At 34.9% G+C, this 72,089-nt stretch overlaps 1 long non-coding RNA gene across 1 annotated transcript; it reads right to left on the bottom strand.

Annotated features, from left to right (window-relative positions):
• Positions 1–16,209: 16,209 nt before the first annotated feature.
• LOC115899207 lies at positions 16,210–57,883 on the bottom strand. Its single transcript, XR_004058917.1, has 4 exons — positions 57,671–57,883; positions 33,115–33,235; positions 32,048–32,229; positions 16,210–16,892 (listed from the first exon to the last, which is right to left on the bottom strand). It is a non-coding gene; the product is annotated as an uncharacterized LOC115899207 (long non-coding RNA).
• Between the last annotated feature and the right edge of the window lie 14,206 nt (positions 57,884–72,089).

Genomic DNA, 72,089 nt, shown 5'->3' with positions numbered 1-72,089 from the left:
TGTCTATCTACCACTCTTTAAAGATTTGATTGTTTTCTTTTTTTTTTTTTTAATAAATCTAACTGACTTTTATTTGCAATTCATGAATCGGGGTAGCCTCCATTCTCCAAAGTAGAATGAGAACTCCCACTGGGCAATTCCAGAACAGTGAGTTTGGAAGGTGGGAATAAGGAAACAGAACAAAAGAAAAAAAGCTGATTGATAAACATCAAGTTACTTCAGGTTACTTTTTGGTAAGGGTTTAAGCAGAGGGGACTTCCTTATTACACCTATTCAGGTAAACTGGGGTCTCCTGTTTCTGGAAAAAAATTGATGTGTTTAGGGATCAATTTGATTCCTTAAAGTTTCCATTTAATTATGTGGCATTTAGCATGAGTGACTCAGTTTTTCTTCAGTTTGGTCTGTTGAGGCCTAGTGCAGTAGCTCAATCCAAATGCCATGAATAAAACGAAACATAATTTCAAATTATTAATGGAAAAAGTTCTACCTGGCAATATCTTTAGATGAAAACCAAGTGCCATTTCTTTTGTTCGCCACTTGGAAGTAAGTACACGCTATGTGAGTTTAACAATGATTTTAAAATAAATTCAAATTAACATGTGCATATATACAATAAATAAAGCCATTTTCCAGAAATGGATGCACAAGGGAAGACTCTTTTTTTTTTTTTTTTTTATACTTTAAGTTCTAGGGTACATGTGCATAACGTGCAGGTTTGTTACATATGTATACTTGTGCCATGTTGGTGTGCTGCACATATCAACTCATCAGCACTCATCAATTCGTCATTTATATCAGGTATAACTCCCAATGCAATCCCTCCCCCCTCCCCCGTCCCCATGATAGGCCCCGATGTGTGATGTTCCCCTTCCTGAGTCCAAGTGATCTCATTGTTCAGTTCCCACCTATGAGTGAGAACATGCAGTGTTTGGTTTTCTGTTCTTGTGATAGTTTGCTAAGAATGATGGTTTCCAGCTGCATCCATGTCCCTACAAAGGACGCAAACTCATCCTTTTTTATGGCTGCATAGTATTCCATGGTGTATATGTGCCACATTTTCTTAATCCAGTCTGTCACAGATGGACATTTGGGTTGATTCCACGTCTTTGCTATTGTGAATAGTGCCGCAATAAACATACGTGTGCATGTGTCTTTATAGCAGCATGATTTATAACCCTTTGGGTATATACCCAGTAGTGGGATGGCTGGGTTATATGATACATCTAGTTCTAGATCCTTGAGGAATTGCCATACTGTTTTCCATAATGGTTGAACTAGTTTACAATCCCATCAACAGTGTAAAAGTGTTCCTATTTCTCCACATCCTCTCCAGCACCTGTTGTTTCCTGACTTTTTAATGATTGCCATTCTAACTGGTGTGAGATGGTATCTCATTGTGGTTTTGATTTGCATTTCTCTGATGGCCAGTGATGATGAGCATTTTTTCATGTGTCTGTTGGATGTATGAATGTCTTCTTTTGAGAAATGTCTGTTCATATCCTTTGCCCACTTTTTGATGGGGTTGTTTGTTTTTTTCTTGTAAATTTGTTTGAGTTCTTTATAGGTTCTGGATATTAGCCCTTTGTCAGATGAGTAGATTGCAAAAATTTTCTCCCATTCTGTAGGTTTCTTGTTCACTCTGATGGTAGTTTCTTTTGCTGTGCAGAAGCTCTTTAGTTTAATTAAATCCCATTTGTCAATTTTGGCTTTGCTGCCATTGCTTTTGGTGTTTTGGACATGAAGTCCTTGCCAATGCCAATGTCCTGAATGGTACTACCTAGGTTTTCTTCTAGGGTTTTTATGGTATTAGGTCTAACATTTAAGTCTCTAATCCATCTTGAATTAATTTTCGAATAAGGAGTAAGGAAAGGATCCAGTTTCAGCTTTCTACTTATGGCTAGCCAATTTTCCCAGCACCATTTATTAAATAGGGAATCCTTTCCCCATTTCTTGTTTCTCTCAGGTTTGTCAAAGATCAGATGGCTGTAGATGTGCGGTATTATTTCTGAGGACTCTGTTCTGTTCCATTGGTCTATAGCTCTGTTTTGGTACCAGTACCATGCTGTTTTGGTTACTGTAGCCTTGTAGTATAGTTTGAAGTCAGATAGCGTGACGCCTCCAGCTTTGTTCTTTTGACTTAGGATTGTCTTGGCAATGCGGGCTCTTTTTTGATTCCATATGAACTTTAAAGCAGTTTTTTTCCAATTCTGTGAAGAAACTCATTGGTAGCTTGATGGGGATGGCATTGAATCTATAAATAACCTTGGGCAGTATGGCCATTTTCACGATAATGATTCATCCTATCCATGAGCATGGTATGTTCTTCCATTTGTTTGTGTCCTCTTTTATTTCACTGAGCAGTGGTTTGTAGTTCTCCTTGAAGAGGTCCTTTACATCCCTTGTAAGTTGGATTCCTAGGTATTTGATTCTCTTTGAAGCAATTGTGAATGGAAGGTCATTCATGATTTGGCTCTCTGTTTGTCTGTTACTGGTGTATAAGAATGCTTGTGATTTTTGCACATTAATTTTGTATCCTGAGACTTTGCTGAAGTTGCTTATCAGCTTAAGGAGATTTTGGGCTGAGACAATGGGGTTTTCTAAATATACAATCATGTCATCTGCAAACAGGGACAATTTGACTTCTTCTTTTCCTAACTGGATACCCTTGATTTCTTTCTCTTGCCTGATTGCCCTAGCCAGAACTTCCAACACTATGTTGAATAGGAGTGGTGAGAGAGGGCATCCCTGTCTTGTGCCAGTTTTCAAAGGGAATTTTTCCAGTTTGTGCCCATTCACTATGATATTAGCTGTGGGTTTGTCATAAATAGCTCTTATTATTTTGAGGTACGTTCCATCAATACCGAATTTATTGAGCGTTTTTAGCATGAAGGGCTGTTGAATTTTGTCAAAGGCCTTTTCTGCATCTATTGAGATAATCATGTGGTTCTTGTCTTTGGTTCTGTTTATATGCTGGATTACGTTTATTGATTTGCGAATGTTGAACCAGCCTTGCATCCCAGGGATGAAGCCCACTTGATCATGGTGGATAAGCTTTTTGATGTGCTGCTGAATCCAGTTTGCCAGTATTTTATTGAGGATTTTTGCATCGATGTTCATCAGAGATATTGGTCTAAAATTCTCTTTTTTTGTTGTGTCTCTGCCAGGCTTTGCTATCAGGATGATGTTGGCCTCATAAAATGTGTTAGGGAGGATTTCTTCTTTTTCTATTGATTGGAATAGTTTCAGAAGGAATGGTACCAGCTCCTCCTTGTACCTCTGGTAGAATTCAGCTGTGAATCCATCTGGTCCTGAACTTTTTTTGGTTGGTAGGCTATTAATTATTGCCTCAATTTCAGAGCCTGCTATTGGTCTATTCAGGGATTCAGCTTCTTCATGGTTTAGTCTTGGAAGAGTGTAAGTGTCCAGGAAATTATCCATTTCTTCTAGATTTTCTAGTTGATTTGCGTAGAGGTGTTTATAGTATTCTCTGATGGTAGTTTGTATTTCTGTGGGGTCGGTGGTGATATCCCCTTTATCATTTTTTATTGCATCTATTGGATTCTTCTCTCTTTTCTTCTTTATTAGTCTTGCTAGCGGTCTGTCAATTTTGTTGATTTTTTCAAAAAACCAACTCCTGGATTCATTGATTTTTTGGATGGATTTTTGTGTCTCTATCTCCTTCAGTTCTGCTCTGATCTTAGTCATTTCTAGCCTTCTGCTAGCTTTTGAATGTGTTTGCTCTTGCTTCTCCAGTTCTTTTAATTGTGATGTTAAAGTGTCAATTTTAGATCTTTCCAGCTTTCTCCTGTGGGCATTTAATGCTATAAATTTCCCTCTACACACTGCTTTAAATGTGTCCCAGAGATTCTGGTATGTTGTATCTTTGTTCTCATTAGTTTCAAAGAACATCTTTATTTCTGCCTTCATTTCGTTATGTACCCAGTAGTCATTCCGGAGCAGGTTGTTCAGTTTCCATGTAGTTGAGCGGTTTTGATTGAATTTCTTAGTCCTGAGTTCTAGTTTGATTGCACTGTGGTCTGAGAGACAGTTTGTTATAATTTCTATTCTTTTACATTTGCTAAGGAGTGCTTTACTTCCAATTATGTGGTCAATTTTTGAATAAGTGTGATGTGGTGCTGAGAAGAATGTATATTCTGTTGATTTGGGGTGGAGAGTTCTATAGATGTCTATTAGGTCTGCTTGGTGCAGGGATGAGTTCAATTCCTGGATATCCTTATTAACTTTCTGTCTCGTTGATCTGTCTAATGTTGACAATGGAGTGTTGAAATCTCCCATTATTATTGTATGGGAGTCTAAGTCTCTTTGTAAGTCTCTAAGGACTTGCTTTATGAATTTGGGTACTCCTGTATTGGGTGCATATATATTTAGGATAGTTAGCTCTTCCTGTTGAATTGATCCCTTTATCATTATGTAATGGCCTTCTTTGTCTCTTTTGATCTTTGATGGTTTAAAGTCTGTTTTATCAGAGACTAGGATTGCAACCTCTGCTTCTTTTTGTTCTCCATTTGCTTGGTAGATCTTCCTCCATCCCTTTATTTTGAGCCTATGTATGTCTCTGCATGTGAGATGGGTCTCCTGAATACAGCAGACTGATGGGTCTTGACTCTTGATCCAGTTTGCCAGTCTGTGTCTTTTAATTGGAGCATTTAGTCCATTAACATTTAAGGTTAATATTGTTATGTGTGAACCTGATCCTGCCATTATGATAATAACTGGTTATTTTGCTAGTTAGTTGATGCAGTTTCTTCCTATCCTCGATGGTCTTTACATTTTGGCATGTTTTTGCAATGGCTGGTAACGGTTGTTCCTTTCCACGTTTAGGGCTTCCTTCAGGGTCTCTTGTAAGGCAGGCCTGGTGGTGACAAAATCTCTAAGCATTTGCTTATCTATAAAGGATTTTATTTCTCCTTCACTTATGAAACTTAGTTTGGCTGGATATGAAATTCTGGGTTTAAAATTCTTTTCTTTAAGAATGTTGAATATTGGCCCCCACTCTCTTCTGGCTTGCAGAGTTTCTGCTGAGAGGTCTGCTGTTAGTCTGATGGGCTTCCCTTTGTGGGTAACCCGACCTTTCTCTCTGGCTGCCCTTAAGATTTTTTCCTTCATTTCAACTTTGGTGAATCTGGCAATTATGTGTCTTGGAGTTGCTCTTCTCGAGGAGTATCTTTGTGGTGTTCTCTGTATTTCCTGAATTTGAATGTTGGCCTGCCCTACTAGGTTGGGGAAGTTCTCCTGGATGATATCCTGAAGAGTGTTTTCCAGCTTGGTTCCATTTTCCCCCTCACTTTCAGACACCCCAATCAGATGTAGATTTGGTCTTTTTACATAATCCCATACTTCTTGTAGGCTTTGTTCATTTCTTTTTCTTCTTTTTTCTTTTGGTTTCTCTTCTCGCTTCATTTCATTCATTTGATCCTCAATCGCTGATACTCTTTCTTCCAGTTGATCGAGTCGGTTATTGAAGCTTATGGATTTGTCACATATTTCTTGTGTCATGGTTTTCATCTCTGTCATTTCGTTTATGACCTTCTCTGCATTAATTATTCTAGCTATCAATTCTTCCACTCTTTTTTCAAGATTTTTAGTTTCATTGCACTGGGTACGTAATTCCTCCTTTAGCTCTGAGAAGTTTGATGGACTGAAGCCTTCTTCTCTCATCTTGTCAAAGTCATTCTCTGACCAGCTTTGATCCGTTGTTGGCGATGAGCTGCACTCCTTTGCAGCGGGAGATGTGCTCTTATTTTTTGAATTTCCAGCTTTTCTGCCCTGCTTCTTCCCCATCTTTGTGGTTTTATCTGCCTCTGGTCTTTGAGGATGGTGACGTACTGATGGGGTTTTGGTATAGGTGTTCTTCCTGTTTGATAGTTTTCCTTCTAATAGTCAGGACCCTCAGCTGTAGGTCTGTTGGAGATTGCTTGAGGTCCACTCCAGATGCTGTTTGTCTGGGTATCAGCAGCAGAGGTTGCAAAAGATAGAATATTGCTGAACAGCAAGTGTACCTGTCTGATTCTTACTTTGGAAGCTTCCTCTCAGGGGTGTACTCCACCCTGTGAGGTGTGGGGTGTCAGACTGCCCCTAGAGGGGGATGTCTCCCAGTTAGGCTACTCAGGGGTCAGGGACCCACTTGAGCAGGCAGTCTGTCCGTTCTCAGATCTCAGCCTCCATGTTGGGAGATCCACTGCTCTCTTCAAAGCTATCAGACAGAGTCGTTTGCATCTGCACAGGTATCTGCTGCTTTTTTGTTGTTGTTGTTTAGCTGTGCCCTGTCCCCAGAGGTGGATTGTACAGAGACAGGCAGGTTTCCTTGAGCTGTTGTGAGCTCCACCCAGTTTGAGCTTCCCAGCAGCTTTGTTTACCTACTTTAACCTCAGCAATGGCGGGCACCCCTCCCCCAGCCTCGCTGCTGCCTTGCGGTTACATCGTAGACTGCTGTGCTAGCAATGAGGGAGGCTTCGTGGGCGTGGGACCCTCCCGGCCAGGTGTGGGTATAATCTCCTGGTGTGCCCGTTTGCTTAAAGCACAGTATTGGGGTGGGAGTTACCCGATTTTCCAGGTGTTGTGTGTCTCAGTTCCCCTGGCTAGGAAAGGGGATTCCCTTCCCCCTTGCGCTTCCCAGGTGAGGTGATGCCTTGCCCTGCTTCAGCTCTCGCTGGTCGGGCTGCAGCAGCTGACCAGCACCGATTGTGCGGCACTCCCTAGTGAGATGACCCCGGTACCTCAGCTGAAAATGCAGAAATCACCGGTCTTCTGTGTCACTCGTGCTGGGAATTAGAGACTGGAGCTGTTCCTATTCGGCCATCTTGCTCCACCCGGGCGATTGTTTTCAAATTGAAAACAAAATGTATTTCAATCAATGCTTCCATTTGTGGTCCACGTGTTGATGTGTACCTGGAAGTCTATTTATGTGGTAATTTCTTCAGTAAAAAATTCTGAAAAAATATTGATGTATTAAGTTTGTAAATTTCAGTAAATTCAGTTCATACTGATCTCCAGAGAAGGAATATTAAGATAGACCATCAAAAAGCTGTATATGAGAATCCACAAAATGTTTTATTAGATTGATAAACACAAATAATGAGGAAAACTGAATGCAATGTTCATTATTTAATTTATAGAAGGAAAGGCCAAAAGAAACTGACTATTTTGTTGAAGAGGATGCAGAAATTTTGTCTTCAGTGAATCAAAAAAAAAACCAAAAAGATGAAAAAAAGGAAAAAAGAGAAGAAAAAGGAAAGAAAGTGAGAGAGGCAGAGATGTAGATTCTCAGCACTGAAAATGTAATACATCGAATCAAAAAAACCCAGAAGACAGGTAGGTATTTATATTCCTTCAGTTTCATTTTTGTATTCATGTTTATAATCCATAAATAATATTTATAGAAATATTTGAGTATGATGAAACTTCAATTTGTTGTAAACAGATGATTTCTAATAGAGAAAAATAAAATACGCTCTGCTGTATTTCTTGCTTGTCTTTATCTGTTTCTAACTTGGATAATTCATTTGGCTTCCCTCTATGCTAAATGTACATACACAAATTAAACTGAAGGTTTATTCAACATGCTGATTACTCAAGTTAACACCTTGTTAAGATACAGTAAATTGACTAATGCATTTGCTATATTTAAGACTAATACCTTATTTTACAGCAGGTTTTATTCTGTGTTTTCTAAAGAGGTGCTGATACAAACCTCTGAGCTACTAATGAAACTGTTAGAACTCCCCCTCCTTTTGTTAAAGTGCCAATTCCCATTTCTCCCTGCTGTGACTTTTACTGCTCTTTACATGGAAACTACATAGTGTCTTATCCTTCAGGAAACCATCCTCAGTAATTCACAATGGTGAGTGGCGCTCCTGGTAGGAGTACAGATGATTAACTGCAAGCTCTCCTGCTGTTCTCAGTCAGCAACCAGCTTTATAACTGGCTCAACAGATGTTTCCCTTTTAGAGTTTTAAGAACTATAATTGGGTGGAAAAATAGCGTGTTTCACTAAACTCAATTTGCTGCTTGCATTCATTTGTTAGAAAACTCATAATTTAAAATCCACATAAATATATTGGCTTGATTAAATGGACTATGAGGTACATAATTCTTCCTGCGTGTCAACAAAATATATTGCACAATGGTTGGTACCCATGAAAGGCAGTTTATCTGAAATTCAAGAAATTATATTTTTTAACTCAAGGGACTAGTTTTGTTAAAGGCAATTTTTCCGTAGATGGGTGGAGGATGATTCTGGGATGATTCAAGTGCATTAACTTTATTGTGCATTTTATTTCTATTATTATTATATTTTAATATATAATGAAATAATTATATAGCCCACCATATTGAAGAATCAATGGGAGCCTCAAGCTTGTTTTCCTGAAAATAGATGGTCCCATCTGGGGGTGATGGAAGATGGTGACAGGTCATAAGGCATTAAATTATCATAAGGAGCATGCAACCTAGACCTCTTGCATGCACCCTAGACCTCTTGCATGCACGGTTCACAATTGGTTTCACACTCCAATGAGAATCTAATGCCACTTCTGATCTGACAGGAGGCAGAGCTTAGGCCTCTTTTCTAGTTTGAATGGTTTTGTTTCTGTCTCTTGCCTGATTGCTCTGGCTAGGGCTTCCAGTACTGAGTTAAATAAAAGTGGGCATCACAGAACTAATTAGGAAGAAGCCCCTTCTCTTCAATTATTTGGAATAGTTTGAAAAAAATTGGTGTTCTTTAAAAGTTTGTAGAATTCAAGCAGTAAATCCTTTCTGTCCTGGGCTTTTCATTTTGGGAGACTTTTTATTGCTGATTCAATCTTATTGTTTGTTATTGCTCTGTTAGAGTTTTCTACTTCTTCCTAGTTCAATCGTGGTAGGTTATATGTGTTCAAAAATTTATTCATTTCTTATTTTCAATTTCATGGTTTTTCAATTTCATGGTGTATCGTTGTTTATAATAGTCTCTAATGACCTTTTTTATGTCTGTGATATCAGCTGTGATGCCTTCTTTTTCATTTCTAGTTTTATTTTTTGGAGGGTCATCTCTCTTTTTTCTTAGTAAGTCTAGCTATGGTTTCTCAACTTTGTCTTTTCAAAAAACAACTTCAGATTTCATTTTAAAAATATTTTCTCGTCTCTATTTCATTTAGTTCTGCTGTGATCGTTATTATTTTCCCTTCAACTAAGTTTGTGTTTGGTTTGTTCTTGCTTTTGTAGTGCTTTGAGGTGCATTCTTAGGCTGTTTATTTGAAATATTTCTACTTTTTAGATCAAGGCATTTATTCCTATAAATTTCCCTCTTAGTGCTGCTTTTCTTGTATCCCATAGGATTTGGTATAGTTTTACAATTTATTTTTATTTGTTTCAAAATATTTTATAATTTAAAAAATTTCTTCATAGACACATTGGTAGTTCAAGACCATGATGTTTTATTTCCATGTATTTTTATGGTTTTCAGTTTTTCTTGCTATTGATTTTCAGGTTTATTCCATTGTCATCTGAGAAAATATTTTATATAATTTCAAGTTTTAAAAATTTGTCAAGACTTGTTTTGTGGCCCAACATATAGTCTATCTTGGAGAATGTTCCATGTGCTGATGAGGAAAATGTGTATTCTGAACCTTTTGGATGACATGTTTTCTAAATGTCATTTGGGTCCATTTGATCTACTGTGCAGCTTAAGTCTGATTTTTAAAAATTTTCTGTCAAGATGATATGTCCATTGCTGAAAGTGAGGCGTTGAAGTCCCCAACTATTATTGTTTTGGGGTCTCTTTCCCTTTAGCTCTAATATTTGCTTTATATATTTGGGTGCTCCAGTATTGGGTGCACATATATTTACAATTGATATATATGAATTTATTCATTCTTGCTGAATTTATTCCTTCATCATTATATAATGACTACCTTTGTATATATTTTTTTTATTTATTTATTTTTATTTTTTTATTTTTTTGAGACGGAGTCTCGCTCTGTTTCCCGGGCTGGAGTGCAGTGGCCGGATCTCAGCTCACTGCAAGCTCCGCCTCCGGGTTTACGCCATTCTCCTGCCTCAGCCTCCCAAGTAGCTGGGACTACAGACGCCAGCCACCTCGCCCAGCTAGATTTTTGTATTTTTTTTTAGTAGAGACGGGGTTTCACCGTGTTAGCCAGGATGGTCTCGATCTCCTGACCTCGTGATCCGCCCGTCTCGGCCTCCCAAAGTGCTGGGATTACAGGCTTGAGCCACCGCGCCCGGCCCATCATTATATAATTATTTTTTATTTATTTATTGTTTTGAGACAGAGTCTCGCTCTGTTGCCCAGGCTGGAGTGCAGGGGCCAGATCTCGGCTCACTGCAAGCTCCGCCTCCTGGGTTTACGCCATTCTCCTGCCTCAGTCTCCTGAGTAGCTGGAACTACAGGTGCCCACCACCTCACCTGGCTAGTTTTTTTTTTTTGTATTTTTTAGTAGAGACGGGGTTTCACCGTGTTAGCCAGCATGGTCTCGATCTCCTGACCTTGTGATCTGCCCATCTCGGCCTCCCAAAGTGCTGGGATTACAGGCTTGAGCCACCGTGCCCGGCCTATATGTTTTTAAGTCTTTTGACTTAAAGCCTATTTTACCTGATATAAAGATAGCTACTTCTGCATGCTTTTTGTTTCCACATGCATGGAATATAACTTTCCATTCCTTCACTTTCAGCCTATGTGTGTCTCTACAGGTAAAATGAGTCATTTGTATCTAGCATATAGTTGGGTCAAGTTATCTTATCCATTCACCACTCTATATCTTTTAAGTGGGGTATTTGAACTATTTCCAAGTGTAGGACTTCCTTTCATTTATCTCACAGGGCTGGTCCAGTGGTGATGAATGCCCTGTTTTTGCTTGTCTGGGAGAGATTTTATTTTTTCTTTATTTTGGAAGAATTGCTTTACTCAAAATAGTATTCTTGACTAAAAGGTTCCCCGCCCTATTTAAGCACTTCAAATATATTATTCATGTCCTGGACTATAAGATTTATGTTCAGAAATCTGCTGTTAGTCTGATGGAGACTCTCTTATTTGTGACTTGACACTTTTGCTATTTTTAGAATTTTCTCCTTGTCTTTGACTTTTGACAGTTTAACTATTTGCCTCAGAGATGATCGTTTGGGTTAAATTTATTTGGGACTCACTGAGCCTTCTATATCTAAATGTCTATATTTCTCCTAAGGTTTGAGAATGTTTCAGCTATTTTAGTATTAAAGATGTTTTCTATGCTTTTCCCACCTGCTTCTGTGAATTCCAATATGCTAATATTTGTTTGCTTAATGGTGTCACATTAGTTACATAGGCTTTCTTCATTCTGATTTTTATTTTTCTGTTTTTTTCTAATTTATTTTAAAATATGTGTCTTCCAGTTCATAAGTTATTTGTTTCCGTTTGATCTAGTTTATTGCTGAAGCTTTCAACTGTATTTTTATTTTATGGATTTAATTCCTCATTTCCAAGATTTCTGTTTGGTTCTTTTTTATGATATCACTCTCCCTTTTGAAAGTCTCATTCAATCATGAATTGTTTCCTTGATTTCTTTGTATTATCTACCTATTTTCTCCTTTAGCTTGCTGAGTTTTCTTAAGATCAGTATTTTTAATTCAGTTGTAGAAATTTTATAGATTTTGTTTTATTGGGGATCTGTTCATGGGAAAATAACATGTTCCTTTGGAGGTATTATTTCTTTATTTTTCATTTTTTGTACCAATATTAGTATCTATGCATCTATTGTAACAGTCACTTATTCCAATTTGGAATAATGTAGATTTTTCCAAAATGTGGATTTTTTTTTTTTGAGACAGAGTCTCGCTTTATCGCCCAGGCTGGAGTGCAGGGGCCAGATATCAGCTCACTGCAAGCTCCGCCTTCCGCGTTTACGCCATTCTCCTGCCTCAGCCTCCGAGTAGCTGGGACTACAGGCGCCCGCCACCATGCCCGGCTAGTTTTTTTTTTTTTTTTTTTTTTTTTTTTTTTTTTTTTTTTTTTTTAGTAGAGACGGGGTTTCACCGTGTTAGCCAGGATGGTCTCGATCTCCTGATCTCGTGATCCACCCGTCTCGGCCTCCCAAAGTGCTGGGATTACAGGCTTGAGCCACCGCGCCCAGCCCAAAATGTGGATTTTCCTATAGATTTATCTGTGGTGTCTGCTACACGGGATAATTTGATTTTGGTTCTGGATGAGCAGAGTAGTGTAGCCTTTACATTATTTATTTGGCTATAATCAACATCAACAGTATCTGTGAGTTCCTCAGTAGCTTAATTTATAGTTGTGTGTGCAGGCTGTATTATTTTGCATTTTACTACAATAAAATCAATATAAAGGAATATATAAAGGGATATATAATTTGGCATCTTTTAATATATGTAAAAAGACATAAAGAGATTGTAAACTTGGAAGATGGAGTACTTTTCAAATATCTGTGATTTTAACTTTTTTATTGACAGATGAGAGAGAATTGAAACAACATTGCAATGTCTTTATTCAGTTACTCAGTATTTCATATCAGTTGCATTGTTACATAGTATTTTAATACTCATTTAAATTAAATTTCAACTAATATAGTATATTACTTGATCAGAATACTGTATAATTATATTTGTGGTCTAGTTGCTCATTTTTACAATAGGACCAATAAAACCTTTTTTTGGATATTTATTTTGCTAGGCAAATATTATTCCAAACTATTCATTGTGGTTCACATATTTTTAGTATGAAGAGGAAGACTATAATTATAATTTAAATTTAGTTTTAGAACATGCTAAGAAATCCTGTAAAGCTTCTTTATAGTCTTGGAGTTGGGACTTGAATCTATCCAACATCCAAAGTGTAAATAATTTAATCATTTAATTTTAGGGTTTTACTATATGTAGTTGTTATGCTACTGTACAATTACTGTATAATATTTCTGGAATAATTTACACAAAACAACCTTTAAAAGGCTCATCAAACATGAGAATCAAGTATAAATCCATGAAATAACTCTTAATTTTAATTTACTTCACTACTGTATATGCAGTACATAGTTTTCTTCTTTAATAAAAACCTTGTCACATAAATGAGGCAGTTTGTGAGGCCTTCTAAGAAGTTCAGAACACATGGGAAAGGTTATTTTCTATCTCATAATAAAGTTGTAAATTATTTTTCATGGGAAAATTAAAGTCATATTGTAGCAATTAAAATAATCATAAACATTAATCTTTATTCAAATCATATGGTTTTTCAAATTTAGTAAATAAGAGAAGGCATTCCTAAAATAATCATAAATGTAGTGTAAAAACATTATTTATAGCAAACCATTAGAAAGCAGCCCACTAACAAAATACTAAGAAAAATATTTATTTCAATTTAAACAGTATTCACGTCTCAGAATCATAATCTGCATCATATTTCTGATTCTCTATAAATTATAGTCATAATTTTATCATTCTATTTTAGCTATAATGTGTGAATTCCTCAATGTAATTCCATAAGTCTCAAAAATACTCTCAATTCTCAGTTATGGATAGGTTCTCTTCTATTCAGACTTTCCTTTCTCTCAATCTTTCTTTTGTTTCACACATTTCTTATAGTGTCTTGAATTATCTAACTACATTAACCACTTTTCCATGCATACTCAATGTCATCAAATAATTTTGGTTATTTATTGAAGCCAAACATTCTTAATTTTCTCTCTCATTGATAAGGAGTGTCTCTTTGGGGTGAATTATATCTCCTTTTCACCTTTCTCACCCGAACACCACTCTATATGGCTAAAAAACAAAAGAAAGTCTTTAAGAAAAACAATAGCCACAATATCACAACATAAAAGCTAATCAATTCATGTATAAAAAAATTTAGATAATGGAAACCTAGTTACTGAAAGTATGAATCATTTCCCTTAATGTAAAAAGGATCCTATAATAATATCCCAGAAAATAAAAAAAAAAAAAAAAGGTTAATAATCTTTGCTTGAACAATTCTCGCAGTGGGAAAAATCTCCACTTTATTAAGGAGTTCATTTTCTTGCTGGACAGCTTTGAAATTAGAAAGTTGCACCTGATATTTATTCATTTCTTCATACAGATTATGAGCAAAGTACAAAAATAATGTAGCTGACCTCATCTGGACTCTGAACAATGGCTGTTTTCCTGCATTTGTATACTTTTGTTTTCCAGATAATGAGATAGAAAATAGCTCTGTAGGATTAATCATTCAAAATGTTCTCATATAAAAATATCTACAGTGATTTTTTTCTTTGAAATTTTACAAAGATGATAAAAATGCTCTCTTGATAACTGAATTCATTTTCTGAAATAAGAATCTAAATGCACAATGAATTTTAAATCTCCATCTCTTCCTCATCAGTAAGTGATGAAACTCTTAGCTCCTGTTCCTGAAATGACCATCCTGGACTGGTCTGGTCTGGGTCCTACACAGTGTCCTGCATAGTTTGTCATATTCCATGTAGTCTGTAAATACATTTGTCTCTTTTTAACCAGGTGTGCTAGCTTACTCCTCTTCCCTTTGCTTAAAGTATAATATTTTATATTAAATATTTTGTATTTAAGGAAAAATCTTGTCTTCCTATAGTGTACCTGCTGACTGTATAGCTCTGTTCATCTATCGGAGTGTTGGATGCAGTGAAAATGGAAAGGAGATGGTTAATGGCACTGGCATTAAGTCCTTTTGCAAGGCAAATCCAGTCCTCTGAGTGTGAACTCAAAATTTATAACATATCCTTTCAACTTTACCACAATGCCTGTGTAATGGCCCTCAGGTATCATTAGCTGTGAAAATTTTTATATTTGAATTTGACAGAGGGGTAGAACACCACCAGAAGTTCTGCCATTGGTGTCTTGGTTGGAAGGTATTTAGGATGTGCAAACACAATTTTAATTTTGAAGATATATATATATAATATATATAATATATATATATCCCTGTATAAATTCCAAATAAGGTATCAACTATCATCTTTAAGTATCTGAATATATATATATATATCAAGTAGATGTATAAAACTAAACCTGCTAATTGTAATTAACTAACAGAGGTTCAGATGTTTATCTAAAATATAATAATGGAATAAGTGTTGTTTCTTTGCTTACTTTGATGTATTCTAAGCCCTTACTATCTTTTATCTACATGTAATACAAATAAATACTTTATATATAGTTTGCAATATATCCAGATTATCAAAAGTAAGATACAAAAAATTAAAACTACTATAAATATGCAATATTTCTAAAGAAATCTTTTTTTCAATTTTGCTTAAAAATATTACAATATGGGCTGGGCACGGTGACTCACCACTGCATTCCAGCCAGCCTGGGTGACAGAGCAAGATTCTGTCTCAAAAAAAAAAAAAAAAAAAAAAGATTGCAATATGATAAAAATATATTAAGTGAATTGATACTTGACACAAAGCTAAATTGAATTGTGTAGATTTTACATTCAACAAATGGTTTAGACATTTCATTTCGAAAACACATTCTTCTTCTCTTTTTTTTTTTTTTTTTTTTTTTTTGGAGATGGAGTCTTGCTCTGTTGCCCAAGCTGGAGTACAGTGGCACAATCTCTCCTGACTGCAACCTCCTCCTCTGGGTTCAAGCGATTCTCCTGTCTCAGCCTTCCGAGTAGCTGAGATTACAGGCATGTGCCACCATGCCCGGCTAATTCTTATATTTTTAGTAGAGATGGAGTTTCACCATGTTGGCCAGGCTGATCTTGAAGTCCTGACCTCAAGTGATCCTCCATCCTTGGCCTCTCAAAGTGCTGGTATTACAGGCATGAGGCACCCTGCCCAGTCATAAAACACATACTTATAATGGTTTCAAATGCATCAGAGCAACCAAATAATTTACTTGTTTTTCCCTGGTTATGAGTGTCATTCTTATACTATTTGTTATTTGAAAAATATTTCCAGTGATTCTGCAAGAAATGTGAAAACTAGGGATAGGAGTTTCTGAAAATAATAAACGGAGATTCTTTATACTGGATCTGTCTTTGAATAAATGATTTATTAAGGATTAGGAAAATAGACACATTAGTATTCAGGTATCATAGTAAACTCAGAGAGAAGTTTGACTAAATGAATAATAAACATATGGAACATGTCACCAAGAAGACCAATTAAAAGTGTGATAAATCAAAAATTCTGCCATCATTTCAAGTGCAATAGAAGTAAAGAGAGTAAGACAAGAGAACAGAGCTAGATGCTTGCTTTATTGACAAAGTTAAACCATTATTTCTTTTCTTCATATAAAATATTCCAATTGATCTCTCTATTGGTGTAAAATGTTTAACAGCAACCTCACCTTTACATACATAATTTTTAAAATTAGCAGTTTTCCTATCAGAATTCTATTTTAAAATACTCATTTTTGTATCTTTATTGTGTCATTATCTTTGCCAGTCATTTTGCTGATATAAAAATTCTGAATTTTCTTAAACTTTGAAGATATATATCTTCTTTTTTGGTATTATTATAGCAGATGAATATGCAACCAATTTTATTTACTGAGATAATCTTTCACACGTGGTAGATACAAGTATCTTTCTTCACTTCCTATATATCTTCACCATTTCCTCAGATACTATTTAAATAACCAAAAATGCAATGTTTGTAATTAAGGCATCCTTGACCTTTCTCTTAAAATGCAAATATCTCCAGAGATATAATGTATACATAACCAGCTGTATCTTGTAATAAGATTTATTGTATTACTTTCCAACAAGACTTAACAGAGAAACTAAAACCTGGGCCAACTTAACTTTTGATTAGTCAGAGGGTGCTGATGTTGCAGAGTGCAGAGTTTTGCTCATCTCTAAAGATGTACAATCTCTGGGCAGGCAGAGAGCTAGAAGGAAAGGATATGGGCCCCTGGAAACAGAACTGCATGGAAGAAAGATTAGGGATATCAGAATGGTTATGAAGAAAAATTTTTTAAAAAACTGATTTCATAATGCAAACTCTACATTTGGACTAGTCAATGTGTTTTACTATTTTAGTTTTGTATATCATTAAATGTTTATGAATTTCTGTGAAAATAAACATGTAAATTAGCTCATCAAAATTTAGAATGTATGATTTTATTATTGATATTTTTAAAACACTTAGTAACAAACCACTAAATGAAACTGATGTCTGCTCAATCACTCTACCAATAATTACTGAACATTGACTTTGCTCAGTGAACTGTGCTTGCACATAATTCCCAATACAGTAGCGAGTATGAATAATACTTCTTTAGTACTTCTTTAGTACAATGGATTATTACAGATACTTTCATACGTAGTCTAGTCTGATCTTATGGTGCTAAATGTTTTGATCTCAGCTTTCAGTACTGAAGATAAATTTATTCATAAGATGACAATTTAAAAGGAAAGAGAAGAAATGCTGGATCGGAATGTTTTCAAGGAAATTGCATTTTAAAAACTATAAATGTACTTCATTTAGAAAGGATTTGTAGCACATATACTTTGAAGAATTATGTGTCTACATGTTTTCTATTTTTCTTAATCTCTGAATGAAAAAAATTATGAAGTGATACATTTGAGTATTATGTTTCTTTGAAAAGGAATGATAGCTCATTGAAATGTTTTCTAAGTCATTTCATAGTTTCATATAAAATGTCAGCAGTGGATAAAATCTTTGAGTTCCTGCTTAGGTAAATTATTTTGCATTATGTTTAGTTTTCTATTTAACTCCATATAAAATTGAAACTGGATTCTTCTAGAAAATAATTGTAATGCTAAGATGTTATCAAAGTGCACAACAGATTGCATCACACTATAAATTATATTTTTAAAACTAGTATTTTCTGTTAATGTTATGACTAAAATACATCACAAACACAACAGTGAAAGATAATCAGTTTGTTAAATATTGGAATACAAGCTTCTTTTGGTATATTTATATATAAACAGTGCCTAAAATAGTCCCAATCACTTAATAAAGGTACTTAATAAATCTTTGTTAAGTTAATTTAGGGGGAGAGAGAAGTTAGAACATTTACTATCTACATTTACCTATAGTGCCTTCGCCCTTCCTCTCAGTACGCTTCATCTCCTGGTTCGTACATCTTTCTCCAATTACTATTAAGGGGATCAGAGCTACTACAGAATTTCTGGGATACATTTGAACCTGCACTGGCTTATGCTGGAAATCATCAATGCCATACTTAAAATACTCATACTGCTTACAAAATGTTCTAGTTACATATTATTCTGCAATACCACCCTCAACTGTATGCTGTATTGACAATTACCTAATGAGAACGTAGATAACCTTCTATTTGAGAATTAAGAATGGTCATTTCACAAGATATTTCTTTATAACCACAAAACAAACAAACGATAAAAAAAAAAAAAAGTCTCTTTTCCTACACCTAAGAAGTCCAGCACTCCCAAGGAAAAATAAACTCTGTATTTTTATATATTTTAAAAACTTAATGTTTTAATTTCTCATCAGGGCATTTGACCCTGCCTATTAGTCTCTTTTCTCATTTTTTCTTTTATACTTCATTACCCTCTTCAAATTCCCATCTCTGGTGAACATTCTGCTAATTATTGAATGATAATTTACAATTCAGGAATTTTCTCATATTTTTATTCTCATAGAGAAATATTTGTTCTCCTTTTTAGCTACACTCTCAGAAACAACAAAAAGCATAATAATACTCTTTATTGATCTGTTAATATATTCAAAGAATTGTGCTAAAAAGTCATTATCAATAATTATGTTATTTAATATCAGATAGATACTCATATTGGCATCTTTTTAAAAAAATGATGAAACTGAAGTTTCAAATGGTTAGGTAATATTGCAGAGGTTAATTAACATCCACCTAGTTAATATGTAGCAGAACAAGAATTTGCACCATCGTGATTGGAGATCTCTCTGTTGCCTAAATTGAAAGGAAATAAATATTATTGCTTTCCATCAGATTCAATTCTCAGCTTGTGCTATAGACACTTCCTCCATAATTATCCATTGGAGAAATAAATAGAAGAGATTTAGAAGAAGAGAATGTGGTCAATTGTTTTATTTCTTAATTTCTCAGCTTCTTTCATTACCTCTACTAATGGCCCGTGCTCTATCACACTTTATTTTTTGGTTATATTTAACCTGTTTTTGTCTTCCACTATTTCATGCATACCCTTTACCTCCAAGTTACATACTTACATAGTTAACTTTATTTCCCTCTAGACTTAAACCTTTTTTGTGGGCAGACCCTTACCATTTCTTTTTTAATTTTATCTCCTGTGTCTTGAGTATCTGTTACAATTGATACAGTTGATCAATTGTATCATAGTTGATACTCAATGAATAGGTGTTTAATGAATACATCTCAATGTCTCTGTCATAATCAATAAGAATTGTCTTCTTCAGGTTTTTTGGAAACTACATGGTAACTCTCTTGTTTCTTCATTCAACTGGTAAAGGCTAGTGACACCCAGAGTTTTTTCCTTAGTCATCTATCCTCACTCTATCATCTTCCTTTGAAAAATTTGTTCCATATTCAACACTGAATTTCTACTTGTAATATGCTAGTTATTTCTGATGAATCTCTCTCTCCTCTGCTCAGGCCTCTATTTTCTGCATTTGTCTTATATATTCAACTTCCATTTATACGTGAGTGTCCCATATGCATCAGGTATAAAATTAAGCTTCTCTTCCCCCATAACATACTTGTCCTATATTCACTGCTGGTGAAAGACACCAGTGATTACCTACTTTCTTAAGCTAGAAGCCTGTGAGTTATATAAAATAGATGTACTTTCTTGTTCACATATAACTTCTCTACACCAAAATATAGTAAACTTCCTCTTGCTTGCCATCACTGCTACCACTGTATTAACTTAGTACTTTATCTTTTCCTTCATGTATTAATAATTTTAACTAATATTTCTCTATTTTTCTCAATGCATTATGTATGAATTTTCGAAGTACAGTCCTGATTCTGCAATACTCTTATTTAAAATCCTTTGTGTTCCCCTTATTTTCAAAACAAAATCCAAACTATATTTTATGTACAAAACATGCTTTATAAAATAGGCAAGTTTTCCACTTTATTCATAGTGAAATAAATAATATAAAAACTATGTTAACCAAATCGAACAACTTTTTTATGCATGTGTGCAGTTGAATGCTATCACAGCAATGAAAAATACGGGTTATTTCTTTTTCTCTCAATTGATACATTTATTCAACTCAGAAATTTTATGTAACTGTGAATTTCCTCATTTTTCTATTCTGTTAGTCAAAAACAGCACATCTAAAATTGCAAATGAACTCTTCAATTTCAGAAATATTGTGAATATCATTTGGACCACAGTCTCTGTTCTGATTATTCTGTTAGAATTTCTTCTCTGGATACATAGTTTTTAACTATATTTTCTATGTACGTAAAAAATAGCCGGTGTCCTGCAGTTAGAAAGTTAAAAGTCAGTTTTTAACCTGACGTTAAATTGATTTACGTTATTAGAAGTACATAGAGATAAAGAAATTAAAAATCGTATTAGTTTTTGCTATATGTTTTCTATTCCTTTCTCCCCCAAATGGCAATGTTGTTGAGTAATTCGTTTAAGCATATCAAGATTTTTAAACCCTGTAAGTTTTATTTTTCTAACCTGGGTGTTTTAAGATTAGCTATATACAATTTATTTCTTGAATTTAGGGCACAAGTGTTCAGTTTTCAGACTGTAGCAGCACAGTTTTTATTTCTGGCTTGCAATTTTGATATTAAACTTCATACTTCTAAAAATAATAAATAAATACCACACTTTAATGAAAAACCTGTCTTCAATGAAAATCTAGTTTCTAGTCTCCTGATTAGTCAACCGGAAAAAAATAAAAGCAACTTTTGCAAGTGTTCTTTGCTCTAAAATACTTGACATTTTCTATTCCTATTCTTCTCTATTTTTTGTGTGTTGTTCTTCCTGCACTTTTTTGGATATTTTTTCTGGCAATTATTTGCAACTCTGGATTATTTTGATTCAAGATTTAATTTAGCTGGCATTTGTTGAAATTCTGCCAAATAACATGTTAGTCATAAAGGTTAAGCACATGAGATAAGCACAGACTCTAGACTTCACTATTCACACACACACAAAATTGAGAAAGTCAGCATTTATTGAGCTCCTACTATTTGCCATATGCCTCTGATATTTATGACAGACATAACCTCTCACGTTGAAACGACTAATCGTAAGAGAAGGTATTATCACTTATTATTTATAAATAGGAAGAGCTCTAAACATTAGATGTGAGTCTTAAACAGTTGGGCCAAGATTTAAATGTACCAGGATGTAATAGTATGCACACTATGTCTACTACAACATGGTGCTTCAAAAATTATTTTTTAGTATCAATACATGTTCAATCTTATAAAATTCTTTAATGTAAATTTTAGCTTTAGTTTCAATTGAGTATCACCAGACTCTGGATATTTTCAAGTACGTCTTTCTAATATGACCCAAACATGGCCTCTGTTGTTTTTAAATGCCTTTGACATAAAGCAAATTGAAGAATTTGTCTTTCTTGAAATCAATCCATCATACTCTGGATTCATATAGCTTTACATTGTGTTTGAAAGATCGTATTAATACTCCTTGTCTCTTCTGAGAGTTTTGTGGGATTTTTTTTTTAAACAAAATTGCTTTGATTATTCCAGGCCCTTTGTATTTTCACATGAATGTTAAAATCAGTTAGTTAATCCCTACTAAAACTTTTGTGGAAATTTCCACTGGGATCATATTGAACCTATATACTAATTTAGGGAGAATTGACATTTCAATGATTAATATGTCTTCCGACTTGTGAATATGGTATATCTCTCTCTGTCTATGTTTCTTTAATTATTTCAGCAATTTTTTTGTAGTTTCCAGCATATGTATATTTCACAATTTTTTTTTCAGATGTATCTCTATGTGTTTACCACTTGTTGATGCTATTGTAAATGATATTTTAAAATTTTAGTTTCTCATTTTCATTGCTAATATATAGAAATGCAATAGATTATTTATATTTATGTGTATCTTTTCATATATGCATTACTACTGTTCTATTAGATTTTAAGTAGATTCTAGCAAACATTTTAAAAAGATAATTATGCCTTGTATGGATAAAAACAGTTTAATTCTTCCTTTCCAGTTTGGATACTTTTTGTTTCATTTTTCTGCTTTATTGCACTGTTTGAGCCTCCAGTAAAACGTTTAACAGAAATGATTAGAGTAGACCTTCTTGTTTTGTTCCTGATTTAGGCAGAAAGCATCCAGTCTTCTACCATTAAATATAATGAGATATATAGATTTTCATAGATGGTATTTATCAGGTTGAGGAAGTTTCTTTCTATGCCTAGTTGTCTGAAAACTTTTATTAGGAATTCTAGATTTTGTCAAATGACTTTTTCCATAGCTATTGAGATGACGTTTTTCTAAATAATTTAATATGGTGAACTACAACGCATTCTTTGCATTCCTAAGTAAAACTCACCTTGTCACCATGTATTATTCATTTTGCATATTGTTGTATTCTGTTTGTTTTTGTTTTAGTTTTTTGCAACTTTCATCAGGCAGTATTTTGGTCTGTAGTTTTCTTGAAGTGTTTCTGTCTAGGTTTTGGTCTCAGGTTAATTCTGCACACATGATTCACTTGGAAAGTATTCCTTTCCACTTTTCTGGAAGAGTTTGTTTAGCATTTGTATTATTTTTCTCTCAAATATATTGTAGAAATCACTGGTGATGTAATTTGGACATAGAATTTTATTTGTTGGAAGGTTTGTTCCTACAAATGTAATTCCTTTATATATAGGACTCTACAATTTATTTCTTCTTGGGTAAGCTTTGGTAGTTGATGTCTTTCAAAAAACTGGTACATTTCATATAAATTATTAAATATATCTGTATAAAGGTGTTTGTAACATTCTCCTAATATTCTTTTAGTATCTAGAGATACTGTACTAATATCACTTTTCCTAATAAATATTTAATTAAGTTAAAGGTTTAAACTTTTAATCTAGTTAAAGGTTTAAAACCAACTTCGTTAATTATTCTCAAAAACAAACTATTGATTTTGATTTTGACATTTCTTCTTTTTTATTATAGGAATTCAGTGCTATAAAATTTTTACCACTGTGGTATAAATTTTTCCTATATACTGCTTTTGCAATATATAATGCATCTTTTCAAATGTCATCTTTTCCTTTTCATTTAGGTCAAAATACTTGTAATTTTCTTTCAGATTTCTCACTGGCTCATCAGTTATTTAGAAGTGACTGTTTATTTTGAAACTACTTAGGGGTTTCTCAGAAATCTTTCTGTCTTTAATATCAAATTTTATTCCATTGTGGCCAGAAAATGTACTTTGTAGACTTGAATCATTTTGGATTTATTAAAAGTTGTTAGTTATTATAGCTGATTTATTAAAAGTTGCTAGCATATGATCAATATTTGTAGAATTATTACATGCAGAAACTCTTCCCGAAAAATGACAAAGTATGAATACTTCCCAAATAATTCCATGTGTTCAACATCAGAAGAATGTGTATTCTGATTTTATTGGGTAGACTACTCTAAACATTAAATTCGATCAGGTAAGTTGACCTAATTTCAATTAATCTATATTGTTCAAGTCAACTACTGTATACCTGGGATGATTTTCTGGCTATTCTATCAACTCTTAAAAAGAAAGTGGTATTAAAGTCTCCAGTTATCATTATTAATTTGTCTATCTTGTCTTAAAATCCTATTAGACTTTATATATTCTTAAGTTCTGTTATTTTGAAACCATTTTTAAATACATAAACATCTGAACTTTTAAGCTTTTATTATTATGAGACTGACCACTTTACCCCTAGCCATATTCTTTGCTCTGAACTCTAATATTTAAAATGAATCTTTAGCTTTCTTTTGATAGTATGACAGTCTTAGCCTGGTATAAATTTTTAAAATATTTATATCTTTACATTTAAAGTATTTTTCTTAAAAGTGGTATTTATTTTTTTAATGCTACTCTTCTCTTTAATTTTTCTATTTGTACATTTTGACTTTTTAGATCATTTACATAAAATGCGAGTATGGAAATTTTTAGTTTTAAAACTATCTCGTTGATCTGTCTAATGTTGACAGCGGAGTGTTGAATTCTCCCATTATTATTGTATGGGAGTCTAAGTCTCTTTGTAAGTCTCTAAGGACTTGCTTTATGAATCTGGGTGCTCCTGTATTGGGTGCATATATATTTAGGAGAGTTAGCTCTTCCTGTTGAATTGATCCCTTTACCATTGTGTAATGGCCTTCTTTGTCTCTTTTGATCTTTGATGGTTTAAAGTCTGTTTTATCAGAGACAAGGATTGCAACCCCTGCTTTTTTTTGTTCTCCATTTGCTTGGTAGATCTTCCTCCATCCCTTTATTTTGAGCCTATGTATGTCTCTGCATGTGAGATGGGTCTCCTGAATACAGCAGACTGATGGGTCTTGACTCTTTATCCAGTTTGCCAGTCTGTGTCTTTTAATTGGAGCATTTAGTCCATTAACATTTAAGGTTAATATTGTTATGTGTGAACTTGATCCTGCCATTATGATATTAACTGGTTATTTTGCTCGTTAGTTGATGCAGTTTCTTCCTAGCCTCGATGGTCTTTACATTTTGGCATGTTTTTGTGATGGCTGGTACCGGTTGATCCTTTCCATGTTTAGTGCTTCCTTCAGGGTCTCTTGTAAGGCAGGCCTGGCGGTGACAAAATCTCTAAGCATTTGCTTATCTGTAAAGGATTTTATTTCTCCTTCACTTATAAAACTTAGTTTGGCTGGATATGAAATTCTGGGTTTAAAATTCTTTTCTTTAAGAACGTTGAATATTGGCGCCCACTCTCTTCTGGCTTGTAGAGTTTCTGCTGAGAGATCTGCTGTTAGTCTGATGGGCTTCCCTTTGTAAGTAACCCACAAAATGGTGCTGGGAAAATTGGCTAGCCATAAGTAGAAAGCTGAAACTGGATCCTTTCCTTACCCCTTATACGAAGATTAATTCAAGATGGATTAGAGACTTAAATGTTAGACCTAATACCATAAAAACCCTAGAAGAAAATCTAGGTAGTACCATTCAGGACATAGGCATGGGCAAGGACTTCATGTCTAAAACACCAAAAGCAACGGCAGCAAAAGCAAAAATTGACAAATGGGATCTAATTAAACTAAAGAGCTTTTGCACAGCAAAAGAAACTACCATCAGAGTGAACAGGCAACCTACAGAATGGGAGAAAATTTTTGCAACCTACTCATCTGACAAAGGGCTAATATCCAGAATCTACAAAGAACTCAAACAAATATATGAGAAAAAAACAAACAACCCCATCAAAAAGTGGGGAAAGGATATGAACAGACATTTCTCAAAAGAAGATATTCATACAGCCAACAGACACATGAAAAAATGCTCATCATCACTCGCCATCAGAGAAATGCAAATCAAAACCACAATGAGATGATACCATCTCACACCAGTTAGAATGGCAATCATTAAGAAGTCAGGAAAACAACAGTTGTTGGAGAGGATGTGGAGAAATAGGAACACTTTTACACTGTTGGTGGGATTGTAAACTAGTTCAACCATTATGGAAAACAGTATGGCAATTCCTCAAGGATCTAGAACTAGATGTACCATATGACCCAGCCATCCCACTACTGGGTATATACCCAAAGGATTATAAATTATTCTACTACAAAGACACATGTACACGTATGTTTATTGCGGCACTATTCACAATAGCAAAGACTTGGAATCAACCCAAATGTCCATCTGTGACAGACTGGATTAAGAAAATGTGGCACATATACACCATGGAATACTATGCAGCCATAAAAAAGGATGAGTTTGCGTCCTTTGTAGGGACATGGATGCAGCTGGAAACCATCATTCTTAGCAAACTATCACAAGAACAGAAAACCAAACACCGCATGTTCTCACTCATAGGTGGGAACTGAACAATGAGATCACTTGGACTCGGGAAGGGGAACATCACGCACTGGGGCCTATCATGGGGAGGGGGGAGGGGGGAGGAGGGAGGGATTGCATTGGGGAGTTATACATGATATAAATGATGAATTGATGGGTGCTGACGAGTTGATGGGTGCAGCACACCAACATGGCATAAGTATACATATGTAACAAACCTGCACGTTATGCACATGTACCCTAGAACTTAAAGTATAATAAAAAATAAAAATAAAAAAAAATAAAACTATCAGTTTGCTGTACACTTTGTATCTCCCATTTATTCTTTATTCTATTTCTTTTGATTATTTTCTATTTATTTTCTATTTCTCTGCCTTTTTGATTTATTTAATTTTGTGATTCCATTTTACCTTCTTTGTCAACATATTAGCTACAATTCTTTATTTTGATAGAATACATTTTTAACTTATTACTCTTTATCTTCAAATGATGCTATATTGCTTCACTTATACTATAAGAACAGTAAATAATGGACTTCCCCTTTATCCCCAGCTGGGACTTGTTTTTATTGTTACATCTACTTGATACACTTCACTTTCAATTTTGTTGCTATTATCTATATTTAAGTAGTCAACTATATTTTAAATGAATTTAAATAAAAATAGATATTTTTTTTCTCCATATATTCACATTTACATTTCCAGTACTTTCATTTATTTGTACGGCTGATGAATTTGAAGTTTTCTGTAAGTATATTAGGAGTTACAGGTCACACACAGTCTCTGTTTTAGATTCTCTCTCTTTTTTTTCTTTATCATCCTTTAAAAGTATAAAAAGCAGGCTATCTCATGGCTATACAAAAAGAGGGTGCTAGGCAGATTGTGATACATGGTTTGCCAATCCCTGGCATAGATCTGTGTTTATATCAAGTATCACTTTTTCTTCTGCCTGAAAAATATAGCTTAACATTTAGATGGTGAGAGAATGCCAGTGATTAATTATTTCAATTTTTCATTGCCTTAAACTGTATTTATTATTCCTTTTTTAAACTCACTTTTCTTTTTTTAATTTTTGAAGGATGTTTTCACGGGCTATACAATTCTGGATTGACAGTTTCTTTTTCTGCAGCATTCTAGATCTTTAAATATTTGTGTCTACTCTCTTCTTGTTTGCATTGTTTCAAATGAGACAGCTGATGTAATCTTAATTTGTTTCCTGTGTACATAACATGTTTCTTTCCTTTGGATTTTTTAAAAGATTTTCTGTCATCACTAGTTTTGAAATATTTGATTATAATGTGTTTTGGTATAGTAGTCTTTCATTGGGATTTACTGAGCTTCTCAGATCATCAAGTATGTAGTTTTCACCAAATTTGAAAGCTTTAGCCATTACTATGTCAGTTTTCTTTTGGACTCCGCTTTTTTAGGGACTCCAATTATAGGTTTATTAGGTAACTTGAAGTTGTACCACAGCTCACTGATGCTCTTCATTTTCTTCTCCTCGTTAACGTCTATGTAAAATTATAGATGATTTGTATTGCTATGCCTTCAAGTTTATTATTTTTTCAATTTCTACATAGTCGTTAACCTATCAAGTTATTTTTCAAATTTGACATTGTAGTTTTTCTTTAATAGTTCCATTTGAGTCTTTTTAAACGTCTTCTTTCTCTAACTTTTTAAATGCATGGAAGACAGTTTGGTTCATTTTTCTCCTCTCCTCATTATAGGTCACATTTTTCTGTTTCTTTGCATGCCTGCTAATTTTTTCATTGGATTCAAACATTTGAATTTTACTTTTATGGATGATGGACACTTTTATGTTTCTATAAATATTCTTTTTATATGTTTGTATGTATGTATGTATGTATGTATGTATGTATGTATGTATGTATGTATTTATTTATTTTTGAGACGGTGTCTCGCTCTGTTGCCCAGGCTGGAGCGCAGTGTCGAGATCTTGGCTCACTGCAAGCTCCGCCTCCCGGGTTCACTCCATTCTCCTGCCTCAGCCTCCCGAGTAGCTGGGACTACAGGCGCCGGCCCACCATGCCTGGCTAATTTTTTGTATTTTTAGTGGAGATGGGGTTTCACCGTGTTAGCCAGGATGGTCTCGATCTCCTGACCTCGTGATCTGCCCGCCTCAGCCTCCCAAAGTGTGGGGATTATAGGCGTGAGCCACCACTCCCGGACTATAAATATTCTTAAGCTTTGTTTTGTGATGAAGTTAACTACTTGGAAAGAGTTTTATCCTTTTTTGTCTTGCTTTTGAAGTTTGCTAGGTAGTTCTGGAGCAGTCCTCATTCTGGGGCTAATTGTTCTCCACTGCTAAAGCATTACTTTTCTGTATACTTTACGCAATGCCCTGTCAATTATGTTATTTTCCATCCTGTTTAGTGGGAACAGACACTACTCCACAAACTCTATGAGTGCTGGATATTCTTCTTCTAATCTTTCACGCTCTTCTCCTGGCCTTGGGTAGTTTCCTCCTACATATTGCTAGTCAAGACTCATGGAATATTTAAGGGTGATCCTCTAAGATGCCCAGAATTCTATTTCTGGGCATCTCTTTAGTCTATGGTATGCTGTCCTAAAAATTCTAGTTTCTTTGTCATTCCTCAACCCTTAGCTTCATCTCTTTAACTCAAGGATTCCATAGTCTCCATCTGGTTCTCTCTATATGTACCAAGATCTGGAAACTCTTTCAAGGCAATACGCTGGAGTAATTCTAGGACTTCCCTCATTATTTCTCATCTTTCAGAATCACTGTTATCTATTGCCTGATAATAACTGTCTAAGATCACCATTTTATATATTGGACTATTTTTTATTTATTCCTATAGGAGGGTAAACCTGATCCTTATTAATCCATCTGGTCAAAAGCATAAGTGGTCTTCAGCTGTTTTTAATCTATTCTACAATATGGTCAGAACTGAATTAAATATGGCTATAGGGACCTGGAATTAAAGTAAATAGACAGGTAACATTTTAATTTTTTCTTGATATCTATTTTAGCTATAGATTTACACCAATTTGGACTTTATTTCTCAAGTTAAAGCATTCTAATTGTAATTTGCTTTAAGAAGGGTAATCATGTTGGACATGATACGTTTCAATTAGCCTGATTATTTATTTGAATTCCTTCCAAAGGCTCAAGACCATTTCCTAGTAGTCTTGAGCCTTTGGAAGGAATTCAAATAAATAATCTGGCTTTCAGTTGCCTAGATCTTACAGACTAAGTTCTCCCTTCCTGATTTTTGGGTCAAAACACTTTACATTTTAACTGACCACTATGTAATAAAAAATAAATACAACTAATTATTTGCAGGTCTCTTTTTCTATTTCCCTATGGCTCCAGTGTGGTAAGTTTAAGGGACTTGGAGCCTGATCAGAGAAAAAGATATGATCGCCATGTGGCAGAAACACACAATGAGTTTTATTTGGGTAACAGTTTAACAAGTTTGCATGCTTGGGAAGATCATTACAGCCTACGACCATCCAGAGGCTATGACACAGAAGGAGAAGAAGGCAAAGGAACTCCCACAGGATATGGTACCAGTTAGGGGGATTATGTGTCTGGGTGACATCGGTCGGCAACACAGCAGGGGGTCTCTGGGTTGGAGAGCACCAAAGGGCAGCAGCAGCTGAGGCTCCTTCTTAGCTACAGTGTTTATTTTATCAATGGCTTATGGATGTTAAATGCAGTTTTGCATGATATACATAGAAGACAGTCTAAGTTGCTGTTTGTAATCTGCTTTTAGTAAATGTCATAAGCTATAAGCATGGGAGAAGCCTTGCAGGTGCTCTTGGTTATTTGAACAATCAACATTACACGTTAATATTTCTTGGTATTTTTACTTACTCTACTATTTTACAGGAACATGTATCATAAAAGAAATATGGGCCTTAAAACAGGGCCTATTGAGAGAACTTGGATGACAATGGCCTTCCAAGTGGTTAAAAATACTCGCCATAGACCCAGTAATATTAAGTTCACACTTTTATGGCATAAGTACATCATATTTAAATTCACAGCCAATAAGGAGACCACCTGGAGAGACAGTGAGATCTCTGCTGGTATATACACCCACAATAGACACAACCACAATTGCTAGTTTGCACAGAAAAATGCAAACCAATTTGCATGGGAGCCCTGGCAGTACTGCCGACACCAAAGGAATATCACTGGATAATTTCATCTTTTTCTTGTCTCTTGTAGAAAATTCAACATGTAGAAATTCAACATGATGTAGAAGTAATTGCCCACCCACCCCAGACCAGATAATATCATTTGGTCGATACCAAGGGTAAAATCAGATCTCCTGCTTCTTGCTGAAGATGACCTCCAACTTTAACCTCTACTATGTTGTTCTTCCTTCTTATCTGTAAAGTTCTTACCTTTGCTAGTGGTAACTACACATCCACTGCAGAATCGTGTTAGTCTTGGTAATTTATACCCTATCACTGACAAGATATGACTGAAAACAGCATGCAATCTGTACACCAGGAAAATAACATGAGTCAGTCTGGGGATAATGGAACCACACTGTTGACTATTTGGGTAGGTCAGTCCTAGTAACATCACCATGAACATTAACACTTAGGCTAGCACTCCTCCTCCTCCTATTCTTCCTCCGGTAGCAACACTCATTCCAGCTCAACCAGACTCTTGGATATCACTTGTGACTCAATGACACCTTCTAAGTCCTATCAGCCAACTTTTACTTCAAATCAACAAAATAAAACACACTTTATTAACTAGTGCTATCAAACAAACAGAACAATGAATCACTGTCTATCAAGTCTCATTTATGGAATGTCCAGAAATTGTGTTCACCCAATATTACAATAAAAATGCTCACATGTGCTACAATCAGAATGCTATAATTCATAGCCAATACCAACAAACACTACAGCATTAAAGCAATAACGTTATAGCTCTTACTAATCCCTGCGATAGTAGTAAAAGTAACCCTTGCCAAAAATATACACCCCTTGCTATATACTAAAAATTTGTGACCCCTCTAAAGTTTACATGTTGAAATGTTAACCCCCACTGTGATGGTATTGGGAAATGGCACCTACAGTAGGTGATTACATTAAAAGGCCAGAACCTTCACAGACAGGAGTAGTGTCCTTATAAAGAGAAGTCAGAGAGCTCTCTTGCCCCTTTTGCCCCATGAGGACACAGTGAGAAGTTGACAATTTGCAACCTGGAAGAGGACCCTCACCAGAATCCGGCAATACCAGCATCCTGATCTCAGACTTCCTAACCTTTAGCACTGTGAAAGATAGATTTCTGTTGCTTATAAGCAGTGCATGGATTTTTTCTTTTTTTTTTATAGCAGCTGTAGCTGACTAAGACACCTTTACAACTCTTCGTCTCTTTTCCTGTGAGTTATGTGCCACATCAGGACTTTTGATAAATGACAGACCACATATTCCATGGTGGTACCATAAGATTAAAATAATATTTTTTACTGTACCTTTTCTATGTTTACGTATGCTTAGATAAACAAATACCCATGACTAATTACTGAAATTTACATTAGAGTTGAATGTATTAAAGTAATTGCCCTGGTTCTTCACTTTCAGGCACACAGAGTTTAATTATGGACTTACCTGCATTTCAAATACTTGGTTTCAACAAGATAGAGAACTAAGAAATAATTAAGAGAAAATGATAAAGTATCATTCTACTGAGGAAAATGTTAAGAACCATAATATATCTGAGTAAAAATAATAATAATCTGAAATTCAAATTAAAAGGTCAAAAGTTACTTGGAAGGTTGCAGTGCCATACAAGGCATTGAGCGATGTTACAGAGCAAACTGTGAATGAGATAATAATAGACAACCAAAAGGACAGTTGTTCCCTATGCTGCATATCAAAATGCATTGTGCTGCCAACTAGTAAGATCATGATCTCCATATATTAAAAATAAAAGCAGCATATGAGATACCCTTGCTCTTAGTGGACTGTAAGGTATGGAATATCTAAGACACTGGTGAGTAAAAGCTAATTTATCACTTTTCTGGATATCAATGATATGCGGTTGGAACTCTGGGGAAGGGATCAGGTGATAAACGTTAAGCTATATACCTTCAAAATTCTCCTATGAACTGATGACAATTGTGCTTCAAATCTCCTTTTCTGAGAAATTCTTCTTTGGTTCTTACTTTTTTCTGCATAGAGTCCCTGCTGCCTGATCATTTCCACTTTGCTTTTTCGAAAACACCAGTCTATGTTGTTCTAAGGAACAATTGAAGTTCTACCTTCTTTTGCTTGTAGAGATATTGATTAGTCCTAAATTATGATTGTAGCTTTATTCCTATTTATATCTCCATTCTGTGAAAGGGTCACATGTGCAAAGTGGCCCCCAAACACCATGGGAGCCTGGAAACCAAAGAACAAGGCTGACATATCCAGTTTGTCAGTAAAAGATGTTTTAATGTGGTAACTTAGAGACAGAAGTGGGGCCTTGGGAGGCCACAAGGCAGGTAGATCTCTACACTGTCACTTCCCAGACTTATATTCCATAGGGAATATATTCCCTATGCTTATCCCATAGGCTTATATGCCATAGGGAAAAAAGGTATAGTGCTTCAACAAGACGATTACAGACAACTCTCCAGAACTGGCAAGAATGTTATGCGTATCATAGCCTATAATTTGTGCAATAACATCAAGACTGACATTTCTTACACTAAAGTCCTTAAAGTATAAGAACTGTAAGGATGGTAAATAAAGTAAGAATCAGGAGGCATTCATGGGACTAGAGTTAATCAGAAATCAACATGGCAGATCAAGATGGAGTCACTTTTGTCTCCACAATCTCTTTAGCTTTAAGAATCCGTAATATTTATGGGAAAATCATACACACTATTTAGAATCTGGAAAAAATGTTTAGTCCTGCTAAATCACTTACTACCTTTTTGAATTGGTGAAATCATTTAACCTATGATACTTAGATTTTTTTGTCTATAAAAACAGAGATAATAAAGACTTGCTTGTAAGATTATTACGAGTCTTCAATAAAGTTTTTGTGAAAATTACCAGGAACACTTTTAGTGCTAATTTTTCTCCTCTTTCACTTCTTAAAAAATAGTAACTTATGCTTGTATTAAAATCTCACATAAACCCCATAAATATAAATGCCTAATACGTACCCATTTTTTAAAATAAGTTAGTGAAGATAAGTTCAATGAATGAGGAAAAATAAGGACCTGCATCTGGCTTTTTCTTCTATGTAATCGTCTTGCCGTTGAAGTGAAAGTATTTTCACATTGTCTGAAATACAATTTGATTAATTAAAGCAATATTTTTATACTGCAGATCATGATCTCTAAAATTAATGAGATTAATTTTTTTTTTAATTTCACAGCTAATATTTACCATTATGCTAGTGATAAGATTGGATTCACAATGTTTTATTACTTGGCTCAGAACCAAAATTTGAGACAAAATCATGTGCATGGCTTCTTATGTGAATCATCTTGGCACGATATCAACATCAATATGAGATGAAAGGCTGATGCAATTCCACAGACCATTGAATCAACAAGCTCTTTATTATTGAACCATCCTCAGTGATTCTACTGTGAATGATATGAAAAGTATCACAAAATTATTCTTAGCTTCAAGTTCCTTTTCTTTTTGAAATAACAACTATTTATCTTGTAAAAACTGACTCATTTTTGCCATTTATCAAAAATCTTAGCAGTAGAAAAATAGTAACTGATTAATTTTTAAAGCAAAGATAAAATAATTATTAAGTGAAACTTACAAAGTCTGTTTCTGTTAAAGGATTTACAGTACTATGTGATGGTCATTGAGAGTCAAACATGAATTCCCTGTTTATATTAGGAATCCACATCATGTCAGACATAGAAATTTGGTATCATTATTTTATTTTTATGATCAAGTATTATTCTGATTCAACACCTTACCTTTAATTTACAAGTTGATTATTAACCTAAACTAAGAAACCTGTAAATGATCTCTTGCTATTCTATTTCATTGTACAAAAGGGAGAAAATTTATCTATAAAGAGCCATCAAGGAAAAAAAAATGAAACACTGTGTTCATAAAACAAGCAGTTTGCCCACACACATGACCTTTCAGGTATGCATCTCGGTCAGGTCTTTTCAAAATGGATCTAACACAGCTTGAGTTTATTGGAGTTGACTGCGGTTTAACTCTCCTTCCACTGATTCCTCACTCCTAGGCTATCAGAAGACCTCCCATTATCTTCTAAATTTTGATTCTTTTGCACAAGTCAGACACCAGACTTTTACCTTCCAAAATCTGAGGGATACATATCAACACTGTTAAACATCTCTCACTCTCCTGGGATTTTATGATGGCACCAATCCTCCCATGGTCCTGGGTTTGGCATGTGAGAATTATCATCCTTTTCTCCTCTCCAATGGCTTGGGGTAGAAAACACCATCATCATATTCTCTGTTACACAAATATCTGTTTTCAAAGAACTCCTTACTTTAATCAAGCCCTATCACGGCCCTCCAGCTTTCTCCCATACATAGGCTCGAAGTAGGGGATGGATTGGAGAGTCTAGAACATATTGTTGGCCACTGTTTAGAGTCTTAGCAGGATGCACCAGCATCACTCTTTTGAATGTGTGACTGTTTAACATCCATTATCATCAATACAGGGACATCAATTACAACTCTAAGATAACAGGAAAAGTAAATTTAGCTTAACTTTTTCTAAAATTCTATTCCATTCTCACATTTTATCTATGTAGGTATTTTTTGTTTTACAGGACAATACAATAGGGAAGTTAAATAATTCACCTAATAGCTCTCATCTAGAAGGAAGATTTTAAGAAATTCTAATGCAAATCTCTAAACCCCACTACTTTCCAAAAGGTGGAATCTTTGTAAGCACATAGTTTATTGGCATAGTTAAGCTGAGGACCCTCCTCAAGTTTAGCGCAATAAGCCTGATTTCCAGTTGTAGTTACTGGAGAAAATGGGGCCATTACTGTACTATTAGGCCCATTAATGATTGGTCCCTGCAGAGAAAGAAGCTGAGTCCACAAGGTGAAGGACTTCTGGCCTTGTATTAATTGGATAAAGTAAAGCAGTACCAATAATGCAGTACCTTATTGGGGGTGGGGAAGAAGCAGTTTGTTATTCTCACAGCATTTTAAGCAAGTGAATTATATTTCATGTGGTTTTTCAGAAATAGGAATACTTCACAGATTTTAACTTTTCCATTTCCTTGAGTATTACCATTGTCAAGGACAAAGATAGGCTGATATATGCATATTCCCCCTTAAAAGAAAAGAGTTTGGGAAAGCCTATTATCATTTGAAGGCAGGCTTTATCAAGGAAGTGGGACACTTCCACCAATTCCGTGAGTGAACACTTACTATGGTTTAAACGTGTGTGTCTCCCTTCTAAATTCATATGTTCAAATCCTAACCTTTAAATGATAATGTTAGGAGATGGGGCTTTTACAAAAATAACTGAATTATGAAAAAGAGCCCCAATGACTGGGATTTGTGTCCTTATAAAAGAGACTGTGGAGAACCAACTAGCCCCTTCCACCATGTAAGGAAACAGTAAAAAGACACCCTCTGTAAGGATCAGGACCCTCACCAGACACTGAATCTGCCAACACATTAATGTTATACTTCCCAGCCTCCAGAACTGAGGAATACATACATGTTGTTTAAAAGCTACCCAGTTTACAATATTTTGTTACAGCAGCCAAAATAGACTAAGGGAGAACTTAATAATGGGTTTACATTTAACGGAGAAAGAGGTATATAATAGGGTATATCTGAGTAGTCAAGTACTTGACTACAATACTTGTATTATGGAAGAAGAGGAGACAAGTTATTTTGGGAAAGCAGTATTTGGCACTGACCTACACTAAGACCCAACTGCAAATGAACAAAGCTAAGGAGATAGGCAGAAAATACAATAAAGTATGGAGAAAGGATACAACACACAAAGGCAATGGGTATCCATAATGTAAAATAAGGACAACCATGTTAGAACTAGAAGTCTTTCCAAACCTCAATTTCCCCATCTATAAAATGTATATAGTATATTCCAATATTATTAAGACTCTTCTCAGCTATAATGTTTTCAGCTGTATAAAAAAGAATCTCATAGAAAAGGATATGTTTTGTTTGGGATAACAAGCTAGGAGCATTATTTTAGGAAGTTTGGTTGTATAATAAAGCATTTGTCAAGGCAGAGAAAATAACAAAGTTGACACTAAAATTCTGTTTGCATTAAAGATAGACATAAAAAATTCTATAGTAGCAAGATGAGAGCAAGATTTGAAAGGAATAACAAACTTCTAGAGCTGTGCTTCTTAGTATGGAAGTCATTAGCAACATGGTGATTTTATAAAAATTGAAGAGCTTAATTGAAGTATAATTGACATCTAATAAATTTTATATGTTTAAAGCATAAAATTTTGATGAATTTTGACACCACAATCAAGATAATGAATGTATGCATCACCAGCCCCCACCATAATTTTCCTTCTGTCGCTTTAAAAACCTTTCCTTCTACCCCTCGTCATTACCTTCCATTCCCAAGCAAGTACTGAACTGTTTTCTGTCACATTTTATAAAGAAAAAATTATGTGATTCATTTATATAAAATTCTAAATAATGTCAATAGACCATTCCTTTATATGACTGAGCCACACTCTATCATATGAATGTACCATAGTTTGTTGAATGTATCATGTTTGTCCATCCACCTCTTGATGGACTTTTGTTTTTTCTTTCTTTCATTTTTTGGCTATTATAATGGACACAGCTATAAATATCTATGTACAAGTCTTATTTTTAAATCTGTTTTGTGTAAAAACTCAATTGTATACTTGCTGGATTATATGGAAAGCAAATGTTTGGCGTCTTTAGAAACTACTAGGCTTTTTTAAGTAGTGATATCATTTTTCAGTCTCAACACCAAAATATAGAACTTCCAGTTACTCCATACCTTTGTCAACACATGATATGTAAATCTGTTTAATTTCAGCCATTCTGATAGGTTTGTAGTGGTATCTCATTGTGATTTTAATTTTTTTCCCTAATGAATACTGATATTGAGCATCTTTCCCCATTCTTGCTGGCCATCAGTTTATCTTCCTTAAAGTGTCTACCTTTATTGTGGCAATATTCACAATAGCAAAGACTTGGAACCAACCCCAATGTCCATCAGTGACAGACTGGATTAAGAAAATGTGGCACATATACACCATGGAATACTATGCAGCCATAAAAAGATGAGTTCATGTCCTTTGTAGGGACATGGATGCAGCTGGAAACCATCATTCTCAGCAAACTATCTCAAGAACAGAAAACCAAACACCGCATGTTCTCACTCATAGATGGGAACTGAACAATGAGATCACTTAGACATGGGAAGGGGAACATAACATCGGGGCCTATTATGGTGAGGGAGGAGTGGGGGAGGGATGGCATTGGGAGTTATAACTGATGTAAAGTGATGAGCTGATGGGTGCTGACGAGTTGATGGGTGCAGCACACCAACATGGCACATGTATACATATGTAACAAAACTGCACATTGTGCACATGTACCCTAGAACTTAAAGTATTAAAAAAAAAAAAGTGTCTACCCAAATATTTTGCACACTTTAAAGTGGATTGTGTATGCCATTGTTATGGGGTTTTGAGGTTTTGTGAAATATTCTACATTTAAGCCTTTGCAGATGTATAATTTGCACATTGTTTTTCCTGGTTTGCAACCTCTTTTTCCATCCTCTTAAAACTGACTAAATAAGTCAAATTTGTAAATATATTACCTTGTAGATCATGGTTATATTTTCACATCTAAGAAATCATTGGCTAATTCAAAACCACAGAAGTTTTATCTTATGTTTTTGTCTAGAGATTTTATAACCTTAAGTTTAGCATTTAGGTCTACAATCCATTTTTATTTATTTTTTGCTCTTGGTGCTTGGTAATAGATCAAAAGTATACTTTTATATATGAATATGCAATTGTTCCAGTTCCATTTATTGAAAAGACTACCCTTTCGCCACTAAATTGCCTTTGTAACTTTGCCATAAATCAGTTGAGCATATATGTGTGGATTGGTTTCTCTACTCTTTGTTCTATTCCATTGACTTATTTGTCTGCCTTAATTACTATAGCTTTATGATAAGTGTTGAATTCACATAGTATAAGTCCTCCAATTTTACATCTGCATATAAATTTTAGAACCAGCTTACCACATTTTTCAAAAACAAAAACAAACACAACACTTACTATCAGGAGCTTTGGCATCTAAACAATATTGAATCTTATAATCTATGAACACAGTGTCTCTCTCCATTTATTTAGATCTTTTTAATATTCTCAGCAATATTTTATACTTTTAATTATACAGGTCTTGAAAATATTTTGTATTATTTATCACTAAATGTTTTATATTTTTGATACTACTCTATGGAGACATTGTAAATGGGTGTTTTCTAAGCAGAATGTATACAGCAGTACTAAACAAGTAAAATGTACATGATACAACTTTTCTTCAATTTAGTCTTCTCAAGGATCTCTTCCATTTGTTACAAACATATTTTTAAAAATATTAAAAGAATTTATTTTAATAATTGCCAAAATAACTTGTCATTATTTTCAAGCCACCTGGGAGTTATGATTTACATAAGAATGGCTCTAAAGACATCAATCCGTTGTTCAGTGTTAGTGAAATTCTTTCACATCATGGCATAAGAGAAAGTAATCACATTTGGATGGCATCCTACCATACAGGAGCAGACTTGGGAAGATTTATGAGATTGCAGAAAATAGATTCATTACATTTCTACTACATAATTAAAATAAAATAAAGTGGAAAATATTAGAAAATACATTAAATATTGAATTCCCATGACATTTCCAAATAAGAGCTTCTGTTTTCAAGGTAGTTTACAATACTATTTGTTGTTGTTGTTGTTGTTGTTTGAGACAGAGTCTCACTCTGTTTTCAGGCTAGAGTGCAGTGGTGTGATCTATGCTACTGCAACCTCCACCTTCCAGTTCAAGTGATTCTCCTGCCTCAACCTCCCGAGTAGCTGGGACTACAGGCACACGCCACCATGCCCAGCTAATGTTTGTATTTTTAGTAGAGATGGGGTCTCACCATGTTGGCAAGGATGGTCTCAATCTCTTGACCTTGTGATCCGCCCACCTCAGCCTTCCAAAGTGCTGGCATTACAGGAGTGAGCCACTGCGCCCGGCCTACAACACAGTATTTTATATCTAATAATACTCTAGATATTTGCATCACAATTGATGAATTATCTATAAATAATTATCTGCCTTTGTGTAAGTTTCATTTTTTATGTGTACCTGCTTCTGTATATTAACTATTAAAGAAATTTGATAGCTACAGTACTAGAGCCATAAAGAGGGGAAGATTTCTGTAGCACTGAATCTATAAGTAGTTCTCTTTGTGTGGAAAGTCAGAGGTGTATAAAATATAGCCAACTACAAAAGGAAACATGAGCCATGACAGAGGCCTATAGCAGACATATTTCAGAAGACCTCATCCGGGTACATTAACTGTGAAAGAACTATATTTTTAACCACAGTAGTTTGGTTGCCTTAAACAAAAAAGAAAAAGAGCATGAGCAATATAAAGACAGCATGCAAATGACAGAATGCTCAAAAAAATGCACGCTACTCAATGACCATTTTGTGAGGGCTTCTCTTTTTCTGATTTTCATTTGGGGTATAAAATATTTGTCTACTATTTTCAAGTACATTTGTCCAATTTAGCTAACTCTCCTCAAGGTATTTGACTCAGTAATGAGACTAAGAGCTTATATAATAAAATTAAAAAGCAAGAGATTTATTAAAATGACTAAATTTATAGTGGAATAAACTATGTATATTTAAATAACAAGTTTATAAATTGTATTCAGGAAATGTCAGTGTACTTCTGTGTAAAATTTGTTGGCTCAGTGGTGTTTTCTTTATTATTTTATGACAAACTATATCTCAACCAGTATATATTTCATTTCTTCCTCCTGTTTTTTTTTTAATAGGCTTTATTTTTTGGAGAAGTTCTAGGTTTATAGAAAAATTGAAGGAAGGAACAGAGACTTCCTCGCATACCCTCTACCACAGTATGTGCATAGCTCCTTAATCAACATCCTCCACCAGAGAGGTACATTTTGTAGAATAGATAAACCTACAGTTGTACATCATTATCATTCAAAGTCAGTGGTTTACATTAGGGTCCATTTTGGGATTGCACATTCTATGGGTTTGGACAAATATATAATGAACCTGTGTGCACTGTTAAAGTACCATACGGAGTAGCTTCACTGCCCTAAAAATCATCTTTCTCTCCCCAAACTCCTGATATTTGTAGTTCTTTCAGATTGGCTTCGTTCACTTAGTAATATGCAGTTAAGGTTCCTGCATGTCTTTTTATGGCTTGGTAGCTCCTTTCTTTTTAATACTGAATGATATTCCATTGTCTGAAGGTACCAGTTTATCTGTCAAGTTTTGGCAATTATGAGTAAAGCTACTATAAATATCCAGTTTTAGAGGAATTTTCAATTCCTTTAGGTAAATACCAAGGAGGATGATCATATGGTAAGGTTACTGGATCATATGGTAAGGTTATATTTAGTTGTGTGAAAATCTGCCAAACTGTCTCCCAAAGTGGCTGTGCCATTTTGCTTGCCCACCAGCAAGGAATGAGAGTTTCTGTTGCTCTACATTCTCATTCATTGCAGCACTTCACCCTCATCTTAAAATGTGTCCATTTTTCTGAATCCAGAGACATTCTAAATCAATCTCTTCAAAGAAAACCCCCAGTCTAATGCTAGTCATGGCTTAAAAAATAGGAAGAGCAGCAAATTATAACATTGCTCGAAGAACTTTCCATTTCACCATTTCTCTAATTTTCTGAACTGTGACTCTAAAAATCAGTGTTTGCTTTTTAAATCTTGATAGATTAAACTTTCTTAAACTTAAGAACCCAGCTTTTTGCTTCAACTTCTCATGATTGCTTTTTTGTTTACTGTTGTTATGGTGATCACACATCAGATCACACACTACTATATACTCCTTTTAGTAATCTATATCAAAATCTCTACCTAAGTAGAACTACAATCAATGTATTTCTAAGCTCTAACAGCCTTCTTGCAATATGTTATAAATATAGGGACTGTGATAAACACCGAGAATGTCTCCAGTAAAGATATCAACAATTTTAACGTGACAATATATAAGTTGTTAGCTGCTACTAAATAAAAAGAAAACACATGCTATAAGCAAACACACCACATTGATTTTTGTAAGTTAAAAGTGCTAAAACATATTCTCAATATTTTTCATTAATTATGTGGTTAATTGGAACTTCAAGAAAAATTACATTGAAAAACTGTCTAGTTTCCTGAAAACGCTGATGTTAGAAACAAATAACTCAGCAAGGGAATTGTGTAGTTATGTCTGCATTAGACATCTCATCCTGGGGCATTATAAACATGTTCAACAAGTACCATTTCTGTCATGCTAGTGTTACCTTTCACTGTAGTTGAGACATCTGACAAGCAAAGTCTCCATGCTAGACTACACAAACTCTCTAGACACCTTAGGCTTTCAACAATCTTAATCCTGCTTGTTGAATTTCAAGACATTCAATAAATCAGAAAACCCAGTCGGGTTTTCCTTCTCCCTATACATTACTCAAACAAGAATTACATTATTGTTTACTTAAAAAGGATTACTGATCATGCCACCTACCTTTATTTTGTTATTTTTGTTTGAAAAATATTTTTATTCTCAAGTGAAATAAATTTGAAAATTCTTATCTTAGCTCTAAGCTGAACCGCATCAAACACAAATCAACTTTTCATTTGTTTTGATTTAGTGTACATGAGAATAGTCTGGAAAAATATGATTTGGTCACATTAGAGATTAAAATTGATGCTTTTTCTTTGATAAAATTTACAGTAATAGAACTTTGAATAATATCTATACAACACTTCTCTGTCATCTTTCAGCTGATACACCACTACCAATACCCTTATCCAGCTTACTATCACCTTTTGCTTGGATTAAGAAAATGGCAACATAATTAGTCTTCCCACAAATTTCCTCTAATCAATTTTCCATCCTAAGTATCTTTCTAAAATCCCAAACTAATTATGTCATTCTTCTCCTTGAAACCTCCAATAGCTCCACACTGCTTTTATAACTGAATTCTTTAAATCTGCTCCTGTGATCTTTATAATACAGCTACAAGTCCTCATTTTGTTGTTAGAGTTGCCTCATTTCTTTCCAGTATGAATTTACACAGAGCACATATTATTCCCTATGCTTGGACAAATCTCTCCTCTCCTTCATTCAACATCATCTTTCTACTCATTCCCTAAAACCTCAGTTTAAACGGCCCATGATAAAGAAAATGTTTCCTAACCTTTGAGACTTTCAATTTCCCAATCATATGATTAAACAATTAATTAATTGCTAGTAATTTCAAATAACTGTTAATAACTATAACAGTTATTAATATATAACCAGTTGAACAAGTTGTATATTTGGCTGGTTGATGTCCATCATCCATGTTAAAACTGTCTTTGAGGCCAGGTCTATATCTGTTTCATCACTGCACCATCTCTACCCTGCAGAGTAGAAGCTCAATAAATATTTCTTGAATCTAAAAATGTATACCGTGGACAAATCCAACCTACAGCCATGGCAATATCAGTACTAAACTAACTTGTAATTACCATTTTTAATGTTCCCAAAGAGTTCTGTCACAGTTCTGTAGTTAGCTGGCCCATAATGCTTAAGTACTAGTATTCAAGATATATGCCTTCCACTTTCACCACTATTTAAAAAATAACGCTTCAACAAAATGAGCAAGAGTGGCATTAATGAGAAGAAACTTTGAAACCTCTCTAATTTTGCAAAGCTACACAATCAAAATACTAAGCACCTTATCATTAGTTATATGTAATCTGTAATACATCTCATAATATTATGATTGAGGACCAGCAATGTAGATTATAAATGCTATGAAAAAAACTTGCAGAGTAAATCCTTTTTTCAAAATATTTAATAAAAACTATTACAGACTCTTTTTTCAAACACTTAAATTTTGCCCTGAGTTCTTTATTGCTACTAGGTAAGAAGAGTAAATAAAAATGACAATATTGCAATTAGACTTCAAGTTTTATAAATTGAATTTTGTGTATAATTTTGGGAGGTGGCAAATAATACATGCCTTTTCTAAGAACCACTGTACTTAATATGTTAATACATAAGATTAAAGATAAGAGGAAAGAAAGCTAGAAGTTTACAGAGTTCCTCAAGAGACTCATAGCAGCAAAAATCAGTCCAAGGCAGGAAACAAACTACTCAAAGTAATCTAAGAAAAAAAAAAAAAAAAACTAATATGGAGAACTGGGTGTTACCAAATTATTGGAAATGCTGAAGTTACCTTAGAATTATCCCATGATCATGAAAAACTGACCTACCAGAAATACCTCTGAGACCACTGAAGGCATCAATTCATGGACACAAAACGATATCTTCAATCTGGGAAATAAAGAACATACATGAATATGCCACTGACGCTGCATAGCCAACAAACCAAGACCAGAGAATGAACAATGGAATACTGTCACAGATAAAACTCAAAATTTCCCAACTCTGCTTACTAGCAGAAAGAGCCAAAAAGATGGGAAGATGGATTCTGCCTCTCTCTTACCCTTTTAATTGCAAACAAGAACTTCTAAATGATATCTATTTTGCATTTTAAATCCTAAGCATCCACTATAGCTATGAATGGGTACATATGTATTTAAGTCTACTGAATGGAGAAAATAGCTCTTCTGGAAAACTGACTTCAGATATTAACATTGTAACCCTTTACAGGACACCTTACTTAAGTAACCAGGTGAGGATGGCTATACTTCTATGCTGAAAGTACTATAATTATTTAGCGGCTTTAGTTCTAAATGTGTGTGTGTGTGTGTGTGTGTTAGGTAAAGGAATAGTAGGTCTTACAAATTTCATTGTATTCGCTACTTATCTGACATTCTCTTTTTAAAATGTCATTATTACATTACTATCAATGTTATTAATGACTTATTTAAAGCTGTACTAGTACCTATTATTCTTACCATTTGTAAAGGTCTGTTATCCACCAGGATGCACACACACAAACAAAAATACATATATTTTAATTATTTCCAATTTCATCTATCCCAACATTAACTAGTGATCCTTATTAATTTCATATAAAAGATGAGGAAACAGAGACAACAAGCAATTTTCCTGATGACACTCAGGAAAAAGTAAGAAGTGGCCACACAGATTCAAAACTAAATTGATACATCCTTGTTAGACTAAAACATCACATTCTTAAAACTCAACTAGTTTAACATATAATGCTACTGATACCATATCTAATACTATTAAACATAACATGAAAGAAAATTGAGTCAAAGGATATGGAAAGAGATATTTGAGAGCTTTATATGTAATACTTAACTATTAAAGTTTTCTAAAACTTTTCTGATACTGAACACAAAAAGGGCTTGTTAGGTTGTGAAGGTTGCAAGTTAGCCTCATAAAATGAAGTGTCATCTGCATACTAACAATATATGCTCCAGAGCTAAAATATCTTTCTTGGAAATGTAAAGCCAGAATAAAATGTAATGCAAAAATATTATCTAAAATGAGTATGAACAAATAAAGAGCTCTGTATTATTAAAAATATCACAACATTTACATGTGCAATTTAAGTTAAACATATATAACTCCATGGAAAAATGTTTATCATAAAGTTTCAGAGAGAAGAGAAAAATGAACTAGGAATTAGCCCTAATTATTTCACTTAAAAATATGTATTAATATATTCCAGATATTAACTTAAGCACAAAGAGATAAAAAGTGAGCAAAAGTAGACATTGCCTCTACCTTCACAAATGTCATATTAGTAAGAAACTAAGATATTAATTAAATTATCACAAATAAATAGAAAATTATAATTATGGTAAATGTATAAACTTAAAGTACATAATTACGTGAGGCCATATAAAAGACACATGACCTCATTTATCCATTTAAGAAGAATTACTTCAAGACAGATATTTACTTAAAAATTTACTCAGTGAAGGTTTGGGAAAGCAGAAAAGAAATACCCAGTAAAAGAAATAACAAGGAATTCACAATAAAAATGTTAAGGGCCACTTTAACAATATAAAAATTATTCCTCTATGTTCCTCTGTGTGATACAAATAGTTCCTCAGTTAAAGAATGGAGGGTGATTAAACATACACACACACATGCCCTTAGATGATGTGTATACAAATAGTTATACATATATCTGCACACACATATGCATTTAAAATGGAATAATACTCAAAACACGAATGTGGGTAAATTGTCATTATTGTTCTGTGCTTCCAGATTTCTGAGAAAATGCAATAGTGTTACCTGGTAGATATTTCAAAGTTCAAGAAATTTGGAGGGAAAAAATTATGACTCTGAAGTCTTAACAGCAAACAATGGCTCCAAAAAGTGGCCAAAGAGGATTTTAGTCTTATATACACACACACACACACACAAATAAACATATATCACATATATAGTTAATATGTGATCTTAACTATATATGTGGCATATATTTATTTTATATATATATTTTAAAAATTAATGTAATTAATTTAATAACTCAAAATAGACTGGAGTGCAGTGGCGCTATCTAGGCTTACTGTATCCTCTACCACCTGGGTTCACGATTCTCCTGCTTCACACCCCCAAGTAGCTGTGACTACAGGGTTACACCACGCCCAGCTACTTTATGTATTTCTAGTGGAGACACAGTTTCACCATATGCCTGGGCTTGTGTTGAACTACTGAACTCAAATGACTCTCCTACCTTGACCTCCCAAAGTGCTCAGATTAAAGGCATGAGCTGCTGCACGTAGACAGAGCTTAATATTTTTTAAATGCACACTTTATTGAAAAAAATATTGAGTAATGCTTGGAAAGATAAATTTGGCTACCTATTAAATATTGATTACTTCATGCTTTAATAAATATTTTATGATGCACATGAAGTAATAAACGAATTTTCAACTTGTTAAAGTCAAATTACTAATTAATGAATTAATATTTTATATATTCCTATAAATTTTTGCCACACTCCCATGTGTGATTGCCTCTGTTCACAGCCCAGGTTTAATTAAAGAATTCAAGACTTGTTTATAGGGCTATATAATTTTCAGTTTTATAGACTTCCACTTTTCCAGTGAATGGTTGCAACAGAAAAAAATGTGTGATAGAGGCTTTGCAGCCTGAAACACATGCACAATTTTTGAACACCACTAACTTCTTGAACAAATAATTTATTTTATCTCAGTTACAGTTTTGCATCTGAAAAACAGACATTCTAACACTAAACTCCAGAGTTGTTTGGGGGGATAAAGAAGCTTTTAAATCACCTGCCATCCTTGAAGTGCTTACTAAATTTGCCACAATAGATGCAATATGGTGAAAAGATAATTCGATAGGGGATAATATGATTCTGATTTAAGTCCTAACAAAACAGTCATTAGCTGTTTGATTCTTATATATGACACCTTCTGAGAGCTCGTTTCTTATTTATTAAACGGAAAGAATAAAACTTGTCCTGCAGTTTTGTGAACATCAAAAGAAATAATTTATGAGAAAAAGCAGCAAAACTAAGCTGATGCAGTCAATGCTTTGCACACATAGTTCTATGAAAGCTATTCTCATGCTGTTGTGTAAGTATGCATTGCTTACTCAAGGAAATAACCAAAAAGGAGTAGGTAGGCTAGGGCTACTTGATAACACTCCAGGTATGTCAGGACAAAAATCACTTTCACTAATTTCTACTCCCTCACCTAACACACCTCATGACTTTATCCTTGCTTGCTTAAAATCACCCTCTACAGGAAGGAAAAAAGTGGCATCCAAAGAAACCCATGTAGTATTTGCATTGGGGTAAGTTTTTACTGGTTATTCACTGATATGAGAGTGCTATGTTCATTTGCTATTCTTATGATATATCCTATTAATTTATCCACTAAAAATGAGAATTTTCATTCTGTCAACAGCATGATGATAATTTCACTTTATTTTTATCAATTTTAAAGGCAAGTAGAATACGTGTAAATGTGTTTTACTTTTGAAAACAAAAGACATGAGTATAGTTGATATACTGCATAAAACAGTAGAGTGCTGTGTTTGTATTATCTAGATATATCAATTTTTAAATGATATTTGAAATCTGTATGAAAACTATAAGAGAAATGGTGAAGAAAACAAATGAAAATAACTGCATTGTTCTAAATTGTTGTAATTTAAATAAACATAATTTTTTCTGATTTTTAAATATTTTATATACCCATTTGATGTAGCATATGATTAAATGATAACAGAACGCTTTGTTCCATCTTATTTCAAATTACTACTTTGATACATACACAATCGGTCATTCATGCACACATCACACACAATGTCAAATAACTGTCATTGTCATTATATATAATATAATCTACTGGCAATGCTGGTCTATTTAAGAATACATTTTTTTAAAAAAAGCATACAGCCCTTGTTTCTCTTTCTCTGAAAGTTATAATGTTGCTTGAATATGCCAGCAATTTCAACTTTGTGTTAAAAATACTCATGAAGACAAGAAGAAAGCAGAAAAAAAGAAATTTGGAAGGCAAGAGATTTAACCAAAAAATAAACTATAAATTTCTGACTTCATTATATGTGCTAAAAATCCCTGTTGTGCATACTTTATACATTGAGATTTGTTAATATTCAGGATGCCTAAATGGAAGTAGATATGCATAGTAAAATTTAAGAATAGGATATTTATTAAAAAAGAATCCTCCAGTGACTTGACACAGTTTCACATTTTGTCCTTGACCAAAATGAATGAACATCAGTTTTCCTGGGCATTATAATCGATTAATAGCTAGATCAATTGCAGCAAGATACAGAATACATGAAGATACCATTTCAAATGGCATCAGGATAATTATTAGCAAAGTGTCTTTTTTAATAAACGGTTTATGATATCTATTACCTCATGTTTTGCTAGTATGACTTTTTAAAATATTATTTTATTAAAGATTAGAGAGAAAGTAAAAGACTGAAAAATTGAACTCAAGGGTTTGAAATAAATTTCCTATCTGTCAGAGCTAATACATGAAGAATCAAGTAAAATATGTTTATACTGCAATATAATTCAAATAAATTATTCTAGCTATCTGTTTTGTATTACTCATATGTACCCGTGTGAATCTGATTTATTTCCATAAAATTTTAAGCCTAATTTTTAAAGCTACAGGTAAAATTTAATGCATAACTTTTACTGGATACCATATACATACATATATATCCCTTATTAATAATATTTTATTGGCCTCTGTGGAATAAATTTTAAATTTAATTAAGTAAAATGATAAATACTGTCACATTGTAAAAATAAGTCCCAAATTTTCATAATTACTTATCTATTAAAACAAAAACCATAAAATCTGAAGACTCAACAAATATTTATTGAGAATTTTTCTGTTTTTCTCATGATTCTTTTTGCTGAACATAACAAAAACAAAAAAGCTTCAATAATTTCATAATTTATTAAGTGAATTTTACCCTCTTGTAAATATCAAATATCAAAGTGATCAGAATATGAAGTCAGCATTATGAACTATGACTCAGCATTATGAAGAACATTCTCAGTTAACAGAGGGGAAGGAGCAAGTAAGTACACTGGGTGTGGAAAGTGAGGTGAGAGAATTGAAGAGGAAAATGTTGAAGAAAACTTCGTGGAAACCTGAATGTTCTAGAGAAAAGATACTCGTCTATGTTGTCAGAAATACTGACATATTGGCTATGACATAGCAATCTGGGATTTAATTCACTCATTCTAATGTACTTTATGCACTTAGGAGGGTAAAAATGCCTTCTTTCCAAAGATAGTAAATTAAATCTGGAATTGTATGCGGTTTGCTTGACATATACACAAGCTCAGTAATTTTTAGCTACTATTTGTATTCACAAAGAGAATAATATATGAGCTCAACCTAGAAAATGACTACAGTTTCTTCAGATAGAGTATGGAGAATGCTAATTTCAGTTCAAAGAAAATACAAAATACAGATATAAATGAAAATGTAGTACAGCATGAGTAACATTAAATATTCTATAGTGGCTAAAAGCCATACAAACAGAGCAGTGGATGATAAGGCTGGAGAAGCAGACTTGGTCCTGATAATAAAAAATGTAAATTATTTGCTCATAAATGTGGACTGGATTGTGTAAACAATGGGGACCCAGAATGAGCGATGGAGGTCTGAAGTAGGCAGTAATAGTGATAAGTTATACGTAAATAAACCTTCATTGTGATTAATCACAATCTGAGCAGTACTGCCAGATTATGATAGACCTATCTATCTTACACATGGAATAAAGATTCAAAACAGTTCAGTCAGTGCCATGATACTTTCAGTGATATATACCCTCTTAGTAATTTTCTCTTAGTTTTTAAAACTATAAAATATTATAGACATAAAAACATCAGATAAAATAATATAACTGAAACCCGTGTAAGTACCAAGTCGTAATACATGTAAACATATTGTCATCTTTACTTCATGCTTTTTGAAAAGCAACATTTTATGTATAAATTAGAAATTCCAGAGATTCACTGTAGGTATGATAACATGAAGAGCTCCACTGACACAATCCCCAGGGAAATTGGGAGAAATTATTTTCCAAAAACTAATCCAATCATTTAAACCTTCTGGAATTGATCCTAAGAGCACCAAGCAAAAGAAGAAACACCTATTCAAGAAAATCTACAAAAATTGGTTAAGAAAGGTGATAATACAGAATTTGAACCCATACCAGTCCCTCCTTCCTCTCCAGCTCAGCAAAGCAGACTCCTCTCCAGACTACAGTACCCAAAATCACAGGTCTCCCTCATCCTGCCACTCCCCACCCTAGCCCCCAGTTGGAGAATTTCCTTCTCCAGAGGATAAGGACTTTAGCATTTTTCAGTCCTACTCCCAGCTTCGGGATGTTGAGGTTAAATCCCAAGTGTCTGTGATCAAGAGAAAGTTGGAGTGGCTGTACTAATAGATTTTAAAACAAAGGCAGTAGATTTTAAAACAAAAAATGTTGCCAGAGTTAAAGAATATTTTATAATGATAAAGGGTCAGGATATAAAAAAGATATAACAATTACAAATACAGGGGTTCCCTGACTTATAATAAGGGTATGTCCTGATAAATCCAAGATAAAACCCCATACTGTAGGTTTAAAATGCATTTAATACCTCGATGAACAGATAGTTAAGTTGAAAATTCACAGATTAAGTCACCATAAGTTGGGGACCCATCTGGATATAAGTAGCTAATGACCAAGTACAAAAGATGCATAAAGTCATAGTAATCATACAGTGTAGTATTGACATAAAGATAGACAAACAGTTGAATGGAAGAGATTAGAGAGCCACAAATACATGGACAACAGATTTCTACAAGGAAATTTAGTTGGGAAAGATAGACTTCAAAAACTGTGAAAGAACTATTGAAATAACTTATACAAGATAAAAAATTTTAAATTAACTTTGATCCAAATCTCACTTCATATACAATAATTGAGTCAAATGATGATATGCCTACATGTGAAATGTAAAATTTTAAAAATTTCTACACTAGGCAAACGTCCGGAGCCATGAGGCCCGGAATTAGCTGACCTCTGTTGCTTGATCTCCGCAAAGCTGAGACAAGATGGCACATTTCCGGGTTCTTCATTACAAACCTTTCCCGCGCCCGCGCTAACTTTTCCCGCAGGGGCGCAAACATTTTTCCCGCCCAGGAAGATATGCAGCCTACGGCGCAGGCGCGATCCCGCGCCCGGGAAAATTACAAACCCACGGCGCATGCACAATTGTAATTTGAGTAAACCCAGCCTCCTGTCACCGCCCTGGCCCAACCTCTTCCTCTGCCAGCCTATATAAGGCATTGCACCGCCACCATTAAACGAGACTTGATCAGGCTATTTGTCTTGTCTCCATTTCTCGTGTTTTCTTGTCTCCTCCATTCCCACTCCCCCTTCCAGGGCCCGTTCGACTGTCCTGCAGGTCGGGACAGGCAAAGATTGCTGGGATACAATACTGTAAACCAAAAATAAATCTCTAAGCCCCACAACTGACTGAATGGATGCCCCTCTCAGCCAAGAGGACTCCAAAAACTTGAAAAATTAGTTCAGGCCCTTACAGAAAGTGGGGAAGGTTAGAGAAGACTCATTGAACCCTCCTCCCTTTGGAGTTTAGACACAGCTGACCTACTGTGTTTACAAATGCCATGGCAACATCAGGAAGTTACCCTATATGGTCTAGAAGGGAGAGACATGAATACTCCACCCCTCATTTAGTATATTATCAAGAAAAAACCATAAAAATGAACAACCAGCAGCCCTTGGGACTGCGCTGTCTGTGGAGTAGCCATTCTTTCATTCCTTTACTTTCTTAATAAACTTTCTTTCACTTTACTGTACAGGCTCGCCCTGAGTTTTTCTTGTGCAACATCCAAGATCCCTCTCTCGAGATCTGCATCGGAACCCCTTTCCTGTAACAATAGAATGTAATTAAGCTAAAGAACTTCTGCACAGAAAGAGAAACTATCAAATGAGTAAACAGACAACCTATTGAGTAGGAGAAAATATTCACAAACTATGCATCCAAGAAAGGCTTATTATCTAGATTATATAAGGAACTTAAATCAACAAGGAAAAAACAAAGTGGCAAAGAACATGAACAGACACTTCTCACAAGAAGACATACAAGCATCCACTAAACATACAACAATGCTCTTTATCACTAATCATCAGAGAAATGCAAATCAAAATCACAATGAGACACCTCTCACATGAGTCAGAATGGCTATTACTTTACAAAATACAGATAGCTATTATTAAAAAAAATGTACATGGTGAGGCTGTGAAGAAAAGGAACACTTATGAACTGTTGGTGGCAATGTAAATTAATTCAGCCACTGTGGAAAGCAGTTTGGAGATTTCTTGAAGAACTGAGAGTTGAACTAACACTCACCTCAGCAATTCACTACTGGGTATATATATCCAAAGAAAAACATTTTGACCAAAAATACACGTGTACTCATATGTTCATTGCAGCATTATTCACAATAGCAAACACATGGAATCAACCCAGGTACCCATCAAGAGAAGATCTGATAAAGAAAATGTGGTACATATATACCATCAGATATTATGTAGGCATATAAAAGAAAGAAATCGTGATCTTTGCAGCAATGTGGATACAGCTGAAAACCATTATCCTCAGCAAACTAATGTAGAAACATAAAATCAAATACTACACGTTCTTGCTTGTAAGGGCAAACTACACACTGGGTACACATGGTCATAAAATGAGAACAACAGAGATTGGAGAATGTAATAGGGGAGAGCGAGAGAGGGGGTTAAGTGTTGAAAAAAACTACCTGTTGGGTACTATGCTCACTACCTGTGTGACAAATTCATTTGTACTCCAAACCTCAGGATCATGCAATGTATCCTTGTAACACACCTGCATGTGTTATTCCTGATTCTAAAATAAAAGTTGAAAAAAGTATTTTTAAAGCTGAACATTTCAAATCCTGGCAAGGAGATTGAGGAACTGGAACTTTCATATACTGCTGGGAGGCATGTAAAGTGTTACAACAGCTTTAGAAAACCATTTTGCAGTTTCATTAAAAGTTAAAAATATGCCTACTCTGATCCAGCCATCTCATTTGTATGCAAACATTTATACAACTTTATCATAGCCAAAACCTTGAAACAACTGAACTTTCCAGTCACCAGGTGAATGAAAAAGCAAACTGTATTATGTACATTCAAAATATTCCTCAGCAATAAATAGTAATCTTCTGTTGATATGTTTTACAGCATGAATGAATCTCAACATAAATTTGTTGAGAGAAGCCAGATAATTAAGAAGAACATACAGTATGATTTAATTTACAAAAATATCTTGACAATGTGAAATAGTCCACAGTGATAGAAAGTAGATCTGTTACTGCTTAGGGGTTGGAATAGGGAAGAATGGAGTACAAAGAGGCACCAGGAAAGTCTGCCTGTAACGTACACGTTCATTATCTTGATCATGGTGATGGTTTCCCAGGTATATACATATGTCAAATTTTATCAAGTTGTTTGTTTTAATTATGCACAACCTGTTATATGTCCAACTATACCTCAATTTAACCTTTAAAAAATACTTTAAAAATCAATATCCAAAGCTGCCTTAAAATACACACACACACACACCTTCACATGTTTGCTGCCCCTGAAATAACATTAGAGAGGAAACTGATAATTGAAAAATAAATTTATTCCATGCCCTAGCTTGTAGACCAAATTGTTGCTCGCGCTGTGACCTTTGAAATCTTCAATTACTTATTAGTAACTGAATTTTACCTCTGAGTTTCTTTACAGAGTTTGCCCAAGAACTCGTATCAATTTCCAAGCAAAAGGTCAGAATGTCCTGCCATGTAATATGGGTTTTCATTATTTCCTTATAAACTATGACATTTTCAAAATGTCAGCATTGGAGAAAGCTTGAGTGCTCTTCCATTCTTTCTTCTTGACACATACTAGCAAACATACAACATGAAAAATATATGAAATAACTATCTATTGTGATGTGTAATAAGTGGTGATAAATAACAGTAGTAGAGAAGATTTTAAAAAGATGCTCTTACAGAATTTAAAGTCAGATTGAAGTACCTTTCTAAGATACCTAAGAATATAAATATAAGAATATTAATAAATCACAGTTACATTAAAATATCTTCTAATTAATTTTTATGGTGTCTGAATCCAAATAATAAACCAGTGAAATTAATATGTAGTCTTAAAATGAAGAAAATAGGAGTTAATAAGATATACAGTATAAATTTGGAATAATTAAATACGAATAGATAGTACTCCCAACATAGTGAAAATGGTTTTAAATGCTTCTTTTAACAAAACTGAAATTTCATTAGCATAGTAGCTAACTAAAACTTTTTAGCATACTCTATCGATTTTAAAGTACACTATTCTGATTTTCATTCAGTACAGGGTTTAGAAGTCAAATTATTTTAATTAACTGCATGTATACTCCAAAGACAATTAGCAGGATATACTACATACTTTTTCATTGGAACTGGCACTTACATTTTCTAAGACCTCTGGTTTCCAGTTGGCTATAAGTCAGGATTTCCTATATTAAATCCTATTCAGTTTAATTTATTTATTATTAATACCGGATTTTTGGAAGTGTATGATTAAAACAAAATCACATTTTTTTTATTGTCAACAGCATTTTCTTGCTGGCAGAGTAGGAGAACCTGTGTGAATTTGAAAAAGCTCCCTTTCCCACTTGTCATTTATTTCCCATGGTATTATATCTATAGAAGTACTCATCAAAGGACACAGTTATTTGTTGGAAAAAAGAAAAAAAGGCCTGGCTTGTTTTCAGAAAGTGGTAGTTCTCATTTTATTGTTTGTCTTTTCTTCTACCAATAACTTTTCTAATTAAGGCAACTGCTATGATTGCCTATTGAATAAATGGCATCTAAAGATGAATTGATATTGCTGTTGTTTTTTTAATTCTAAAATTTAGATAGGATGATTAGTATTTATATATTAATTATAGTCATTGTAATTAGCTGTAAAAATGAGCACCCAGGACTCTACATTGTATTCATACAATAATATTACCTGAGCTACATGATGTAAAAAAAGACAAGACATGAAGAGAAAAACAGACTTCGCCTTCTATTAATTATTTATTACGATAGTTGATTCAACTGGGATTTCTAATTTTTATCATAATGGAGGAACTGGAAAAAGACATGTCTCCCTCTATAAACTGCTATGAAACTGGAAAAATTTGAGACAATAAAAATTAAAATGCAGGCATATGATTTTTGAAAAAGGAAAACATATCATTTTATACCTGTTTCTGGACTGGATTCCAACCTGGGGGCACTTTTCACTGCACAGTGGAGAGAGAAGGAATCCAAAAGAGACAACAATCTCACCACACTGCTAGTGCAAGTTTCAAGCTTCGGAGAAGAGGCGAAGATTTCAGGGTCTAAAAAGGAAAAAGCTGTGCATAGGAGCAATAGCAGACATGTGCATGGAGTCTTTAAATAAAGGCTGGGCATGTAATATGCTGCAACTAGAATCCATGAGCACTACCTGAGAATGGCTGCTGTGGGTTTGGAAACCAAACATAGGTATGATAACTTTCTCAGTACAGATATATAAAATTGGGAGGCTCTGGTAAACCTTGAAAGATTGCACTTAAAGAGTAAGGGCAATTCTTAGGACAAAACTAGAATAGATCCGTCTTAATAAAAAATAAAATTGAGCCTGATAGAATCAAGAGGATGCTTCATCATTAAATTGCCTGCCATAACAAATCATCATAACTTTTACAGAAAAACAACATAATTCACATATTGCAAGTGTCACCTATGATGTCCAACATACAATAAAAACTTACTAATCTATGTAAAGAAGTAGAAAAATATAGCCCATGATCATGAAAAAAAAAAAAAAAATCAAAAGAGACACCGAGGTGAAAAGATGTTGGAATTAGCAGGGACAAGGTTTTGTTTGGTTGTTTGTTTGTTTGTTTGTTTTTTAAGTTGCTAAAAATATATCAAAGGACTGCAAGGCAGAAAATGGATAAGTGAATGAAAAAGTGGGAAATCTTGAGAAATGGGAAGTTATGAAGAAATGGATGGAAATTCTGTAACTTAAAAGTACACTGATCTGAAACGAAAAGTAGCCTGGATTGGAATAACAGCATTAAACACCTACAAAAGAAAAGATTGATGAACTTGGAGAAAAATTAATCAGCATTACTAAATCTAAATAATAAGTAAAAATATTAAAACTTTATCAAAGACCTGAGATAACTGAGGGGCAGTATGAAGTAATAGTAAAATACATGACCAAAAAAAGGGAAGGATAATAACTTTATTAAATTTCTTTACATTGGCTGGGCACGGAGGCTCACGCCTGTAATCCCAGCACTTTGGGAGGCTGGGCAGACAGACAACCTGAAGGTCAGGAGTTAGAAACCAGCCTGGCCAACATGGCAAAACCCCATCTCTACTGAAAATACAAAAAAATAGTTAAGCGTGGTGGCCTAACTATTTATTATGCGTCTGTAATCCCAGATAATGCGTCTGTAATCCCAGCTATTTGGGAGGCTGAGATAGGAGAATCATTTGAACTTGAGACGTGGGAGTTGAAGTGAGCTGAGATTGTGCCACTGCACTCCAGCCTGGGTCAGAGTGAGACTCCATCTCAAAAAAAAAAAAAAAAAAAAAAAAAGTTTATTTAAGTCACATTTTACACTAAATGGGGACACAATAACAACTTAAATAGATGCTAACAGTTTGAGGATATCTATTGCAATCTCTTGAAAAGCAAATAAAAAATAATACAAGGGACATAGCTACAGGACAAACAGAAGAAAATGAAATAATGCACTAACGTCAAAGTACTTTACTGATTCAAAAGAAAGCAGGAATAAAATAAAAAATAACACAAAATAGAGATGAAATACAAAACAAGTAACAAAATAATAGAAATCAGTCCAAACACATGAATAATTGCACTAAACACAAATGGACTAACTATTCAAATTAAAAGGAAATTATTGCCGTACTGGATTAAAAAAATAAAACACAACTATTTCTGCTTTTAAAAATACATTTTAAAATAAAAGCACAGGCCAGGCATGGTGGCTCATGCCTGTAATCCCAGCACTTTGGGGGGCCAAGGTGGGCGTATCACTTGAGGTCAGTAATTCGAGACCAGCCTGGCCAACACTGTGAAACCCTGTCTCCACTGAAAACATAAAAGTGATCCAGGCCTCATGGTGCATGCCTGTAATCCCAGCTACTCGGGAGGCTGAGGCAGGAGAATTACTTGAACCAGGAGGCAGAGGTTGCAGTGAGCTGAGATTGCACAACTGCACTCCAGCCTGGGTGACAGAGTGAGACTCTGTCTCAAAAAAATAAATAAATAAAATAAAAAATAAAAGCCCAGATTCATTGAAATAAAAGAATGTAAAGCAATGTACCACCCTATAGTAAGCATGAGAAAGCTTGTATGGCTATATTAAGATTAGGCAACATAAACTTGAAAACAAAAGTTAATAGCAGGGACAGAGGGAAACATTTTATGATTGTGAAAAAAATCATTTATCAGGAAGTTGTAATAAGCATTCACATATATGTGTCTAATCACAGAGCTGCAAAATACACAAGGAAAATCTGGCCAAACTAAAGGAAGAAATAATTCACAATCATAGTTAGATATTTTAATACCTCTTAGTAGTTGAAATCAAAGTGACAAAGTTGAGTAAGTATACAAATCTGAACAACCTAATTTGAGCTAATTGCTATTTACGAAATTTTATGTCCAACAAGATTGAGAATTAAATGGTTCTATATCTGTCTTTTTAAATTAAATTCGTAAATAAATGCCTTAAAAACAACTTGAATTCCTGTTGATTTACTGGTAAATTATATCAAATTATAGCCAACAGTAGGGATTTATAGCAAACATTTGAAGAAGAAATAATAGTGATATTAAAGATGTATTTACGTAATCTGTTCTACTTCACACATCACAATTTTCTCCCATTCAATTTCATACATAATCCTTTCTGATTTCTTCTTGATGTAAAAGAAAATCACAAAACATAAATGCAATTATATAGACATGTATCTTGTAGCATAAACTGGCTAGCTATTTCCAAATATTTATTTCAACCTGACACCCTGTTAGATCTTCTTGCCCAGGCCTCTTACCCATCAGATGTGATTGTTCTCAACAACGGAATGAAAATGAAATTGATGTGTGTCATCACTGGGCAAAAGTAATTGAGAGCATGTGTATTTTCACCACAGTCTGAATTTCACTTCTCTGCTAGACAGATTTAGAAAACTGAGCCCTTAAAATGTGTGGAACCATAGGTACAAGAAGCCTGGATCCATGATACCTGCATAAAGCAGCCCTAACCGGAAAACACCTACTTCAATGAGGCATTAGTTTACTAATGACCAGTGACGTGAGTAAGAAATAAACCTTAATTATGGTAAGTTACTGAGATTTTAGGTTTGTTTTTATAGCAGTTAGTCCACCGTAACTAAGAACATCTTTAGTTTTTAAATCATCAAGCCAAACATTATAGCTAAACAGATACTTAAGAAATATAATATTTCATAATTATTAAATTGCAGTATGTTTACTCACTTAGTATGACCTTCAGCTTTTTAGATCAACATTTGGCTTCAGCTTCACTTATTTCTACTGGTTTCACTTCAGCTAAAACAAACTACTTTACTTGGCATTGGTAAATTCACAGAAATTCCCCTTCTATTATTCAGAGGCCATGTGATAGCTATTCACAGAATCACTGATATCTTCTCTTTCATTTAGACTCATGTTTTTCTATGCAGACAATAAACTTCTATTGAATCCTAAGCAGCTATGTCATCTTATAGTAACTATTGCTCTTAGAAGAGGAAGGTTATTTCTAAACACAGCTGATACAATGACTAGTTGAAAGCACATAAACTTGAAGTGATAGGAGACATACCTTAATCAATAGATTTATGTTAATTAAGAGTTAAATAATCAATCAGATATAGTACAATACGGTAGACAAATACGCAGATCTTGCATTGTGAGAATTAACTTATAATTCTAGCTTTCCTATTAAAACTATTTCCTCAGGCAAGTCTTCCTAATATAAGAGTCTTAAGTTTTTTCACCACATGATAGCAGCTAGTAGATAATATTTATTGAGATCCAGTGCTAGGTAACAAATTAGCCCAAAACTTAGGGTTTAAAACAACAAACATTAATTATCCCAGAGTTTCCATGTAACGGGAGCCCATGCCTCATGGCACAGACCTGACAGAGAGAACAGCAGCTGCTGTGTAAAGGAAGCCTCATCTAGATCATTTTTTCCTGTCTCTTCTGCAAATTAAATCCTTCGATTTTTGGAGAAAGACAACAAATATCTATGATTTCTTTCAGCCGTGTTTTGTAGTTCTCCTTATAGAAATCTTTCATAAATCTAAAATAAAAGTTCAAATTATATATATATATATATATATATATATTTTAAAATAAGGCAACAAAAACTGTCACCCATATTCCATCACTGAAAGCTCACTACATCTACAGAAAGTTAATAAGAAAATAAAATCTACTCCTGGAACTGTGGCAGGCATACATGTTGGCCCAGTAGATCTACTAAGTGGGACTGAAACAGTGTTACTAAGAAGTCCCCGCCTCTAATACTGGAACTTAATCAGAATGAAAGAGAGTGCCATCTGCCGAGGTAACCAGCTAACAAATTGACTATGGCAGGGAACGTAGCAAGAATTTGGAGAGTATGCTGTCTGAGGTGAAGCAGAAAGGAAACTCCTAAAGTTGAGGATGGAACAGATATTGAGAAACTCCCACTGAAAAAGCTTTTCTCACACTAAAAATAAGGTAATACTTGAGGTATCTGAGGCCTATGTACACTAAAGATAACAACAGCAACAACAAATCTCAAACCCAGTTCACCGTGTACACTAGGTTTACTTTTTCCCTTGGCCTTCACATTTAAGGGTTCAACTGAAGGAAAGGCAGGCCCATTTCCAGGTATAAAGCTGCTTATCTTGGCCTCCAATATCCTATACAAAATAGATTTCAATTAAAAAAAAAAAAGCAGTGTAAAGAAGGCAATTAAGAGGACAATAACCAATATGATTCAGATGCTACAGTATCAAAGAGTGATTTTAGGTAAACTATGATTGCTATGTTAAGTGCTCTGGTGGAGAGTATACATAAGCTGGTGGGTGATTTTAGCAGAGAGATGAAAGCTATAAGACATAATCAAATGAAAATGTGAGAAATAAAATATATATGAGAAAAATGTTATATATGAGAAAAATGTGCTTTTTTTTTTTTTTTTTTTTTTTTTTTTTTTTTGGAAACAGAGTTTCATTATTGTTGTTGCCCAGATTGGAGTGCAATGGCGTGATCTTGGCTCATTGCAACCTCTGCCTCCTTGGTTCAAGCAATTCTCCTGCCTCAGCCTCCCAAGTAGCTGGGATTAGTGGCATGTACCACCAAGCCCAGCTAATTTTTGTATTATTAGTAGAGATGGAGTTTCACCATGTTGGCCAGGCTGGTCTCAAACTCCTGACCTCAGGTGATCCACCCACCTCAGCCTCCCAGAGTGCTGGGATTACAGGCATGAGCCATCGTGTCCAGCTGACTTTGAAAAGCTCATTATTGACTCAACACAGCCAAGAAAAGAATCTGTAAACTTGAAGGTGTATTGGAGATATATAAAGACAGACCAACAGAAATTATGCAAACTGAAACACAAAGAGAAAAAGGAGTTCCAGGAAGGGAGAATCTTAAGAGCAAACGTTCTAAGAGGCAGGAAGTGAAAGCTACCAAGAGGAACAGCCTCGCTTCTGTCCTATTCTAATTACCCCAAATAGTCAAAATTTCTGCCCAGGTTCAAGAGAGAGAAGAAAGACACTCTACTTCTTGATGGGGAATAGCCAATGTTACATTACATAACATATGTGCAATGGGAGTTATTGTTGCAGCCATCTTTGGAAAGTATAATCTGTCACATAAATATTTATTGGATTTCTAGCTTGTGAAATTGCTGGAAGCCTTAAGATACGTCGTCCCTGAATCTGCTAACCATCTGGAGTGGAGTTCAGCAACAAAAATTCAAATAGTATAATACAAGGTTGAATGTGCCAGATATCATAAGCAAAGAATATAGAACTATGGAGTTTCAAAAGAAAGTAATCAACATTTCAGTGGAAAGAAATTGAAAAATAATGCACGCAGTAGTTGGAATGTGAGATGAACCTTGAAGGTCACATAAAATTTTTATAGGTGAAAAACAAGAAGACACATAACATCAGTGAATATTCTAAGTTGTGGAAAGAGAGAAGCAAAAACAACAAAAAATGGAGAAGAAGAAACACACACATACACACACCCCTCTTTTGGCTTCTTTGTAGGAGACAAGAAAGAACATTGTATATACAGGAAGCTGAAAAGGAGAAGTATGTGACTGTTTTAGGGCAGTGGGAAGGATGCATTTATTTGAGTGCAGGCAGTACATCAAGCAGTGATCTGGATGCCTTACATAAATTAACTGATATAAATCTTCATAGTCATCTGGTAGGTTTTAAAACAAATAAGAAAGGTGAGGCTTTCAGAGTTTCAAAACCTTGCTCAGGGATAAATGAAGAGTCAATCCATATCCTACTCCAAAGCACATATATTATACACTTCACCAAATGCTTCTTTTTAAATAAAGGTCTAGTATTTGATTTGGTATTTAGTGGATATTTCTAGAAAGATGTGGACAAGAAGATACAACGATTTTAATTGCACTTCGGAAACATTTGAGTGGCTTGAAGAAAGAACTGAGAGAAGGTAGGGATGCCATCCCGCGGTCACTATCATACTCCATTACAAGAAGGGTGAGACCTGAAATTATGTCCGGGCAAAGAAATTAGAGAACAGGGAGCAGATTTAAAGGAACTTACACACTTAACATAAGACCCAACAACAGACAGTACAAATGTGTATGAGATATGTAGAGAGTGGAGGGGTCAACAATTTGACAAAAGATTAGTACAGATTTAGTCAGGGAAGACACTTGAAGCTATATGTGCTCTCTGAGATATTGATGAAGTTTTTTTAAAAATCAACTGTAAAAATAACAACAACCAACATCACCAAAAGCAAAAATATAAGCATCACAGGAAAGGCATTTGCAGTAGTCTTGCATATTAAGAGACAACTGAAAATTCTCTGAAAGCTCTGTAAGTTTAATTACCAAAAATATATGAGAGGCAGGTGGGGTTTACGATTAACATGGCATACAGTTTTATTGTCTGCAAAGAGTTTTGAGTATTTATAAATGAGCCAGCTATAAACTTCATAAATATTCTACTGTTTTCTCATCTAGGCAGTGACTTCTTTTTTTTTTTTTTTTTTTTTTTTTTTTTTTTTGAGATGGAGTCTCGCTCTGTCTCCCAGGCTGGAGTGCAGTGGCCGGATCTCAGCTCACTGCAAGCTCCTCCTCCCGGGTTTACGCCATTCTCCTGCCTCAGCCTCCCGAGTAGCTGAGACTACAGGCGCCCGCCACCTCGCCTGGCTAGTTTTTTGTATTTTTTAGTAGAGACAGGGTTTCACCGTGTTAGCCAGGATGGTCTCGATCTCCTGACCTCGTGATCCACCCGTCTCAGCCTCCCAAAGTGCTGGGATTACAGGCTTGAGCCACCGCGCCTGGCCTAGGCAGTGACTTCTGATAACTGAAATATTAAAAAGTGAACTCATGTCAAAACCCCAGAGTTTTACTGGTCTATTTCTCTCAAAGAATGATCTAATATTTTTATGGTAGGTAGACATATTTTTTAATGAAACACCACATCCACTTACTGACGAACAAAATAAATGGGATAACATTTCTCTCAGTTATATTAGCACAATTTCTTCCCTTGTGAACTATTGATTTATAAACTAATACTATGTTCCAATAGTAATTTTAATTAAAGTCAATACTATGTATGAGCTTAATTTTAACCTTAAAACTCCATGAGAGGAAAAAAAGGCATAATATTCTATTCTATTATCTTCACTAAATAATTGTGGAACGTGCTACCTAGATGAATTTGTTAACTTACCCAATGTTTTACAGTCATTGTAAAGTCAGCACAGATATTAGAACCCAAGAATCCTGATACCCAGAATTGATACCAGTTCTCCTGAATTAAAATACATATGTTATCATTAATAAAACATAAGATCAAAATTATTTCAGTGATATTCTATTTCATGCCTATGCCTAACATATTTACAGATCTTGAAGTGTTTTACCCCTGTGAAATACATACACTTCAAAAAACTACATATATGTGTTTATATATCTATATATATATATCTCCACATAGATTCATTATGTATTTGTCAGTATTTCTATACAATGAATTAATTCAGCATATATAAAACAAATCCTAATTATTTATAAATTGTTCTTTAGGAAACCAAATGAAAGTTAAAAATTCAATGTCAAATTAAAGTTAAGATTACAAATGGGATCTAATTAAACTAAAGAGCTTTCTACACAGCAAAAGAAACTATCATCAGAGTGAACAGGCAACCTAGAGAATGGAAGAAAAATTTTGCAATCTAATCCATCTGACTGAGTTATAATATCCAGAATCTACAAGGAACTTAAATTTACAACAAACAAACAAACAAACGTCAACAACAAAAAATCAAAAAGTGAGCGAAGGATATAAACAGACACTTCTCAAAAGAAGACATTTATGTGACCAACAAACATAAAAAAGAAGCTCATCATTACTGGTCATTGGAGAAATGCAAATCAAAACCCCAATGAGATACCATCTCACGCCAGTTAGAATGGTGATCATTAAAAAGTCAGGGAACAACAGATGCTGGACAGGCTGTGGAGGAATAGGAGTGCTTTTCCTCTGTTGCTGGGAATGTAAATTAGTTCAACCATTGTGAAAGACAGTGTGGCAGTTCCTAAAGGATCTAGAACTTGAAATACCATTTGACCCAGCAATCCCATTACTGGGTGTATACCCAAAGGATTATAGGTCATTCTACTATAAAGACATATGCACACGTGTGTTTATTGCAGCATTATTCACAATAGCAAAGACTTGGAACCAACCCAAATGTCAGTTAGTGATAGACTGGATAAAGAAAATGTGGCACGTATACAGCATGAAATACTATGCGGCCATACAAAAGAATGTGTTCACGTCCTTTACAGGGACATGGATGAAGCTGGAAACTATCATTATCAGCAAACTAACAGGAACAGAAAACCAAAAACCACATGTTCTCACTCATAAGTGGGAGTTGAGCAATGAGAACACATGGACACAGGGAGGGGAACATCACACACCAGGGCCTGTCGGGGGGTGAGGGGAAAAGGTGGGGAGAGCATTAGGGCAAATATATAACCCATGAAGGGCTTAAAACCTAGATGATCGTTTGATAGGTGCAGCAAACCACAATGGCACATGTGTACCTATGTAACAAACCTGCATGTTCTGCACATGTATCCCAGAACTTAAAGTAAAATAAAAATAAACAAATTTAAAAAGTGAAAAAATAAAATCATGCCAATACTAGATATCCTGATTTGTACTATTCTAATCTAATTATGTCCAATTTTCTGGGGACTGGGGGAATGTTCATCTATTTGTAACACAAATAAGAGACTATGACTTTTGACTGACATCTTAAACTTCCTGATAGGATTCACTGAAAAAAAACAAAGGATCAGTTCTGTCACAGTTTAGACAAAATTGCATCAAGTTAATGTAATCATGAGGAAACACCAAATAAATGCAAATAAAGGGACCTTTGAGCAAATGGCCTCTAATCTTCTAAACAGTCAAGTAATGAATGTCAAAGAAAGACTTCTATTCTGAAGTAAGGAGACTACAGAAAGTCCAAATGAAATGCAGTCTTCATTTGGATTGGATCCTGAACCAGAGAATCTTTCTTTCTCTTTCTATAAAGAAAAATAATGAAACAATTACAAAATTAGAATGCCTCTATATTAGGTATTAATAGTGTATTAGCATTACTTTTCTGATTTCGAAAATTTAACAAGTTATGGAATAGAATTTCTTGACTCTAGTAAATATGCATTAAATTATTTAGCAATATATCATCAGCTCAACAACTTACACTTAAACATTACAGACACACGTACACACAAGTACTCACATGGAGACAGAATAGAAATAAAGACAAAATAACAAAGCAAATACAGTAAAATGCTAACTTTGGGAGAATATCTGTGATTTGCATGGGGATTCTTTGTATTATTTTTCAACTTTTCAGTAAGTCTGAGTTTTTTTCAAAATAAAATGTTAAAAAAGGAATATGAGTTCTTGTTATGCTCAAGGTTGAATTTTCTAAAGCCAAGAAAAATGAAACAACACAAATTAAAAAGAGAAAAAGACTGTCCCAACCAAGGAAAAGTAGGTTCTACATAAGATAAAAAATTATCATAATGTAGCCCCAAAAAGTGAATGCTGAATGGTTAGAAAGGGTAGAAATTGCTCACTGTAGAGGAGAAAGTGCATATGAAAGAGATTCGATTTGAAGTGGTTCATAAGTGATAGCCTTGATTAATTTGCATTTAGTTTCTAAATACCACTTTAAAAATTTCTATTAATAGTAATGGATATGTAAGAATGAGGGTAAGTTGCAATCAGACTTTATTTCAAGTTAGATAAATTCTGCAAATTGCCAAGTACCTCTAGCCAAATGTAAAAGTATCACTGTTAGAATTTGTTGAATTATATATCTTGGCTCTTTAAGCACAAAACCATACAGAAATACTCAGAATTTTTAAATTAGTTACCTCTGTAATTAGGAGGAAATAAGTCCTTATTTGAACATCTTCAAAATAACTAACTTATAAATGAGTAATATTCCTGTTACTGGTATATGTAATAACAGTGTGGCAGAGAGGGGTTCTCAGCAGCCCTTGATTTTTTGAAAACTCTAAGCTAGTCTCTAATTTTTAAAATAATCCCTTCCCCTTAACTTGAAATCTGTATTATCCCCTTCTTTACATTCCATAACACTTTGTTTATACCTTTAATATAGGATATCATATCTCAGTATAAATAATCAGTTTCTTTTCTGCATTGAAATGTCTTAAAAAATGGGTGCTGTTTCCTATTTTTCTATGTATTTCCAGAAGTCAGCAAATACTTTCTATGTTATATAGATTATACACTATTATAATAAAGTAGACTAGAGAAAAAAAAATGTTAGTAAGAAAACCATAACGAAGAAGAAACATAATTACTGGTCATTAAGTGGAATTGGATCATTATTCAAACCTTCACCCTCGCTGGCTTCATGTTGAGCAGACTGAGGAGGAGGAGGAGAAGAAACAAAAGTTGGTGTCTCTGTCTCAGAGGTGGCAGAGGCAGAAGAGGAAAAGAAGCTGAAAGGGAAAAGAGAGAGGCAGGCACACTCCATGTAACTTGAAAACATCGTAATTTCTGACATTTTGCTTTCACATTTCTCCAAAACTGTTTCTACACAGTACCGATCCTTATTGCATCATTTTGTTTTGTTTTGTTTTGTTTTTTTCAGTGCTCATATCATAGAAGGGTTCATCTTGCAAAAGATGTCAAAAACAGTTGTAAATAATTGGAACCCTTCTGACAGATTATGTCAATTTTTTTTCTCTGGCACCTCTTCTTTCTCATCATCTGGCACTGGCCTGAAAGCAGTCACCTCCACCAAGTCATCTTCTGTTAATTCCTCCATTGCAGTGTCTATCCGTTCTTAAATTTCTCCAAGATCCATATCTAGAAAGCCTTTAACACTCCTGCCAACCCTCACGTAGCTTTTTTTTTTTTTTTTTTTTTTTTCCTGCCATTTCCACAATCTCTTTTATGATCTGCTGGATTGGTTCTGTCCTAAAACCTGGGAAGTCATAGCCAACATTTGAACACAGATTTTTCCTGCAGGAATTTATTATCTCAGGCTTGATGGCTTTCACAGCTCTTTCTCTAACAATGATGACTTCTTCATGATGTAACCCTTCCAGGCTTTCATAATGTTCTTTCTATTGAAGTTCTCTTCCATAGCATTGATAATTCTTTCCAAAAAGTACAGTGTGTAATGAGCCTTAATGGTACCATTGAAATTCTGATCTAGAGGCTGAATTAGAGGTGTGTTTGGGGTCAAGTAGACCACTTTGACATAAACTCATGAGGCTCTGGGTTGCTAGGGGCAAAAAGAACTTTAAAAGCCAACCCCTTACTGGCAAGGTACATCCTGACTTAAGGGACAAAGTATCATTGAAATCAATGCAGAAAAAAAAGGATTCTTACTGTTCAGGCCTTCTTGGTATGGAGACAAAACACTTCCAGCTTGTGTTTATCTTTCCCTTCAAGGTTCAGGGGTTAGCAGTTTTATATCCTGATCATAAGCCTGACTACATTTTCACAAAATTGTAGGGTTAGTTTATATCCCTTTCTGCCTTAAATAGTGATACTTACTTCTCTTCCTTACTAATAAATGTCCTTGTGGCTTTTGCCCCCAGAACAGTCAACTATTGTCTGCATTTAAAACCTTTCGGAAGGATGCCCTTTCTCCTCTATGATTTTCCTAATTGTTTCTTATAACTCTGCTGCCTCTTGGTCAGCAGAAGCTGCTTCTCCTGTTATCTTGACATATTTTAAGCCCCCCTCTGGCTAGGCTTAAATTATCAAATCATCTAAATTTCTAAATTTATCAAATCATCCTTTGCTGGTGGTAAGTTCTGCAGATGTAGATCCTTCATCTTCCTTTTGCTTTAAGTTTTCATGTAATTACTTAACTTTTTCTCAAATTATATTAGAGTCTATAGGTATGCCTTTCTTATAGCAGTTTTGCACCCACATAAAAGCTGTATTTTCAGTATAAGATAAGAAGGCATTTTACAAAAAGTGCAAGATTTTTGTGCTTACTGGCATAGCTGCAGTGACAGCTTCATGAATTTTCTTTTCTTCTTTTACAATGGCCCTTATGCTGGATTTATTTATCTTGAAATGGCAGGCAGCTGCAGCTGTAGACCTCAATCTACAGTACATATCAAACAATTCAACTTTCTTTTGTAATGTCATGACTTTGCTTCTTTGAAGCACTTCTAGTCTCACTAGTGGCACTTTGTGTGGGCCCCATAATGTTATTCAGGTTTTATAGGCACTAAACATGATGAAAAATATGCAAGGCACACAAGAGACCACTTTTTCTTGTGATATACAATTTACTGAGAGACAAACTTTTCACATGGAGATGATTGGTGTCACACAGTGTTTTATGGGATATTCACAACACTTTAGCTCACTGCAATAGCAACAGGGAGTAACTACAAAATTGTTAGCCATACAGTATATACTACAGTCAATTTTATACAGTTATAATTTAATATTGAATATTTACATTTGTTTACATTTCTCTTGACTGGTGGTAAGTATCATCTTTAGGTATTTGAGTGTATAAGTTTTGATCAGCTTTAATTTTTAAAATATATTTATGTATATTTTATGGTAGTAAATTATAGACTAGCATCCACATATATTTTGTACATTTGTGGAAGCTTTTTCTTAATATTTTTGACATTTCTGGGCTATGTAGTTCATCTGCTAGTTTTTTTAGTTTTTAAAAAATTCTTTAAAACATTTTCCAATATTTCTATTGAAAAAAAAAAAAAAAAAACATGTATTAGTGGACCAATGCAGTACAAGCTCATTTTCTTTGAGGGTCAATTGCATGTTACTTCTGGGGAAGAAGCAGAGCAAGATGGTGGTCAACAAGTATTCACAAGAAAAAACACCTTCATTGGAACCAAAAATCAGGTAAGCACCCATATTACCTGCCTGTAACTTCAAATGATTAAAAGAGAAATTGAAGGGATAGAAAACAAAACAAAAGTCCTGAATCACTGACACCACGCCTTCTCTACCCTGACAGTAGGGAGTGGTGAGAGAGCATACTGAGTATTGCAGGAGAAGAATTCGGCAATTGAGAGACATTGAACTCAGTGCTGTCCTGTTAGAGCACAAAGCAGGACAGAAGCAAACTCAGCTGATGCCCACCCATGGAGGGAACCAGCCCTAGCCAGAGGGGAATCACCCATCCCAGTGGTCCAAAATTGAGTTCTTGCAAACTCTGCCCCCAAGGGCTATAGCACTCTGTGTCTCCAAGTACATTTGAAAGGCAATCTAGGGCATAAGGACTGCAACACTTATGGAAGTCCTAGCATTGAACCTTGCTCAGAGACAGTAGACTGGGTCAGCATGTGACATTCTGAGATATCACCTGGGGAAACCAAAATAATGCTGGAATCACCCATCCCCTAACCCCAGGCTGCACAGCTCAACACACCAACAGAGACTTCTTCCTTCTGCTTAGGGGAGGAGAGGGAAGAGTGGGGAGTACTTTGTCTTGTATCTTGGAGAGCAGCTCAGCCACAGCAGGATAGGATACCTGTCAGAGTCATGAGGCCCCTGTTCCAGGTCCTAGCTTCCAGATGAAATTTCTAGACACACACTGGGCAGAAGGAAAGCCACTGCCTTGAAGGAAGGACCCAGTCCTGCCAGCATTTATCACCTGTTAACTGAAGAGCCTTTGGTTCTTGAATAACCAGCAGAAATATGCAGGTACTACATCAAGAACCTTGGGGGAGCCTCAGAGAAGCTGGCTTCAGGTGAGACTCAGCACATTACTAGCTGTGGTTTAAGGGGAGGGTCTCCTTCTGCTTGAGAAAAGCAGAAGAAAAAGTAAAGGGGACTTCATCTTGCACCTTAGGTACCAGCATGGCCACAGGCAGGTAGAGCACCAAGTGGGTGCTTGGGTTCTCTGATTCCAAGACTTGACACTTGCGTGACATTTCTGGACTTACACTGGGCCAGATGGGATCCCACTGCCCTGAAGTCCCAGGCCAGGCAGCATTCACAAAAGACTTAAGAGACCTTGGACCTTAGGGGAACATCAGTAGTAGTCTGGCAATACTCCTTGTGGCTTGTGGGGCGAGCCTCCTCTGCCTTTGGAAAAGGAAGAAAGGAGTAAGAAGAACTGCATCTTGTGGTTTGAGTGGTGGCTCAGCCAAAGTACAGGAAAGTACCAAATAGACTTCTAAGGTTTTTAAATCTAGTCCTTGACTACCAGATGGCACTTCTGGACACATCTAAGGCCTGGGGGACCTAAATTCCCTGAAGGGAAGGATGAAGGCTGGACTGGCTTTGCCACCTGCTGATTGTAGAATCCCAGGACCTTAAGTAAACATAGACAGTAGCCAGGGAGCAGTTACAGCAGGCCTTGGATAAGGTCCAGTGCTGTGCTGGCTTTACATCTCACCCAGTGCAGTCATAGTGGTGACCACAGGGATGCTCATGTCACTCCACCTCTTACTTTAAGTGGCTCAGAACAGAGAATGCAACTCTGTTTTGGAAAAAGTGAGAGAAGAGGATAAGAGTCACTGCCTAGCAATCCAGAAAATTCTTCTGGATCTTGTTCAAGACCATCAAGGCAGTACCTCTAAAGTCTACAAGAATCACAATGTTACTGGACTTGGGGAGCTCCCTAAAGCAGATGCAACTTAGATGACAACTCTCAAGCTCTTCTTGGGAAAGCCTTCCCAAGAAGTATGGCTACAAAGAAGTCCAAACAGTGAAGACTGTAATACATACCTGACTCTTTAGTGCCCAGACACTGAAGAACATCTACTAGCATCAACACCATCCAGGAAGATAAGACCTCACCAAATGAACTAAATAAGGCACCAGATACTAATTCTGGAGAAACACATATATGTGACTTTTCAAATAGAGAATTCAAAATAGCTGTCTTGGGGAAATTCAAAGAAATTAAAGGTAACATAGAGAAAGAATTTAGAATGCCACCAAAGAAATTTAACAAAGAAATTGAAATGATTAAAAATAAGCAGAAATTCTAGAGTTGAAAATGCAGTTAGCATACTGAAGAATGCATCATAGTGGCAGGGTCTGACCCACAGACCCAGGCTGCATGACACATGAATAACGTACTCAGACACAGATATTCAGTGAAAGAGCAGGCCAGGGGGCTGGGCCACTCACAGAAAGAGTTGTGGCAGCTGCGCACTGAGTAGCCGGCCTCACCGGCATTTATTCAGCATAGTTTTAAAGACAAAGGCTTTTAGTCACAAACCTGTGGGAAATTAATCTCTTCGCCCTCCCCCAGAGAAAGCAGTCCTACAAATAATCAAAGGTTGGTCTTAGGACCACATGAGTAAACAAGCTCTTTAGATAAACTCCCTTATATTCTTACATACCTACTTTAAGCTATTAACTCAAGGTAAGAGGATTAGACTGCCTTAAGCCAAATCTTTTACTGAAGCTATGTGAACCTCCAGACCTTTTCTGTTTTTTGCATCAGGTTTTGTTGATTGAAGAGTACAGAAGTGTGCAGCAACATATCAGTCAGGCATGGTGGTCACTCCTGGTATTCCAGCTTTGCATCCTAGAATTAGCAAATAACATAAGACATACATGAGTATAATCAGCAACATTCTTTTCCAATCAAGGTGTGACCCTCAAGAGTGGGGTCCTGTCCAGGAGAAATGATCTTGCACACCCTTCCATATGGCTGTTTGTTGGGTGTGTAGATCTATGGTGCGAAAGGATTCTAAAATTTTAGTTTTAAGTTGCTTCACGTCTGCTGTTAAATTGTCATGAAAGGTTCCCCAAAGTTGTTGTTTCACTTAATCCCAACGATGTATTGATTGATTCCATGGCAGAGAAGTGACACAGATATGTTTATGCCCCCAGTCGCAGTTTAATTGCTGTCAGAATACCAGTGCATTTTGTCACTCCCCAACATATTCCAAGGTAGCATCGAGGGTCTGCAGATGTGCAAGAATGTTTTCGTCTATACTCTGCTGTAAGAAAAAGTTCATTGGATACATTTCTGGCCAAATTATCTACAAAAGTAGCTGTTTGTACTGATTCAGTAATAGATGCTATAGCAGCACTAGCAGTTGCTAGGATGACTTTAGTGGAGACTATAAAAGCTAAAAGTGTGCCTGTGAATCTTTTGGGTCTGACCTGGGACAGGGTACATTCTAAGGGGGCAAGAACAGAGGAACCTTGCCAATCGCATGTCAAATTGGCTGGTAGGAATGCCACAGATTGTCTTTTTAATACTATGACACTAGTAATATTTAAATTAGATATATTGTAATTAGTGATGCATGAGGTGAACCAAGCCTGTCCCTGTACCTGGGTCACAAATGTGGAGCTTTGGGGTGTAATGGAAATATTAGTTCCCATAAGGAAACATATGGATGGGTAGTGCAAATTAGGCACTGGTTAGTGTGATTATGAATAAAGGTTATAGTATAATTGTGACTGGAATTATGATATGTCCCATGCCAGGTGTT

This window comes from Rhinopithecus roxellana, chromosome 8 (genome assembly GCF_007565055.1).
Source record: "Rhinopithecus roxellana isolate Shanxi Qingling chromosome 8, ASM756505v1, whole genome shotgun sequence".
Lineage (NCBI taxonomy): Eukaryota > Metazoa > Chordata > Mammalia > Primates > Cercopithecidae > Rhinopithecus > Rhinopithecus roxellana.
The sequence above is the reverse complement of the archived record's forward strand: the minus strand, read 5'-3'. Positions and strand labels throughout refer to the sequence as shown.